Source organism: Beta vulgaris, chromosome 3 (assembly GCF_026745355.1).
Source record: "Beta vulgaris subsp. vulgaris cultivar EL10 chromosome 3, EL10.2, whole genome shotgun sequence".
In the NCBI taxonomy this organism is placed as follows: Eukaryota; Viridiplantae; Streptophyta; class Magnoliopsida; order Caryophyllales; family Amaranthaceae; genus Beta; species Beta vulgaris.
In genome coordinates this window covers 17,430,723-17,501,285 of record NC_079204.1, presented here as the reverse complement: position 1 = coordinate 17,501,285, position 70,563 = coordinate 17,430,723, and the positions used below count along the sequence as shown (strand labels likewise).

The following is a 70,563-nucleotide window of genomic DNA, read 5'->3' as shown; positions in this document are numbered from 1 at the left end:
AGGAAAAAAATGCTCATGGAACCGAAGGAGTAATTGTGAAAGGAATACGAGTGACATGTTTACTATTACCGTTTGTTTAATTTTTTAGTCTATGTTTTGTTTAAATTATTTCACAAAAAATAAGTTTAGATAAAATAAGATAACTTCTGATATATAAGTTTGATAAGATAAAATAAGTTGTAAGAACATATATATTAGATAGGTTATGCAATACAATTGACTAGTAGAATCTAATTTAAGATAAGATAAATTCATGAAAGATAAGATAAGATAAGCTCAGATAAGATATGTTCAGATATGATAAAATAAGTTTAGATAATGTACGATAATGTCAAATGATTCAAAATAAATTCAATCGAACGTAGTTAGAATTTTAAAACTCTTATTTTAGAATTTTATAGAATGAAGTTAATATTAGTCATACATATATTAATAATCGTAATTCAAAAGATTGACAAACGGAAGGTAGAGATTGTGTTTATAAGTTACAAAATTCTGAAGACTAGCAGCGTTAATAAAGAAGCGTAGATGATAGTAGGGCTGGCAATCAGGTCGGGTTGGGTCAATTTCAGGTTGACCTGATTTTATTTCAGGTCACTTACCCCGAACCCAAACCCAACCTGATTCTAATTTCAGGTCGAAAATCATAACCCAAACGTGATCTTACTGATTTCGGGTTGACGCAAAACCAACCCAAAATGACCTGAATGAAATTCAACTATACACGCTAAGTTATGAAAGTATGAGATAATGACCTGAAATGAAATTTTAAGTGATCCAAGAAATAGGATTGGCCCAATACAAATATGAATAATAAAAGATAGGTTGTATAAGTTATGAAAGTCTAGGTTAATTTCAGGTTAACTCGACCTGAAAATAATCCGACTTCTAAATCAGGTTATTTTCAGGTTCCACAAGTCAACCCAAACCTAACCAATTATATATTCGAGTCGGGTTGGGTCGGCCCATTTTTTATTTCAGGTCGAAAATCTCAACCCAATCTCGAACTTTTCAGGTTAAATTATTAGGTTGGGTCAACTTTTGCCAGCCCTAGATGATAGCATTCAATTTCTCCTCATTTTCGTATTTCCATATCCAGATATCATCTATACTACGTAGGGGTGAGCTTAAATTTGGGGGGTACCCGATACGGGTAAGGATCAAGTGGATATAGACCCGGACCCGGTTACATCAAGCCTAGATCTGATACCAAAAACCGGGACTTGGATAGAACTGGTTATGGGTAGTGATTTTTGGTATCTAATACGGTTGAACCCATTAGGTCTAGGTACCTAGTTTCGAAATTGGTATGTTATGTTTTATGTGTCCCATATTAACAAGCCCAAATCCCATAAATGTCCCAAATCCAAAGCTAATCTTACCCATAAATAAATTCAACATGTGCATTAAGCAAACAAGTACCCGGTTTTAAAATCGGTTTCGAGTTTCAAAACTCAATATTGGTTGGGTCCTGTTCTAGTTTTAGTGAAATTGACCGGATATCTGGTCTTGCTCACCCTCTAGACACTCTTAGGGAGCAGGAATATTTGTGCCCAATATGTATGCAGATTAAGGAGAACTGCATTCACAAGAGTTACTCTCCCAGCATAGGAGAGATGTCTAGAGCTCCAAGTTGTAATTCTTCTTAGCATCTTGTGAACGAGCAAATCACAATCATTCTTTTTTAGCTTCTTAGATGTGATTGGTATCCCAAGATACCTGAAAGGAAACTCACCTCTCTGAAAACCAGTTATTTGTACAATTCTTCTTTGATTCTCTTCATCTACACTCCCAAAGTAGATTGCTGTCTTATTATGGCTAGCTTCCAACCCTGAGGTGGCTGCAAAGGCCTTCAATGTTCTCTTTTGGAGAAGTGTAGATTGAATGTCTCCTTTACTAAACAGCATCAGATCATCTGCAAAGATGAGATGATTAAGAGCCAGTGATCTACACCTTGGATGAAATTGAAACTCCTTCCTCCTTCCCATTCTTGTCATCAAACGTGAGAAGTAATCCATAGCAATCACAAATAACAAGGGGGATATAGGATCCCCTTGCCTTAGACCTTGCTTACCTTCAAAGAAGCCACATAAACCTCCATTAACACTGAGAGAGTAACTAGGTGTTGTGATACAAATCATTATCCAGTGTATAAACTGTGCAGGGAACTTCATGGCTTGTAATAGTTCTTTAATGAATTCCCATTGTATAGAATCATAAGCCTTGCGTAGGTCCACTTTTATAGTACATCTCTCAGACTGATTCTTTCGTTTGTAATATTTCATAATATCTTGGCATAAAAAGATATTATGTATTATCACCCTTCCTTCAATAAAAACACTTTGATTAGGGCTAATCAAAGTAGGAAGAATCTTCTTCAATCTAGCACACAACATTTTTGAAATGATTTTGTACAGCACATTACAACATGCTATAGGTCTAAATTGTGAGACATCAACTGGCTGTTCACATTTAGGCACAAGACATAAGGTAGTTGCATTGATTTGCTTCAACATTCTCCCTGTATGAAAGAATTCCAACACTGCTTCAGTAACATCAGCTCCCACAATCTGCCATGCTTTTTTGTAAAAACAACTGGTATACCCATCTGGACCAGGAGCTTTGTTGTCTTCAATATCCATTAGTGCAGCCTTCACATCCTCTGCATTGAAACTCCTACACAACTCAGCTTGCTGGTCAGAATTTCGAAGCTTCCCCTCTTTCACAATAGTTGAGCTCACCTTAGTCCTCTTATCATCATAGGAACCAAGAAGGCCTTTATAGAAATGCAGAAAGGCCTCTTCAACTTCTTGCTGATTATCCACCCAAACACCTTGCATATTTTTTAACCTATGAACATGATTGTGAGATCTCCTTTGCTTCAAACAAGCATGGAAATCTGCTGTATTAGCATCCCCTCCACTTAGCCACTCCTGTTTTACCTTCTATTTTAAGTAACTCATCCTAGCCTTATTCAGTCTATCATAATTACCTCGCAACACCTCGTCTTGAGTATGCAGATCAGTATCCTGAGGCCTAGCATGTATTTGTGTTTGGATTCTCTTCAGATCACCAGCTGCCCTCTCAGCTTCATTCTCCACATCTGAAAACCTAGCTCTATTTAGCTCTTTTAAGGACTGTTTCAGAGCTTTAAGCTTCACAACTAGCCTGTACATAGGCACACCATAAACTCTCTTTTGCCACCCACACTCAACAATATTCCCAAAGCTGCCATCCTGACACCACATATTGAAAAACCTAAATGGCCTAAGTTGAGTCAATACTCTATTATCCAACTTAACCACACCAGGGCAGTGATCAGAGATACTCTCAGGATAGAAGGTACTAGTGGCTCCTGGAAACATATCTTCCCACATCTCATTCACACAAATTCTATCAATTTTTGAAAACACTCTATCCACACCCTCTTGTTTGTTAGACCAAGTGAAAAAGGGGCCAGAGCACTGCATCATGAAGCTCATAGTCCCTAAGACATTGTCTAAATGGTCCCACTTCCTCCATTGACACAACATACCATATCCTTTCATCAAGGTTTAGCACTTTATTAAAATCACCCCCTATCAGCCAAGCACCTTAAATCCTTTTTTTCATGTCCACCAAGTCCTTCCACAACTGTTGTCTCCCAGCAGCATCATTTACACCATAGACTGCAGTGAGCCAAAACTTCTTACCAGAGCTTATATGTATCACTTCACCATGAATAAATTGATTAGAGACCCTTAAAATGTTCACACCCATCCTATTTGGATCCCACATCATCCAAATCCTCCCCCCTGAATGAAACTGGTAGTTAGTAGTGATACTCCAGTTATTACTGATTTTAGGGAACACCTTAGGAAAATTACATGCTTTTACTCTTGTCTCCAACATAGCTAACAATCCTACATAATGGTGATGAATCAAACTTCTCACATCTCCATGTTTATTGGGGCTATTTAGCCCTCTTACATTCCAAAATGCTATACTATCCATTTGGTATCAGGTCCTCACTCCCTCCACCATCCTTGTTCACAATTTCACCCTCCTTTTCCAGGCCTTCCTCAGTTTCTTGTGACTTCTCAACTATCCTGACCAATTCCTGATGTCCACCCCTAGTAACCTTCTCCTTATCACCCTGATTCTGCATAGGACCAGGTACCTGGATTACTTCCTCCTCTCCCCCCTTGTTCTCATCTATTGTAGGCAATCTAGCAACTGTGGAAGTAGCATTTGCCATCCCATCTTCCTTACCAGCACTGACTTGCTTTTTGGCAACCCACACCTTCCTTGGTAGTATCTTCCTTTAAGCTACCTCATACCTTTTCTGCCTGCACTGTTCTACAGTATGTCCAATTCCATGGCAATCAGTACAGAAGATTGGTTTGCATTCATAAACCACCTTCTGTGATTGCATCTGGCCCTTCTCATCTTTAAATGATATTACTTCCGGAAACATTTGATCCAATTTCACCTCTACCAGCATTCTAGCATATGAAAGGATATCTTTCTGAGTTGTGGCTTTATCCGTTCTAAGAGGAACACCAATCAACGAGGCCAACTTATGCAAAGCCCTCTGCCCCCAATATTTTAGAGGTAAACCTGGTAGCTGAATCCAGGTGGGCACTACATGAATATTCTCAGCACTCCATATGTTTTCCATACCATGCGAATAAACCCATCCACTATACGAAAAGGAGGTTTCATACCTAAAATGTAGCACACCACCGCAGACCCCCAGTAGTCAAGTTCAGGCTGCACATCCTCCATAGTAATATGCACCCCTCCCCCTTCCTTACTACTCCCAACACACCCCTGTTCATCATTTACATGGTCTTCTATCCTACTACTTGAAATATCCAACCCCTCCTCTGTGATATTATGAAATAATGACTGACGCCAACTAGTGTTACCTGGGTTACTTTCCAACTGCCTCATAGGATGAGGAGAAGGATGTACTGGTGCTACTTGAGGAGTCCGAATCGAAGCCACCCAAGAGGAGGTTAGACTTCTAGCTGCTTCAAATGCTGCTGCATCCTGCCTTGACGCCACCTGATCAATCTCATGTTCTTCCTGATCATCCTCTTCCTCTGACGTCCAATTTAGAGGAGCAACTTCCTGCAACTCATTTATGTCCTTGGATTTCCTCGCATCAGCTGTTTGAGGACCCTTCCCCAAAATTTCCCTCGTAATATCAACCTTTTGTTTTTGCTTCTGGTTATTCTTCTGACCTCCATGGTTTTTTTTAGCTCCTTTTGCCATAGCATTCAGTAATCTGAGAAGCCAAAAAAGGAAGAAAATCAATCTCGAAAACCGCAAAACCCTAGAGAGAAGGCAGACATTCTCTCTCTAGACTTTTTAAAAAAAAGAATGTCGTTCAAATCCTTTGTTGTTCAATCTTGGAAACCTGATTTTGACTGTTACTTTTTTTTCCAAAAGTGTAATTATTTTATACCCGTGAAACTCATTAAAATCTTGTATAATGATAATTATAATTAGAGATCAAAGATGGTTTATAGCCTCATATGCATGTGATACGTGCTATGACAAATTAAACATCAATAATGACATTAAAAAGCGCTAGAGGCATTTATTATAGTTTAATTTGATCATTCACAACTTTGTTTTCAATGTGATAAATGAACATGTATCAGAATGTACTATGAATTTATATTATTGGATAATATATCTCTTTAATTTATGTAATTATTGCGTAATATTACATTGTGAAATTGGATGGTATAAGGCTATTTCGTGAATATATTTGAATTTACTAACATATTTCAAAAAACTATATCTAATAATCTTGACATATTTCTACTATAAGATGATGAGACGAATTATCCAACTTGCATAAACGGTTGCTACGAACCTTTACATAAAATAAAATAATATATTTTCCTTATCAACACATACAAAAATTATAAAAGCCAAAAAATAAAAAGATTAGACTATCATCTTATTTTTCTTGGTATGTTTATGAATTGTTAATGTATATATGTAATTTGAAAATTTTGAAATTGTAATTGCAATTAAAACTTTTGTTAGAAATAAACTTTTAAAGTTTTACTTTGTAATTATTTGGAATTATTTTAATTATATTATTTAAATTTTCAATCAAAAAATTCACTTTTGAAGCATATATTTTTGGGAAAGGTTTTTTTTGTGCATATATTACATTTTACTATAAGTTAGATAATCTTAGCTTTCCTTAGTAAACATAAGTTTAGATCAAGAAGGAGTTGATAGTTTAAAATAAGCATGTTTCAATAAGTGAAAGGCTGTAAAGTAATTTTACAGTATGACACCATAACTCTTGCCTTAATTTATATAGTAGAGATTTACAGGATTATGATAGTTCATTCTCATTCAAAGTAAAAATATTAAAGGAAACTATGGAATAGACCATACTTAAACATATATATTATGATTAGTCAATATATAACTAGTTGCATATGCACACGATGCGTGCGTCGACCATCTTATGTATTTATATATAAATGATGTTTTTTTTTTATCTAAAATTATTTTGATAGTGATTAAACTATTAAAGTTCTTTTATAGATGTTATTATTTTTTTAAATTAAAGGTGAATGATTTTTAACTATTCAATACCGTCACTGTAAAATTTGGTCGATGAGTTAATAATTTTCTTTTCAACGACTTTAGTATAGTTCTTTAACAATCATAGATGTTAATAAACCATATTGTTTGAACTTTGTAAATATTAAATATTATGTTATCACGATATGTTGCTAACTTTTTTTGGTTGAAGATTCTGATTGATTTCGTGAATTGATTGTGTCAATCTAGTTTGTCAAGTTATTAATGGTATTGCATATTTCGTTTTTTGACCTACTAATATGGCAAGTTTCATTGATTCTCATAATTCAATTTTTTATAAAAAAAAAATATTATTTTAAATTATTAGAGGGTATTTTAGTCACTTCAAAAGAGGACACCACACCTCCTCTTTTGGCTAAGGCGAGATTTATCAAATGGCAGACAATAGTGATGTATAAGGAATATATTACAACCAATAAGATATGATAATATATTGAGTTTTTTACGGAGATATACCAGGATATTAGAGCATTTTATGAGGATATACCTCACTATTTTTTTGTGGGGATATACCAACCTAAATTTAACTTTTGTTAAATGGTAACAAAAACACTATTTCTGGCGAAAAAGTCAATTTTTCGGCCTTTAACTTGCTTAATTACTATTTGTATAGTGCGTGATATTCAATTGCTTCTATTACATTCATTTTTCCCCAACTTCCTCTCTATCAATTTGTGGCTCACTCGCGAGTTCTTACCGAGTCAAAGGCTGGAAATTTGATTTTCTCGTCGGAAATAGTGTTTTTGATACATTTTAACAAAACTCGAATTTAGGTTGGTATATCCCCACAAAAAAAATTTAGTATAGTATATTCCCACAAAATGCCCTATTACCCTGGTATATCTCCACAAAAAAGCTCTAATATATATTGGATAATATTAGCAAGTTATTATTGAGAGATAGTTTTCTTTGGTAGATCGAGTTTGTGATGTTGTGTATATTGTACTCAACTACTCATTATTTATTATTAAACATACATTAATACAATGTAAAAGAAAACCTTCTAAGACTTCAATTTTGCGAAGAAAAACCTTTTAAAGTATGTTTTGCAAAAAAAAAACCATAAACTGAATTTTCTTTGCAACCTATTCCCATTTTCCGGTGTGATTTTTGAGATTTATAGTGGTGGTGCTGCAGTTAATGGAAATAGAGGTTTAGAGGAAGATAGAAGGGCAACCACTATGTGTAATATCCCAAATTTTTGTAACTATTTTATAAAATTTATTTTGTTATAATAAGATTTTATAAATATAAAATTCTGAAAAATAAAGTAAAATCATAATAAATCAGATTTTTATGAAACTGTTTTTATTTATTAAATCAGATTTTTTATCTTTTAAAAAAAAAAAAATTTCGAAATCAGAATTTTATCTTTTTTTAAATCAGATTTTTTCGTTCAAAAAAGAAAGATGGAGAGAAAAGAAAATTCTGAAATTTTTTTAAATACTTATCTTTTAGTGAAACCCTAGATTTACATACATATATATATCCCCATACACCCAAAAATTCTCACGTAATTCACTTTCTTCATCTCTTTGGTAAGTTCTAAATTTCAGATCTAGAATCACCATTGTTGTGTTTCGAAGGTTTCAACCAGAAAAAAAAATATTTTTAAAACCCGACACCGAGACTCCGACGACTTGACCAGAATCCGGCACGGGTCTTCTTCTTTTTCTTCTTCTTCTCTTTTCTTCTTTCCTCTCTTCCTTCTGGTTTCTCGTCTGCGTGCAGTAGGTACTCGAAAAAAAAATGGAACTTTAGTTCCTTGATTTATGGAAACAATTTCAAGTTTTGGTTTTTAAAAGGAAAAAAAAAAAGAGAAAAGAGGTGTGCATAGCAGCGAAAGTCACTGAGGAATTGTGACTTTGCTGACAACTGTCAACATCAATCCACAAATTTTTTGGTTTCCTTGCTAAAGTGACACAGTCACGTTTTTTTTGTTTTTTTTTTAAAAAAAATTTAATAATCTTTCTCTTGTTTTTCGACTTTGGTTAGTATTAATCTAGTAAATTTTGAATAATTATTTGCGGGATATTATATCAAGTGACTAACTTTAGGTAATATTATTTGTTGTAGACGGAAACTTCGTAGGAGGCGAATTTTAGTTGATATTGCTATATCTGGGAAGCGTTTGAGGTAATTTACAATGTCCATCAACAACTAGAATCCCGTTAGGAATCGTATGTGCTATGTGTAATACATGTGGTTATGTGATTCTATGTTTATATTAGATGTATATTATGTGACAGGAATAGTATAGTACTTTCTATGACTAAAATTATTATTTATTATTACTATAGTATTATTATCCCTGCGTATAATATATATGTATCTACGGTATTGTTATGAATTTGGATTTATAATGTAATAATTATACCATCGTATTAAAATCATACTAATATTGATAATGTACTCAATGGGTATAACTAGTGTGTTAATGATGTAACGAACGGTATTATAAGTTGATATATATTGTGACTATATGAGGCTCTAATGTATATATATATGGTTACTATGAATTATGGACGTTGATTATTTAATTTTATTAAGTGGCTAAGTTGTGAAAAATATTATTTGAACTAAATACGTTCATGTTAATGTTAATGGATTTTTGATGTGCCATAACTATTAAAATCTATTAATCACGTAAAGTGGAAACATTATTGAGGGAATTATCCTGTGGATTGGATCCTCCATAGGTGATGAACAGTACTTGATTTTATTATGTTACAACTCTTTATTGTCTTCCTCCTAATACTATTGGTGCGCATTGCGGATACCCATTAGATTAGTGAGGGGTGTGCACACTAGGGACGTTCTGCAAAACGATATTGGCCATTGCTTTAATTATTGGGTGACGACCCATGTTGAAGTAGGTGGTTACTGGGATTAGTCCCGGCCTACTGACGTTCGATTCCCCTCTAATAATTAAATTTGTGTGTGAATCATATAAACTTGGAGTATTAATTGATTAAGTGTGTTATATACTTGTTTGTATTCGTTATACATGTCGTTTATGTTACTTGTCTTATTAGTTATATTTGTTGTATTTGTATAAAAATTATTTTTAAAATATAACTATTATTATTATTTTACGGGATGGAGTTGTAATTACTTAGCTTTCGCTAATTTTTGTGTTTTTGTTTTCTTGTTTCTGTTCCATATTTATTTTGTGCAGGTTGGTGAAAGGGACTACGTTGCAGGAATGAGTGAATTTATAGTTTTTAGTTCACCTAGTTTAATAACAGCACTGTCATTTGAGATTGTTTAGTTTTGGTTTGGTTTAAATTAGACAACTTAGTTTGGTTATTTTGATACTTTGGTTTGTGAGTTAAATTATTATTTCTAATAATTAGCCTTGCATTTATTTTGAACAATAGATGCGGCGGTAACACCCTAAAGGTTTGGTCAGATATTTTAATGAAAAGATGATGTTTTATAAAATTTGAAACCAAAATTTTGGGGTGTTACACTATGCATCTCGAAAATCTAATCAGAAAATGGAAATAGGTTTCATTTTGCAAAGAAAAATCAGTTTATGATTTTTTTTTGCAAAGAATGTTTTAAAAGGTTTTTTTTGCAAAATTAAATTTTTGAAAAGTTTTTTCCGCCAAATTTTAGAAATGATATATCACAACCTTGATTTCACTATATCTTTTTCATTGAAATCTTCTAAGTCTTTTCAATATATAAAAACATATCAAGTTGTGAGGTTTTATTTAATTTATTGTAATGATTAATTTATTAATATTCATCGTAATGATTAAGATATTAAAAACGTATGTTAATTAACACGCAAGCAAAACATGAAAGATATAAAGATGTCAAGGGAGTAGGTTTTTTTGGTTGAAAATTAGTAAGAGGTTGGTGCTTAGTAATCTCTTTGAGCAAAAAAAAGTCATGATTTGCAACAATAAAATAAAGAAAAAGACTAATAGTCCTAAAAGCGATAAGAACAAAATTAGAATAAAGATTTAGGTGGACCAAATCTTCTTCATGTACAATATTCACTCACGTCGTGTTATAGCAAGCGCAGTTATATTTAATAGTTAATGCAATCTTGGCCTACAAACTTACCTAACGAATGATATCAAATTAATTTTAGATTCATAAATACTTTTTTCATATTTTTTCTTTTAAGGTGAAAAGCAAGTTAACATTAGTTTAAAGACAAAGTATCCATCAAAATATGAGGAGTCACTTTCAAAGGCCAGTGGTTCTCCCACACTTGTTCAGTCCCAAAAGGGATTAGCTTAGCTAAATGGTGGGCAACAAAATTCCCATTACGCTTACCACGTGACCATACATTGGAAACAACACAAACACAAGAAGATAAAATATTATGGAGAATGATATGAAGATCCGCAAGATAGATGACATGTTTCTAGAGACAATTTATCATCGTGGCAATCGGATTTCACAATGACTTCTTGTAATGCATAGCGTTTATCCAAGCGAATAGCCATCTCAATGGCTTTAGCTTCCGCAATCTCTCGGTCCAATGAGCTCGAATTCAACGAGTTGCAGCAAAGAGAACACCACCCATTGAATCACGAGTAACAACACTAAGACCCACCTAACCTTCGGTAGCAAGTGATGCATCCACATTCATTTTAGTCATCCGTGCGAGAGGTGCATGCAACCCAACAACGACCACTAACAGTATCAGGTCGGGCCTGAGAGATAGATTTTTCAGTGTATTTCCCATTCTCATCAACGAGCCTATTCACACTGTCAAGAAGGATGTTTCTTCTCTTGAAAGCACCAATATTATAGGATTGTTCCATTAATAGAAGAAATGTTGTCTAAAATATTTCAAAACGAGTCTCTATTTGTAGATCTCGAAATAAAAGAGTCACTGGTATTTCTCTTTATTTGGCTTTATATATTTTAAAATAAACTCATTGCAATATTTACCAATATATAATCTTCTCTCTGTGTCAGAATTTGACAAGTGCCTGTTTTCTACTCGACGCATCAGAATGTGACAAGTGGTTGTTTCTTTTCCGCCCGCCCAATGGAATGTCGACAAGTGGCGATCTGAAAAAGATGTTATCTGGGCTAGTGATGGGTTTTAAAATATATATCGCAAGTGCACGGTGTTTGTTTAACAGAAACTGGCTAATACAGGTCGATCCATAGGGAGAGGAGTTCTATAGATTTATGCTCAATTATCTAACTACTTCAAGAGAGGAAATTGATTGAAGAATTAATAACTAAACTATAATAAACTATAACATAAAAAGATGGAAGTTTATCAATTAATTAAAAACCTAAGGCAATCGATCGGTCCACCATGCTTATATCAATTTAATCACTACAATATAGTTCAACAATACTTGGAATGAGGTTCGAGTAATTAGAGTATTTCGTTAATCCTAAGGTCGGGCATTAACAACTCTTAGATTAACATATGCCAGTACGGTCGCTCAACATAATCAAACCAACCTATTGTAACAAGTCTCTAATGAATACGATCTTTCGGTTCTAAATCCTATTAGTTAAACATAACTCATGATATTGGCGCAATTACATGAATTGAAACAAGAATAACAAATCAATAGGAATTATTCTACTTCAATCCAAATATCGAAGAACTTTAAACCACAATAAAAAAGGTGTAAACATGGCTTCCCTTTCTAAGCCTTATAAAAAGACTACTCACTCATGATAATAATAAACTCAATAAACATAATGCAAGTAGAAGAATTCATTAAATTAAACTAAGTAAGGAGAATATCGAATGATTGAAGAACAATGAAAATGGAATCAACGATCTCTATAATCTTCAAAATCAAGAGTTAATACAAAGCTAGAGAGAGAAAACTAAGTGTTTAAACCTAAAAACACATAAATTAAGATTGTCGAATCGAAAATACTAAAAACCTGTTTATACTTTTTACAAAATCGACTAAAAAAAGCAAATTAAACCGTCCTGAAAAACCGCTCGGTCGAGGGACGGTGATTGAAAAACTACGGCATAAGGGGGAAAATCCGCCCGGTCGGGCGCGTAAGCACTTTTGGCCTTTTGTTCGCCTGATTATTATCAAAATAGTGAATAGGTGTCAGTTTTGACACTTCTTTCACTAACTCTTTGCTTCATTCTAACTCAAAATTGTCCAAAACGGATGCATATTGTGATCCTTGTGCAAGCTATCTTCATCTTCAATGATTAATAGGCTTGATCTTAGATAATCATAATCAATTAGCATTAAAATAACCTGAAAATCATCGAAACACGCAAACGGGAGTACTAGAGTACAACTTACGTAATTCATGCCATTATGCACCTAAATGCTCTAAAACGAGTTCGAAATGCAATCAAAATGCATCTAAAAACTATATATAAATGTGATATATCAGCTAGCTTAATGGCCCCCACCCACGACTGATCTGACGATTTTATTGTCCCATGCTCTTGTTTTTATCCCAATTGACCTACAATCTTTGTTTTGGTCATTGTTAAGGGTCCAAAATTAAATATTGTATCCATAATCTTTGTTTATTATCATTCACAATGCTCTAACGCATCATGATAGTAATTTAGGTCAAAATGATTTCACATGGTGAAATCAACCATTTGCGAAATCATATATATATATATATATATATATATATATATATATATATATATATAAAGTCCAAGATAAATAAAAAAGCCATGCTGCCACATTTAGTCTCCCATCTCTCCGCATAATCAAATGAGACATTAAACAATAAAAATGTGTGTTTCAAGCCTCGAAGAAATGACTTCTGATTTGATATGCTAATGCACTAACCAACTACACTACAATACTCATGTTGGTTTTTATGGGGAAAAATCATTTAGAGGGTTTTGGCCTCTTTTCCTAAATTAATATCAATTTTCAAAATTCTAACTATAATTATGAGAGAGCAAGAAAATAAAATAAAGGGTTTTGGCCTCTTTTCCTAAAATTCAACTTTACACATATATGAAGAACATACATTACCGTCATTATAATGAAGAATCATAACGGTGCAGACCCTAGAGTTTGACTTTGGGGTACGAACATATAACAAACACTAAAGTAAGGGAAAAAGGTTCATTAATACAATACTGACGGGTTTAGGAATTGAACCATGTGTATTCGAAATCGTTTGAGAATATGGCGATGATTAATTGACAATATTATTCAATGATTAGTTCAAATTTCAACCAAATTGAAACTCATAACTAACGAGTAAAGTTATTGGGTTATACATTCTTATTTTTTTTAAAGAATCATAATTAGGTATACATATCAATCAGGTTAGACTATCCTGTCAAAGTTATCATCAAATTTAAACCTTTAGTAATTAGCGTTAATGACATGAATACATGATCGATCAATCATCTAACATTCCAATTAATTGGTTATAGTCTTACACAGCTTTAGACATTATAAGATAGAAATAGTTACAAAATTATGGACTATAAAAGTAATAAGGATCTCATGTGAATATACTTTTTCCTACGAATAAATCATAAATGATGGTAAAAACAGAGTGCATGGTTAGTATCAAAATACAAAATATAGCACTTATAACAAGGAGAGTATTAGTTATTTAGAAACTAGAATTTGGAAACATGTAGGAAAAAATTCAGAGCTAAAGTATCAGAGAAGCAACATTCAAATATTAAAAAGGAAAAGAAGTGAAAAAAAAATAAGAAATAATGGTTGCAAAGTGCAAAATTGCAAATAGTTCGTTGCATGGAAAAGAGGTTAGGTAACAAAACTTGAAAACAAAGAATATAAGATCTACCAGGATTCGAACGCATGCCACAAAAGAGGATAGCGAACCTATTTTACCGGTATAAACACTAGGCCATGTCAACTAATCATATTATACGCGACGCGGGATGTTTATAATATACTAGAGTTTTTCTAAAGCGATTCTTTTTATGAAGGGGACAATTATACCCTCATGTCCCCAATTAGGTCCGCGACTAATACAAAGTATCTTGTAACTGATTAAACATGACGTGCTTCGATATAACTAATCATGCATTGCTCGATAATATTTTTTTCATAATACGTGGAGCTCAAAACTGCTTAAGAATATAACAATTTGGAAACAAATTCTTCAATGTTTCTATCAGAGCTTCCGCCTTTTTCTGTTGCTTGTTTAGAGATATGCCTCCACTTAGTTGCAGTATTTTTGATCTCTTTTGTCTGTTTTCCATCCATAACCTCTTGAATACAGAATTCTATTTCATCAGCAGTTAATAAACCCCTCTTATCTACCTTTACTCTAACCCCAATCTTTCCAAAATCGACAATACATTTCGCATTAGTTGGTTGGTCAGTCCATTGAGGGAATGCAACCATTGGAACCCCTAAGCTGATCGCCTCTAGTGTTGAGTTCCATCCACAATGAGTCACAAAGCAACCTACAGCGCAGTGAGCCAAGACCTCTAGTTGAGGGCACCAATTGACAATTAGACCTTTTTCTGATATATTTTCTTTGAAATTCATTGGAAGCTTATTCTCTTCTGAACTTCTAACAACCCATAAGAAATATTTGTTGCTTTTCTGTAAACCTTTTGCAATTTCTCCCATTTGTTCACGTCCTAAGGAAGCTAAACTACCCATCGATATGTAGACCACAGAGGTAGGTTCCCTTGCATCAAGCCATTGAATGCAAGCATCAGTTTGGGCTTCAAAAAGACTTAGGCCATAGTCTTTGTCATCTGGTAAGCGCTTGTCCAAGTACGTTGAGGGAATACATGGTCCAATTGTTTTCACCGGCCATTGGTTCGTCATCCACTTTACTGCCTACAATTTCAATTAACAAATTACAACGTTGATGTTTGGATAGTAATGATGGAGGGAAACGGAAGGGAGAAGTCAAGTAAAGAGTAAAATCGCATTTTCCTTCCAAATCTTTATAACACAGTAATGGTTTGGATTCTTAAGAATTGAGGAAAAATAAACTCTTCCATTTCCTTGCACCATGTGGTATCAAAATGAAAGAAAATCAATTACTCCATTTTCCTATTATCCGAACAAACTCACAAGTCCTTAAGCTTTTAGTTCTTTTTATCTTCTCATATCAAGTGTTGTAGCCATGCAAAGATACTTGTATCTTGGTAGTTTTAGTTTGATAGCAAGTCTCACGTTAACGTTAAATTTATCTTGCTCTTTGCTATCTACTGCTGCATCTATATAATCTAATTACTCCCTCCGTCCCAAAATATAGTTTCCATTTCTATTTTGGGAGTCAAAGTTTAAAAACTTTGACCAAATATTCTTACTAATGTATACAAAAAAAATATTCATGAGGGGTCTTGTTAGATTCGTCTCAATGTGTAAATTCGTCATATCAACTTTTTATATTTTTTACTAATAAGAAATAGAAGATATCATAGGTCAACGCTTGGAGACTGTGCAAAATGAAATGAGAACTATATTTTGGGATGGAAGGAGTATTAGTCATCGTATTTTCGTTCAATGAAAGAATGATTAAAGGTGACAATTGGTAAATTTGCCAACTTTAATTGATTGACAAAAAATGGTCCAACAGAGAAGAACCGATCTCAAATATTCAAAACTTCTTCCTGTTTTATTCTTACTAACAAGTTAGCAAACTTCATTAATTAGTATTCTTTTAGGTGATTGTTTTTTTAGCACAGAAAGGGGGAAAAAAAAGAAGCTTATGCTTAGACAATCCGAAGTAAATATGCTCACCTTACTCTCAAGGGCTTCAAAAGTGTTGAAAAACCGCCAATCAGCCTCTCCATAATTTGAGAATTGATCAATCACAAGCTTCTCTAGAGAAGGATGCACTCCCACTTGACGAACAAAGGACGGCAAGTCCGTAGCTTCAATGAATGGCATCTCAGCCACGCAAATTCCGGGCCCTTGTATTGGTACACTCAAGATTCCATGATAAACTTGATAATATATCAAGCTAACTAGGCAAGATTGCGTAAAAAATGATGCACCATAGATGTTAAATTTCTTAGCTATATCTAAAGCCCAAGGAATAGTTGAATCATATATAAGACATCTAACATCACAATGCTCAAAGCCAATTTTCTGCTCAATGAGTTGACTTAAGCTTCTTGGTGCAACAACATCAAATTTCTCAATATATGCATCAACATTTTCTGGTGTCGCGACTTCGTTGCTACCATCGGATATGGTTTCTATGGTGATTGAGCTTGATTTGAGCTTCTTGAATTTAGAGGAGAAAGTAGAAGTGGTAGCTAATGTAACTTTAAGGCCTCTTGAAGCAAGTTGCTTAGAGAATTGGAGCATAGGATTAATGTGGCCTTGAATTGGGTAGGGAAATACTATAACATGCACCTCACCTTTGCTTGCTTTGCTTTCCATTTTGTGAGTTGCATTAACAGTATGTGATGCTTACAAACCCATATATAAATATATATTCATATATGATGAAGCTCTTAGTCAATGGAGTTTATGTTAGTTAATTGTTAATCTACCGGTTTTTCAGGTTTTTAGATATCTAAAATTCTTATAAATTTAATTTATCATACTTGTATTAATCATATTAAGTGAAAATTGACAAGAAAAAAGTAGAAATATGTTTTTTACTTACCAAAATCTCAAAACTAGAAACGATAGCAAAGCAGCCTGGGTCAAATATAAGGAAATACAGGAATATGAAATTGCACATTCATTTTCGTAATGTTCATAGGTCAGATATACTTATATATTTACACCACTATAAAATAAATGAGAAGTAACGGGTGACATGTGATTAAAGAGAAATAAGAGATAAAGAGATCAAATGAAAAAGAGTAACTCATGTGATGAAGAGAGAATTAAAGAGAAAAAATTTAGAATTAAAGAGAAATTTTTTTAAATAAAGTAATATTGTATTTAATTTAAAGGGAAATATCACTTTTTTTTTTCATTGGCCATGTTTGGTAAATAGCTTTTTTATTGGTTTTTGGCTTTTCAATTTGGTCAAACAGTCAAAAAAAGTTTTTGGTTATTGGCTTTTTGGTTGGCTGAAAAACTAACTTTTAAGCCATAATAAAAAATCTGACTGGAGCAGCTTTTTGGATTGGCTTTTGGCTTATTGACCCACAAACTCTCTAATATATACAGCTAGCATCCAAAATTAATTTTGCCAAACACTTTTGCAAATAACTGACTTAATCAACCAACTTAAAAAGCTAATACATACAACCAATGTTTCCAGCCAGTCAAACAAATCAACTAAACCAGCCAAAAACCAACAACCGATTGCAAAACTACCTAATAGTATAGTATAATGGAGAAAGGCTTGGTAACCAACTGTTTGAGTCCAAAAAAGACTCAAACACCCAAAAAAAAACATAATGGTACCATTATAACCTGACATTGGTATCAAATTGTTATTAGGACTGGTACCACGGTATCAATATTTTCAGAGAATGGTACCATTATAACCTAGCATTGGTACCAAGCAAATCCTTGCCACACGCGCGTGAAATCTTCCAACGCATAAAATGACTAAATTACCCCCGTTTGAGTCCCTTAAAAGACTCAAACGATTGGACGCCAAGACAAGCGAGCTTGTCTTGGCAACCAACCGTTTGAGTCTCTTAGGGGACTCAAACGGGGGTAATTTGTTCATTTTATGCGTTGGAAGATTTCACGCGCGTGTGACTGACATTTGCTTGGTACTAATGCTAGGTTATAATGGTACCATTCTCCGAAAATATTGATACCTTGGTACCAGTCCTGATAACAATTTGATACCAATGTGAGGTTATAATGGTACTATTGTGTTTTATTTTAGGTGTTTGAGTCTTTTTTGGACTCAAATCGTTGGTTACCAAGCCTTTCTCTAAGACAAGCTTAGTATAATGACCTCGTTTAAGACAACAAAGTCAATAGTCATAGAAGTGAGGTGGGATTTATCAGATGGCAGACAATAAGAAATATTAGACCCGTGATTCGGTGAATCTTGTCACCCTTTATGTTGCTAGCAGCTAGAATAAAAAAAAGTTAGTGCTTAGTGATGTCATTAAGAGAAATAAATCAAGAAGACAATTTAAACAAATAAAACAAAAACATTTAGATGGAGAAAAATCACAAAAATCTTCTTCAGTATATTCACTCGTCCAAAGCGTACGTGACGACTGACTAGTGATCTGATCTCAAATTATATATATATATATATATATATATATATATATATTATATATATATATATATATATATTATATATATATATATATATATATATATATATATATATATATATATATGTATATATTTTTTTTTTTGCTAAGCAAGTAAGAGTATTATATACTTCCTCCGTTTCACAATAACTGAAATACTTTCCTTATTTGGAATAATCACGATAAGCGAAACTAAGTTTCAAATGGTCAAAAAAGTTCACTCTTATTACAAATATACCACCAAAAAGTAAAAAAAGACCACAACTTCAATACTTCTTCACTCTACTTTATTGTAGTCTCAACTTTCTCTCTCTAAATTCATTAATAACTCCCCACTTTCTTTATGTTTCACTTATTATGAAACGCAGGAAGTATATATAAACCACTATTTTAGCGAAAACCAATCAAAAGGCACTAGTAGAATAAATGCTTATTGCTGCGGTCAAAAAGTGGCATATTACCGCGGTTTTGGGCGCGCAACAATTAAGGGGGCAGCAATAGGTAAATAATATATTGCTGCGGTTTTTAACCGCAACAATATTAAATATTGCTGCGGTTTATTGCACAAAACTGCAACAATATTATTATTTTATATCAGGAAAAATCCAGTATATTGTTGCGGTTTCTAGCCAAAACCGCAGCAATATGACCTGGTACAGACAATTTTTTTTTCGTATTGGCCAATTAAATTTGAAATACCAAAACCAAACAACTAACATATTCACTATCCATTAAATTCATAGACAAACTGAAGATAAAATTTTCATTAATATATAAAGATGAAAAATCTATTACAAAAGAATAAAATGTAAAATAGAAAACCAAAATTAAAAAAACAATTACAAGTAAATGGCTAATAAAAAGAAATAATATTAAAGAAATAAAAAACTGAAAATAAAAAAAATCCCAAAACAAAAAAATCTACAAATCTAAAAAAACGAAAAAAAGGGGAAAAAAAACAGAAACGAAAAAAAACAGAAGCAAAGAGAAAACAAATCTCAGTTCATGTTCACGTTTGACAACAACTCCCATTCATCTCGCCACTGCGTTTGACAAAAGCACCGGTGAATCAATAAAACTTCTTAGACGAAGCACCGCGTTTTGTACCTGGCGCAGATCAACTCCATCATCGCAATCTTCTCTACGCCGGCGAAATACATCAAGCTGTTTTTCTCAACTCGCAATCTTCAGAATCAACCTCGAAGAAGATGGCGACGCGACGCTATATTCTTGTAAGGCGGCGAGATGAAGGGTAGGACAAAAGTGGAATTGCAACGTTGCAACGTTCCAATCACTACACCGCTTTACTTCTATTGAAGTCGGAGCTCGGCATTGTAGGCGGCTCGATTGACGTCGCCGGTTCGACGATGCGTGTGTGTTGTGGGGAAGAAAGATTGATTGGGAGGAGAGATATATAGAAAGGATTGGAAATAGTTGAGAAAGCATGTGATTCTTGTTCATGTTGAGGAGGTTGAAGGTAGGACGAAAGAGAGAGGTTGAAGATGAAGTGAGACTGATGAGAGGAGTGAGGGTCAAGGTGAGAGGAGTGAGGGTGAAGGCGGAGAAGAGTAGGAACGGCGTGTGAGGGTGAGAGAGAATAGTGAGGAAAATAAAAGCCTAATTGAGGATAGTATGCATTTTATACTTTTTTTAAAAAATGTTTTTTAAAGATATTGCTGCGGTTCTTGGAAGAACCGCAGCAATATATTAAAATATTATTTTATTATATTGCTGCGGTTTTTGACAAAAACTGCAGCAATAGATTTGGTCAAAAGTCAACTTTTTTTCAAATTTTTTCCTATTGATACTATATTGCCGCGGTTTTGGCAGAAGCTGCAGCAATACCTTTATTTTATGTTTTACCTTTTAATTTCTTTTTACTTGATATATTGCTGCGTATGGTTAAAACCGCAGCAATAAACAATTATTCTACTAGTGAGGGAGGCAAACCAACTAGGTTGGACCCCCTCACTCTTAAACAGGCACTAAGCACAAGACTATTGCAAATGCTTATACATCAAAATTACAGACTAAGGAACCATTCCCCAACATCTTTCCTAGTGATATTTTTAAGTAATAATACCCTCACTCTAGCTTTCACTATAGTAATCACTTGCTTACAAACAATATCAATATTAGGAGCACATTGTTCCCAATACACTTTATTTCTACTCTGTCATATCATATAGACCATAGCAGCAACCCCACCTAGGAAGACATGCTTCTGGAATTTAGTTCTCCTGCTGTTCTGTATCCATCTGAGTAGATGTTGTAAATCATCTGTTTGTGCCGATAATTTCATCCATCCCCTAAAATAACTTAAACAAGCTAAGCTGAAGGGACACTTAAAGAAGAGATGTTGATGATCTTCTTTATGTTGAGCACACAATGGACATGAATCAGTATTGCTTACACCAATTACAACCAATCTTGTTGTCTGTAACTTACCCTATATAACCAACCAAATGATGAATCTATGTTTAGGTAGATTCATCCTATTCCATACTACTCTATCCAAGTTAATTCTTTCTTCACCAGGGGAAAAAAAAGGAAGGGCTGCGCAGGAAGGGCATCGCTTTTTCAACAAGCGCAGCCCTACTAGTGAAGGGCTGCGCTTTTCTTCAAAAGCGCAACCCTACATAACAGACGGGCTGCACCTTTGAAGAAAAGCGTATCCCTTCACTTAGTAGGGTTGCGCTTGTAGAAAAAGCGCAACCCTTTTTACATTCAGAAGGGATGCGCTTTTTCTACAAGCGCATCCCTACTAAGTGAAGGGCAGTGCTTTTCTTAAAAGGTGCAGCCCTTCTGTTATGTAGGGCTGCGTTTTTAAAACAAGCGCAACCATTCTTAAAAAAATTTGAAATAATAAAATTGCGAGCTTCAAATATTAAGCGGGTTTCAAATATTATCCCTCATTCTCTTTCCTCTCTCACATCCCTCCTCCCTTTTCCTCCTTCTCTCTCCTCTCTCACGTCCCTCCTCCCTTCCTTTTCCTCCTCTCTTCTCTCTCAAAAACTCCCAAAAATGCGACAAAAAGCCTGAAATGATTTGCACTAATCAAGCCGACGGAGTCCGATTGCCTATTGTGATACCTTTTCGGAAGCGGAACGAGCCATCCGAGTTCGTTTAAGGCTCGAAATAGGCATTTTAAGTATTTTTGAATTTTATTATTTCCTTAATAACGTATTAGGGTTTTGTTTTAAGTATTTAAACATTATAAGGACAATGTTTGGAGTCAGTTTTTGACTTTTCAGATCTATAATTTCTTAATCTTTGTTTTGATTAATGTTCTTGTATTTTCAGATCTATAATTTTTTCTCTTCTGTATTTTAGTTTTTGTTCCTTTTTTTTCATTTTCGTTTCGTTCTTTTTTTTTTGTTTTGAGTTTAGTTGCATTGTAGAATTCTCTATGTGATAACATTTTTTGATTTCCTGTTTTAGTTTTAGTTTTCCTGACCATATTTCCTATTCCCCTTTTGATTTCTTGTTTTAGTTTTAGTTTTAGCTTGAAGGGCTGCACTTTAAAGTTTAATGCAAATGTTCAAATTCAGAAAATGTGAGATTAATATATGAGTAAAAAAATGTCAAAAAAAAAAATTTTTTTTTTGGTAGGTAGGGCTGCACTTTTTAGGTAAAAGCGCATCCCTTCAAGCTTAGAAGGGTTGCGCTTTCACCTAAAAAGCGCAGCATTTCTAAGCTTGAAGGGCTGCGCTTTTACCTAAAAAGCGTAGCCCTTTGTTGTGAAGGGTTGCGCTTGAAAAGCGCAGCCCTACTTAAAAAGTGAAGGACTGCTATTGAAAGGGCTGCTGTCAAAAAGTGCAGCCCTAAGGGCCTTTTTTTAGCGCAGCCCTTCCTTATTTTTCCACCAGTGCTTGTTCTCCTACCAAAGTGTCATACACTTTCTTCACTGAATAGTGCATCATAATTCTGAATTTTGCTTGTGAGAATGTTTGTTTCAGCTGCTCCTTAACTTGGCAAAGCTTCCTCCAATACCAACTTTAACTTGCTTTAGGAATATAGTCCCACCAATATGCTCCTTTGAGATACACTGAATGTACCCATTTGAGCCACACACTATCTTGCTTAGTAAATATAGCTCACACATACCTACCAAGACATGCTGCATTCCATTTATACACATCTCTAAAGCCCTGTCCTCTTGCAGTCTTAGGTGTGCATACTCTTTCCCAAGCAATATTCCCAGATTTAAGAGTGAAGTATTGTCCACTCCACATAAATGTTCTACATATCTGCGTGATCTTTTTTAGTACCTGTTGAGGTTCGATAAATACCTGAACCCAATATTGATGTATACTCATCAATACTGAATTGATTAACTGAGCCCAGCAGAATATGATAAGTTTCTAGAGCTCCACACTCTAATCTTGGCTGTCATCTTTTCTATCAGCACTTCACATTGTGTTACATTTATTCTCTTGGCACATATTGGGACTCCCAGGTACTTAAATGGCAATTGTTGATGAGTGAATCCAGAGATATCCACAATTCTTTGTTGCTCTATACTACTCATTCCACATGTATAAATGGCATACTTAGAAACATTTGCTTGCAATCCAGTAGTCATATAAAATAGCTTGAAGGCTCTCAACACGAGATAAATAGATGCATAATCACCTTTACAACACAACCAAATCATCAGCAAAGCACATATGTATGAGTTTGATATCCTTACATCTGTGATGGTATTGGAATTGATCTATCTCTCCCATTTTTGTCAATATACTAAATAGATATTCCATATACAATTCAAAGAGTAGGGGGAAATGGGGTCCCCCTGCTGCAAACCTCTAATGGAACTGAAAAAACCTTCCATTACCCTATCAATCATCAGGGAAAATTTAGGTGTTGTTACACATTCCTAACCAACACTCTAAATTGTAAAGGGAACCCTAGTGCCTCAAGCATTTCTCCTAGATATTCCCAATTGACAGTGTCATATGCCTTTTGCAAATCAATTTTTAGTAAACACCCTGATTGTGTCTGTTTCCTACCATAGTGTTTTACTAGATCTTGAATCACCATAATGTTATGGATTATGCATCTACCAAGGAAAAAAACCCCCTGATTTTCCATAAATAAATCAGGAAGGACTAATCTTAGCCTGTTACCAATGACCTTAGTAATACATTTATATAATGTATTACAGCATGAAATAGGTCGAAATTCTGTAACATTTTTAGGACATTTTGACTTGGGAATCAATGTGATTATAGTAGTATTTACCTCCTTTAAGATTCTACCACTTTGAAGAGAATCTAGTACAACAACAATAATATCATCACTAATGACAAACCAAGCATCCCTGTAGAAGTATGTCCCATATCCATCTGTACCTGGTGCCTTGGACCCTGGGATAGAAAATAGTGCCTTCCTAATCTCATCCACAGTGTATGGAGCATTTAAAATTGCCCTATGATCATCTGTAATTACAGGCCCCTCCTGAACCAGTTGCTGCATAACTAGTTTCTTATTTGCAACATTTTCACCAAGCAACTTCTGATGATATGATAAGAAAGCATGAGAGACTAATCATGGGTTGTCACACCAGCCTTCATTCTCATCATATATACTGTATATCCGATTCTGTAGCTTCCTGGATCTAATACTCTGATGGAAAAAAGATGTATTTTCATCCCCATCCTTGATGTATCTAGTCTTTGCTTTCTGTGAGAGAAACTCCACATAAGCTTGGTGTTTTATTCTATAATTCCGAGTGGCCTCCATTTCTTCTTCAATGTACTCCAAGTTCCTATAATTATGCATTCTTTGTTGAGCCTTCATCATGGTATTATATGCCTGAAAATCAGCTGCATGAATATCTGAATAGCCTTCTTTGTTCAACCTTCTCAAATCTACTTTGATTTTTTCAGCCTCTTCAGAACTTGAAACATCTTGGTCCCTTGGATCTCTACCCTCCAATTCCTTCTGATTATCTCCGGAAACTTAGGAGAAGTCCTCCACATGGTGAAGTACTTGAATGGCTTTTCCCCCCACTAATAATTGGATGATTTGTCAGTACAACAGGTGTGTGATCAAACTCACCTTCATTCGGAAAAGAGGCTTCTGCAGAAGGGTAAGTATCTAACCATGATTGGTTTGCAACCATTATGTCAAGCTTATAGAATACTCTATGTGCACCTTCTCGTTTATGATTCCATGTATAAAAGTTACCAGATGATTTAATGTCCTGTAGTTCACAGGATATCATGCAAGTTATGATATCTACCATTTCAACATCTCTAACTGGCGCCCCAATTCTTTATTCGGTGTTCATAACACAATGAAAATCCCCACATAGTATCCATGGACCAGTTGTCATGAGCATTCTGAACTCCTCCCGTAACTTTAGCCTTTTTTTCTCTTTCATTGAATGCATATATGAAGGTCACATAGAAGCCCCTATCTCCATTTACAGGTTTCAAAAAGCAATGAATAAATTAATAAGGTTTTGTGCTTTAACCTTGGTCTCTAAGAGGCCAACAACACCTGCTGCAGTTGAGTGAATGTAATTCTTCACCTCCAATTACTTTCTAGTGCTATTGATACCTCTTACATTCCAGCAAAGGATTCTATCCATTCAAGTTGGGAGGTTCTCCCCCTCCCTTATATATATCATCCTCCTCACTTTCTCTACTTTACTTGCCTTCCTTCCTCTGCTATGAGAGCTTGAAAGTGATTCTGTGTGCTTGTGGAAACTCTTACAGAACTTCTCACTCTAATGGATTTCAAGGCTTTTTGAAATCCATCAGGATCCATTTCCACCTGATTCACATTCTCTACATTCACTTGCTGCACCTCTACTGGTGCTTCTACTATGATGGGGGACATTTTGTTTAGGTCTCCACACTTGTTTGACTTGCTTCTTTTTACACTCATTTGCTTCATGTCCAAATCCTTTACAATGAGTACATTGCCAAGGTGTCCATTCAAATGTCACTGGAACTTCAATGAGGTCTCACTAGTGGAAAAAAAACGAAAGGGTTGCGTATTTTGACAGCAGCCCTTTACATAGCAGCCCTTCACTAAAAGTGAATGACTGCGTTTTTAAACCGCAACCTTTCACAATGAAGGGTTGCGGTTGAGGCCCAAAAACGTACCCCTTCTTGTACGAAGGGCTGCTTTTTTGGCACAAAAACGCAGCCCTTTCGACCCATAAAATAATAATAAAAAAATGTTTTTTTTTTACATTTTTTTACTCTTAAATATATCAAGAAATTTACAACAGGGAAAATCAACAAGAACAGTCGAAATTTATAGATATAAAAATGAAAAAAAAAACGAAAATGAAAAAAAGGAACGGAAATGAAAAAAAATAACGAAAATGAAATAATGAACCAAAATGGAAAAAAACGGAACAGAAAATGAAGAAAAGGGAAGGAAAATGAAAAAAAATCAAACACACAAATTCAGAATGACAGAAATACATAATACTCAAACAAAAATGAGAATTAAACTCAAAAATTACAAACACACAAATTCAGACTGACAGAAAATGAAAAAAAAAGGAACAAGAACGAAAATGAAAATTAAACAAAACTCAAACTCAAACCTAGATCTGAAAAAAAAAACTCAAAAATTACAATCAAGTGTTTTCTCAGCCATGATTTTTTCAATGTCGGCTTTCTTGAGCATGGTGCGGCGGATGTCGAAGACGGCGTCGGCAGAAGGAATGATTCACAATGAAGGGCTTCGTGAATTATGCGCAAGGCCCTGTGAGTGATTTCGCTGTGTTTGTTGATGATTCGTGGTCAATGGTGTGGTGTTGTTGGTGGTGCGTGAAAATGGTGTAGGGGTTGACATCGTTCGCTGTCGATGGTGTGGTGTTGTTGGTGGTGCGTGAAAACAGTGTGGGGGTTGAGGGAAATGAGAGGAGAGAGGCGTGAAATGAGGAGAGAGGAGAGAGGCGTGAAATGAGGAGAGAGGAGACAAACCAATCTCTAATAACAAACCCTAAAGCCTTGTAACTTCTTTTAAATGAAAATCATTTTTTTTTAAAAAAAGCCCTTAAAGGGCTGCGTTTTTTTAAAAAACACAGCCCTTCACTATTAAGGGTTGCGTTTTTTTAAAAAACGCAGCCCTTTATTACTTAAAGGGTTGCGTTTTTTTAAAAAGCGCAGCCCTTCACTATTAAGGGCTGTGTTTTTAGAAAAACGCGGCCCTTGCACCGCAGCCCTTCCGTTTTTTTCCCCTAGTGTCTCCTTTTTTTATTCAAGAACTGGACAACTTCAAGGATTTTATGATCTATCTTAATCTCAATTAAGATACGAGCATATTGTAATTTTTCACGATTTCTGGTTGCTTCATCTCGCTTGATTGGATCACCAATCTGAGCAGCAATCTTATGCAAAGACTTCTCTCCCCACTATTTCAGATTCAGTTTGAGCTAGACCCAAACTTGTACTATTTTGAGATCATCCTTCTCAAAATCCATGTCAGAATTCCATTGTTTCATGATCAATGGTTTTATATCAAAGAAATAGTGTCCATTTACAACATGATCCCTGGCATCCATCGCCTTAAACCTCACTAAAAACATTCCCCTCTTTACCACAACTACCTTATCAGCACCATGATTCCTCCATATCCTCCTAAAATATCCTTCCATTACTTGAATGTGTGGATTTGCACCTAACACATAACAGATTAAGGAAAAATTCCAGTAATCTATTTCACCCTGTATATCTTCCATTTCTATAGTTATCGGTTCAGATTGAACATTGTTTGGTTCATTTATTCCACTTAGTTTCTCAATCTCTATATCAATCATTTCAACATTTACATCCTGATCAACATTAAGATCATCATCAAATTGCAGCAAGATAGGTACAATATTACCTTCCTCAGTTGCCTTTCCATGAACAGCTGGTGTTCTATTCACTTCTACACTCCCATGAATGGATTGAAGCCACTCATTGAAGGTATGACGAATTTCAGACTGTTGTCTGAACTCCTGCACTGAACATTCAGGCGTCATAGGTTGTCCAATCCCTAAACCAAAGTCCAGTGGCTTGATTCCTAATACTTCATCCATTGACTTCGTTCGCAAAGCTTGCGAGTTCGATGATGGACCTGTTGCTTTAACTTTCTCAGTTTCTTTACCATTTTTACTTCCTTGAGCATTTCAACTCGATTTCCTTGCCATAGCAACAATGCATAATGTATTCAGAAGAAATTACAGAAGAAAATGTCAAGTTCACTGTTCCATTCAATTCCTAGCTAGAGAGATTAGACATAGATTATCTCTCTAGAAGGAACTTTTTTTTATATTTACTATTTAACGAGGACGTATTGTTCTCGCCTTATCCACCTTTTGATTTATCTCCAAAATTGACCAATTTGACTCTTAAATTTATGAATTTACACGCATTTTTTTGGGGTATGCTATATACATCAAAAAAAGGCTAGATCTAGCAAACATATTAAAAGACTAACCTACCCTTTGGGGGGTCATCTATGACAAATAACCCTACTTTGGGGGGGTCATCTATGACAAATGACCCCCTTATATGGGGGTCATCTGTGATGAATGACCCCATCCCCGCTATACCCCCCTACCGTGTCAAACATATAATATAACTTGACACAAAAATTTTAGACGCCGGCTATTATGTTACGGGGGATGCAATAGGCCCATTTCAGAATTTTTCCCAACCCTAACGCACTCAACTTTATAAATAAATGTGACACGTTGGCTTGTGTGCACAAGTACTTATGGTAATGTATTTTGATGCATTGTTGCACCCTTGTGTACAAGATTTCTTTTTTTTATAATTAAAATTAACCATGATTAAGTTAGGCATATTTTAGATGATGTATTTAGCCTTTTTTTTACTGTATATAACACTTATGTTTTTTTTATTAGAAAAGATAATTGGTCCGAAAACGAACCATCGTTAGACTACTAATATACAAAGCACACCAGCTCAAAGACTGGGTACAAGGCTAAACAACTCAGAATTAAATGCCCAACATATTGTTGGGATGAGGATTCCAACCGTGGACAATGCACTGGAATTTTGGGTGGTACTCTACTGAGCTACCATCTCCCCGACATTTACACGTCTCTTTACCTTGGCCTTTTACATGCAAATTCCAGAAAAATTCAAGCCAGAAAATTTTAATAACTCACAATGAAGCTTTGAAGTTTGCATGGATGTTCAATCCTAAACCACCTTTTATATTTTGTTTGCTTATTTAGAATTTATGGTTAATTTTACCTTTGGATTTGCTCAAATTCTTGTTCTATTCCATACATTAGATGTTCTTGACTTCCTACTTTCATTATTACCTAACAAGAGTTTGGATAGGTGTCTCACACTGCAATGTCAAAATAGCATCTCACAAGGATATATATGTCTTTTCACATAATAAAGACAAATGCCAAGTTGGAGCAATTACAATTCACCCACATGTGGGGTTTGTACCTTTCTTCTCTCTCCTTCCCTCACATTCATTCTATCTCTCTCTCAACCTCCGTCTTTCTGCCTCATCGATTATTGCCGAAAAACTTGTAGCTAAGGAAATGATGCCCAGAAAGTTTAGAAATTATTTATAATTAATACTCCCTCCATCCCATTTTATTTGCTACATTTTGTCATTTAGGTGTGTCCCAATTTATTTGCTACATTTGCAAATATTTTCATATATAGTACATAGGTCCCACACTTTATTTACAAATTTGCCATCACTTTTGTCTCCATCCTATTTACTAATGATACATAAAATAATAATATATTCCTAACAAAATCCCTAACCCCTTATTACTCCTCTCTCTCCCCGCCCCATTTTCTTCTGTCTTTCCAACGTTCATTTCCTCTTCAACATTTTTTCTCTCTCTTCTTACTTCTAAAAATTCAGATCTTGTCAATTTTAGTTCAAATTCCATAAAAAAAACACCAAAACAATAATCTAGAATTTCTTGTGATTGTTTTGATACCAATTTCTCTAACTTTTGTGCCGTTTGAAATTTTTTTTCCTATGTTTTGATCTTGTTGCTCTGTTCAAATGAAGAGAAGAGAAAAGGGTGTTGTCCTCTTCCTCCTCTTTCTCAAACCTTTTCTCTCATTCTTTCTACTCTACTCTACTTTCTCTCCCCCACACAAATTTACTGGATTACAAATTACAGAAATTTTACTATCAAAATGACAATTCAATTCTTCACCTTACAGTCAACAAGAGGAGAGAGAAAATAAAGAGGAGATTTGAATATCTTTGTTTTCTTACTAACATTTTAAAAGCTTGAATTGGAACTTTGAAGGAAGAATGTCGTCAATGGCGACAGTTTTGGCTCACTACCCATCTCCGCGTCCGCTTCTAGAAACTTCCCATGTCTTTAATTCACGTTTCCCGAAGCGGAGGAAGAGTGCGAATCAGAAGGTTTGAGAAAAGGGTGTTGCCCCAAAATTTTAATGGAAGATTTTCGATCACAAGAAATTCTCTAGATTTGGGTGTTGCTCTGTTTCGATCTAACGTTTTTGGTGAAGAATTTTAATGGAAGATTTTCCAAATTTTTGGTGAGAATTTTTCAGATTTTTTTTTTCAATTTTTTTTTTGTATGTTCTCTAGATTTGGGTGAGAAAGATTTTTAATTTTTTCAGAATTTTTTTTTAAATTTTCCAGATTTAGCTTCATGATTTTGGTGAGGAAGCTTTTCAAGATTTTGGTGAAGAAGATTTTTCAGATTTTGGTTAAGTTCAATTGATAACCGTTTCAAGAATACTATAGTTGGTGTATTTAGTCCCCTTGATTATGGTGTTTAAACCTATTTGCTTTTTTGTTAATTCTCTTGTTCTGTCAGTGGTCCCCCACTCCCTACTTGGTCTTTGTGATAAAGCAAATTTAGCAAATAATTTGGGACAGAGGGAGTAATTAACAATTGTTATTAATTTATTAAAATAAAAAATAATAACAAAAGGCAAAAGTATTAACAGAGGTGAGAAAGAGGAAGGGGAGATTGGTGAGCCTTGTCGATGCTGAGTAGGAGAAGGCGAAAGGTAGTAGTGATCGGAGGGTGTTGCGGTGGCTACGCGAAAAACCAATGATGTCCAGAAGCTTCCATGGCCAGAGCTTGAGGATGATATTCAGTGATGGTGTTAATCGCTAATTACCTTAGATGACGAAATTGAGCATTGTTAATATCCGATTGATGATGAATTATCTTAGAGTTGTGATTTATGAGATTGAGCGATGTTTGATTGACGACTATATTGACCAGATGAGATTGATAACATGTGTTTGAAAGAGATGAATGGAGGAGAGAGATACAGAAGGTGGTGGTGGGTTTTTAGGTGAACGGGAGAGAGAGAGAAAGAGAGAAGAAGGCCGATAGGAAGTGGAGAGAGAGAATGTTTTTTTTCTTGATTTTTTAATTTTAATTAAAAAATGAAGTTAACCTCAATAGCAGGTCACTTGATGGAGGAGTCCTAAATTTCAAGTTGGACAAAGTTGAGTAGCTACTTTATACTTAATTCGAGAATCCCTTAATAAAGCTGGGGTGGGAAAAATTAAGAGAGAGAATCAGATAGAAGAGATTGTAAATCAGGGATGAAGTTGGGGTGGACATATGATTCTACAAGATGAAATGTGGCAATTTACCTTTGAAGATCGTCTCTATTTATAATCTCAACAGTCTCCAACACACTGTCTTTTTCAGCAAGGCATACAACCAAATGCTACCTACAGTCTCCAAACAAGAGTTGCATTTAGACTGGTATGCTAACAAGATGGTTTACAATGTCTTATTGGTTTTACATTATACGGTATGTAAGAGTTAGTAAATCCCAATTTAGTGTTAATTTTTTCTCTGTTTATCGTATGGATGTACTATCCCTAGGTTATAACTCGTGTTTTAATAAATGCAAATTTTGCCGATGTAAAAGAGAATAAGTTTTTTCGTTTCTTTATTTTTTTGTTTTGTTGATGCTGTAAAACCTCAAGGTCTCGTCTTCACTCTCAGATAGATCAGAGGGTCTTGTTGCTTCTTCACCTTACTTTTTAAGGATAAAAAGTGTTTTTATATGTAGTTTGGTTACTAGATGAGATATGACCTTTTACTAAAGGGAAACTAAAGAAAGATTAGCCTTGGCCCACATTAAAAATAATATCATAATACATATCGGATAAAATATTGTAAAATGAAATTTTGATATGTTTCTTCATAATATGAAATTTGTAAAACTATGGGTGTAACAATTTGGAAACAAATTCTTCAATGTTCCTATCAGAGCTACCCCCTTCCTCCATTGCTTGCCTTGTAAGGTGCCTCCACTTAGTTGCATTATTTTTTATCTCTTTTGTAAACTCTCCTTCCATGACCTCTCGAATGCAGAACTCTATTTCATCAGCACTTAAAAAACCATTCTCATCTACCCTAACTCTAACCCCAATCTTCCAATGGTCAACTATACATTTGGCGTTAGTTGGTTGATCAGTCCATTGTGGGAATGCAATCATTGGCACCCCTAAGCTTATGGCTTCCAACGTTGAGTTCCATCCACAATGAGTCACAAAACAGCCTATAGCATGGTGAGCCAAAACCTCAAGTTGAGGACACCAACTGACGATTAGAGCTTTTTGTGATGTCTTCTCTTTAAAATTTAAAGGAAGTTTATTCTCTTCTGAAGCCCTAACAACCCATAAAAAATACTTGCTACTTTTATCCAAACCCTTAGCAATTTCACCCATTTGTTCATTTCCAAGGGAAGCCATACTACCCATTGATATGTAGACCACAGAGGCAGGCTCTCTTGCATCGAGCCACTGAATGCAAGCATTAGTTTGGGCTTCAAAAAGACTAAGGCCATAGTCTTTGTCATCTGGTAAGCGCTTGTCCAAGTACGTTGAGGGAATGCATGGTCCAATTGTTTTCACTGGCCATTGGTTTGTCATCCAATTTACTACCTACAAGTTCAATAAACAAATATGATGGTTGTAATTTCTAAGCTTCAATGTTGATGAAACAAGTTAATTATACACATATGATAATCACATCTTGGCATTAAAATTAACTCCCTATGTTCCTTCTGTGGTTATGTAAATTCAGTGATCACTAAAATTTTTATAATAAAGGCTAAATTACCTGTAATAAATAATAATTCTAAATTACATGATCATTTAAGACTTTTCCATATTCAGGAAAACTTAAATTACTAATATTCGTGATAATGGGTTTTTTAGTTGATATAAGTCTTGATCATTGAGTATTTTTAAGATTAAAATATCTAGATACGAGACAATTAGATTTAAGGAGGACCACAATTTTTTCGAACAATGTTATGTCATATATTGTCTATACTGTAGTTTGAACTCAATAAAAAATTGAAAAACCTAATCTAAAAGTTAAGTATTAACTTGTGTTGCACTTAGATTAGCACAAGATCAAGCCCTAAATTGTAGTATTTTAAATAAAAACAATAGGATCAATCGAACAATATCCACTACTAAATTTTTTGGCAATACACTACTAAAATACTTATCATGTATTGAATAAACATTTTTGGCCAATTGTATATGTATAGTTACGAAAATCAAAACATTACAACTAAAAGACCATAGGAAAATAGGATAAAGAATGACCAAGAATGAGAAATTACAAAAACATACATAAGTTGGCACATGGCCCTTCCAGGTACTTGAAAACCTCATCTTTTTTGCAGACATGCAAATGACACATATTTAACTTTTTCAATCCTTATGAAATCAAATATTTCTACTTACTTTATTTTTTAGTAGTTGCAATGTTTTTTGATTTCCACAATTTATGTGTTTGTGTTGACTGGAAACTTGTGACTAATATATGATACAAACTTTAATATGTAAGATATTGGATTTATCTCAATATATATGTACAAGATTTGAATTTTTTTATAATTTTCACAAATAGATAATTAGAACAAACGCAAAAGTTAAAACGTTGCTATTAGATAGTCATCATTGTATATTTGGTAGTTATGTATAATATTCTGTTTCCTAGAATAGTGTAAGGCACTTCCTAGTTTGTAATCCTATTTATGTGGAATATCTCAGTCAACCCTAATTAGGGGATTAACCATCTTTCATGGTAATCAGAGCAAGGTGAATTTTTCTCCTTCCTCCTTGATCCTGGGCTGCCACGGCACCCATTAAACACCGCCTGATCCCCACCATTAGCTCCGGCAATGGCAGGCTCCTCCTCTACTGACCCCCTCGAAAACCACTCGGACCACCCAGCCATCAAGAGCCTTCATCCGGTTTACACTGTTGGCAATATTCAACATAAGGTCCGGGTTTTAGATGGGTCGAAAGTTCCATACTCATCATGGGTTAAACTCTTCAAACTCCACCTTCGTGGTTATAAAGTTCTTCACCATGTCGACGGTACGCCTCCTCCGGCCAAAACCGACGCCACCTTCTCCACATGGCAAGAGATTGACTCTCATGTCCTTCAATGGATTTACGGATCCATTTCAGATGATTTATGTTTACGGATTCTCGAACCCGATACTACTGCGTATGACGCTTGGCAGAAACTTCAAAACTTGTTTCACAATAACAAAGGTTCTCGTGCAGCCACCATTGAGCATGAGTTTAATAACCTTAAACTTACCTCGCTGCCCTCTCTTGATGATTATTGTCATCGACTTAAGGAACTTGCCGACCAATTGTCTGATGTTGATTGTCCCGTGACCCCTCAATGCCTTGTTCTTCAATTGGTTCGTGGATTACCGGCGGAGTTCGATACTGTGGCCTCCCTCATTGACCAACAACTCCCGTCCTTTGAAACGGCTCGGAGTATGCTTCAACTGGAGCAACAAAGAAAGGCCGTCCGTGACGAGGTTGTGCAGCCTCCTACTGCCCTCGTCGCGCCCTCTTCGCCGCCGCCATCTGATCCGTCAGGATGGACTGAACCACCTCGCCACCACGGTGGCTCTCGTCTGCCGTCTAAGGGTGCCCAGCGCAACCGGCCCCGTCAACAGTCTGGCCGTGGGACGTCTCGTCCCTTCTCTCCTCGTCCGTCTGCTTCTGCTTATGGACAGCCACGTCCTTTTATAGGACAGCCCATGCAGCCCCCACCTTTTTACAACCCATGGGCCTCCCCTTATTATTGGGCTCCCCCACCTTGCCCATATCCCACGCAAGCTGGCTGGACTTCCCAATGGCAGCCTAGGACTCCTTCCTGGCGTAACAACCCTGCTCGGTCTTCTGCTTCTCACACCCGCAGTCATGGTCAGGCTCATATCACGGAGTTTGATGCTTTAGAGCCCACCGATATTGGCACGGCATTCCAGACAATGTCTCTTCAATAACCGCAGGACTCTTGGTATATGGACACTGGTGCCTCCTCTCATCTCACGGCGGATCCAGGTACTCTTGTAAATTCATCTAATTTGAGCACTATTCGTTCTATTTATGTTGGTAATGGCAACTCTATTCCAGTTATTGGCTCGGGCATGTCCCAACTTCCCACCACCACCCGTCCCCTTATCTTTAACAATGTCCTCTATACTCCTCAAATTATAAAAAATCTCATCTCTGTTCGTCAGTTCACCAAAGATAATCATGTTTCTGTTGAATTTGATCCTAATGGTTTTTCTGTGAAGGATCTTCGGAGTGGGACTACTATCCTGAGGAACAACAGTAACGGGGACCTTTATCCTGTCGTGCCATCCCTTCCTACAGCATCTCATCCATCGGCCAACATCACTCATTCTGCTCAAAATTTTGTGGCATGAACGCCTTGGTCGTCCCGGGCCCAATGTCATGGATTTTCTTAGAATAAACTTGTGCATCAAATGTAATAAAGGATCAAGTTCCTCTCTTTGTGATTCATGTCAAATCAGTAAACACAAAAGGCTTCCTTTTTATGATTCTACTTCTACCACTATTGCTCCGTTTGATATTATTCATAGTGATTTATGGACATCTCCTTTGCTTAGTAAAAGTGGTTATAAGTATTATCTTGTTCTTCTTGATGATTACACTCACTATGTGTGGGTATATCCCCTCAAATACAAGTCTGAAGCGTTTACAAAATTTTTGCATTTTAGTGCTTATGTGAAAACCCAATTTAATCTCAATGTCAAATCTTTTCAATGTGATTTGGGTCATGAATTTGATAACACTCCTTTTCACCAATTTGCCATCCAAAACGGCCTCATTTTTCGTTTCTCTTGTCCTCAAACCTCTTCTCAAAATGGCAAAGCCGAACGCATGATTCGTCGTCTCAATGAAATGGTTCTTGCTCTTCTCTATCATGCCTCGATTCCACCCCATTTTTGGGTTGAGTCTCTCCACACCGCTACCTACCTTCATAACATTCTCCCCATCAAATCTCTTCACTTCCGCTCCCCTACCTCCATTCTATACTACAAACAACCATCATATGATCAACTTCGTGTTTTTGGTTGCTTGTGCTATCCTAACCTCTCCTCTAAAAGACCTCACAAACTCGCCCCCCGCTCCTCTCGATGTGTCTTTCTTGGCTACCCATCTAATTATCGGGGCTACCGTTGTCTTGATTTATCATCAGGCAAGGTCATTTTATCCTGCCATGTTACATTTGTTGAGCACGTTTTCCCGTTTCAATCACTTCAATCTAACCCCCCTTCTCCCACTTCTTACAACTTCCTTGATCCCCATTTCTCGGCCCATTTTCCAATCACCCATTCTCAAACCTCATACCCCACCCGTCAGCCCACAAATCCCCAACCCTCTTTTTCCCCTCCCTCTTCGCGTCCTTCTATGGACCGTCTCTCTCATACTGGGCCTAGCCCACTCCCGTCTCCTACTGCCTCCACAAACTCTCCCTCATCACCTCTCCTATCTCACCCGCGGACTCCCTCTAGCCCACTCCCCTCTCCTCCTGCCCCTCCCACCCACTCGCCCCCTACCCATCCTTCCCCAAACACTACCAGCCTCCTCCCACCGCTACAGCTACGCCTACCTCTCCACCGCCCCCTCCGCCACCGCCCCCTCCGCCTCCCCCCCACCACTTAACCACCATCCCATGACCACCCGCGCAAAGCGCGGCATCTTCACACCTCGTCACATCCTCAATCTCCATATCACTACCTCCCCACCCCTCTCACCATTACCTAAATCTCACCTTTCCGCTCTTCGGGACTCTAACTGGAATAAAGCCATGCAGGACGAATATCGTGCTTTAATTGATAATAATACTTGGGACTTGGTTCCGCGCCCACCTGGTGCTCATATTTTTCAAAGTCTGTGGCTTTACCGTCACAAGTTCCACTCTGATGGCTCCTTGGCTCGCTATAAAGCCCGCTTAGTGGGTAATGGTAAGAATCAGCAGGTTGATCTTGATTGTGACGAGACTTTTAGTCCGGTTGTTAAACCTGCCACCATCCGTACTGTTCTTGGTCTTGCAGTCTCCCGTTCTTGGCTTATTCATCAGCTGGATGTCAAGAATGCCTTCCTTCATGGGGATTTGAAAGAAACAGTTTATATGCATCAACCCCCTGGTTTTGTTGATCCCTCCAAGCCCTCTCATGTCTGCAAGCTTCGCAAGTCTCTTTATGGTCTTAAGCAAGCCCCTCGTGCTTGGTATCAGCGGTTTGCTACTTTCATACTCTCTCAGGGCTTCTCTGGCAGTGTTTGTGATGCATCTCTTTTTATCTATCGACGGGGCACTGACATTGCATACCTTCTCTTATATGTTAATGATATTGTTTTGACTGCATCTAGCAATACTCTACTTGATCGCATCATTGGTACATTATCTCGTGAGTTTGCTATGACTGACCTTGGTGCCTTGCACCACTTCCTTGGTATTACTATTACTCGTGTTTCCACAGGGCTATTTCTCTCTCAGGAACAGTATGCCAAAGACATTCTAGCTCGTGCATCTATGACAGGGTGCAATTCGGTGACTACCCCTGTTGATACTAATGCCAAACTCAGTGCTACTGACGGTCCTCCTGTGAAGGACCCGACTCTCTACCGCAGCCTTGCAGGTGCTCTTCAGTACCTGACTTTCACCAGGCCCGATATTGCATATGCGGTTCAGCAGATCTGTCTTTTTATGCATGCACCCCGTGAGCCTCATCTTCACTTCTTAAAACGGGTGCTTCGCTATATCAAAGGTACTCTCCATCATGGCCTCCAGTTAACTGCCTCCAAGTCCCATACATTGACTGCTTATTCTGATGCTGATTGGGCTGGATGCCCTGACTCTCGTCGTTCTACATCGGGCTACTGTGTATTTCTTGGTGACAACCTTGTCTCTTGGTCTTCCAAACGACAAGCTACTGTGTCCCGATCTAGTGCTGAGGCTGAGTAACGTGGTGTTGCCAATGCTGTTGCAGAAACTAGTTGGCTTCGCAACCTTCTTCTTGAGCTTCATCTTCCGATTCGTTCTGCTACCATGGTCTTCTATGACAACATCTCTGCTGTCTACCTCTCTGGCAACCCCGTTCAACATCAACGCACTAAACATGTTGAACTTGACATTCATTTTGTTCGTGAAAAGGTTCAGGTTGGTCATATTCGTGTATTGCACGTTCCTTCTGAGCATCAGTATGCCGATATATTCACCAAAGGACTGCCACGCATTCTCTTTACCAAATTTCGATCCAGCCTGAGCGTTTGTCCTCCTCCCGCTCCGACTGCGGGGGTGTATTAGATAGTCATCATTGTATATTTGGTAGTTATGTATAATATTCTGTTTCCTAGAATAGTGTAAGGCACTTCCTAGTTTGTAATCCTATTTATGTGGAATATCTCAGTCAACCCTAATTAGGGGATTAACCATCTTTCAGTTGCAACTATTAAATAATGAAAGAAGTAATATATGATACAAGTATAAGGGAAGGGGGGAGCAATATTGTCCTCTTTTGAAATGCCTTTTTTGCCCTCCTTCCCTTTCTAAATTACAGATTCACTTATAAATTAAAGGGGCTTCTTATTCACCCAAATAGCAGTAGTTGACATCTTTCTTATTAAGGTCTTTCTTATTAAGATTGTCATGAGAGATAGGAACTATGTGAATACGAAAGTGGGATAAAAATAGAAAATTAATGGGTAGAGAAAGAGAAAAATAAGGTTTTTCTCATGTTTGGTATGAGTAGGAAATAAGATAGAATTTGTTACAAAATAACCAGAATATCCTTAATTACTAAGTTTCACCATATCTCCTGACTGCTCCTATCTTCTATTTCACTAAGGGTAAAGTTGGTTTTTCTTCAGTTTTCTTATGCTCCCTCTTATATGAGAGGTTTGATAAAACTCTAACTGATTAACATATCTAATACAAGTTTTCGTGTAACAAATATTATTTGTGTATGTAGAAATATTATTTATATTTCGTATAACAAAGGGGAAAATAACACAAACCCTATATTTCCATATAGAAACAATATTTATTAGGAAAAATTGTTTTAAATAAGTCAACCTTTTCGTGATCTTCCCATTTTAAGGCTACCTTTTGATTATCCCTGATTGAGTTAAGCTTGTATGTATGTTTTCTTCTATTGAGTTTTAACCTTTTTGTGACTTGTTTAGTAGGTTACTTATGATACGTGTTACAATGTCCCATCCCCACCCTCACCTCCCTCACCTTTTTAGAAGAAGGGACATTGTAACACGTATCAATAATTTAACCTACTAAAAAAGTCACAAACAGGTTAAAACTTAATAGAAGAAAACAAACTTACAAGCCTAACTCAATCAGGGATAATCAAAAGGTAGACTTAAAATGGGAAGACCGCGCAAAGGTTAACTTATTTAAAACAATTTTTCCTATTTATTATATATACAAATAATATTTGTTACACGAAAACTTGTGTATGACACATCTACGTGTTAGATGCTTATCATACCTCCTTATATCAACCCCCTCTTAGGTATTATATTTTGGTGGGATAAAGAGGTGTTTATGTATATTGCTATCCCTATCCATGTTCTCTTTTATCCCCATTCCCTTGAACAAACATCACACTTCTTATATTTCTCCCTCCTTATCCGCTTTCCCTATCGTTCATCTTCTCTTATCCTTCTAAACAAACACCTAAAAAATAGAACTCAACGAGTATAACCAACACAAGAAAAAAAAAAAAATTAAGACATTTTCGACAACTTCAATCCGATAAGAATTATGTCACTATAAATATTTGCACTGTAGTTGTTAAGTTTAGCTAATTTATTCTTAATTCCTCATATTCTCTATAATTACTCAATCAATGGCATACCTCAATCTCGAGCATGTCCATGGTATTGACAAACAGACAATTCAACTCTTTCAAATTTGAAAACTGATCCAACAGAAGCTTGACCAATGCAACTGGATATAAGCTAGGAGTAGATACAAAGCTAGGCAAATCATCAACCCTTAACAATGACCCGACCGAAGGCAATGATACAAGATCTGATCCCCTTAATGAAGTGCTTAGATCACCATTATAAGCATGGTAATAAATTGTATTAACCACACAAGACTGGGTGAAAAATGGAGCCCCTTCAAGCCCACATTTTCTTACCACTTCTAATATCCAAGGCATAAAAGCATCATAAATAACCATTTTTGGTGTAGGGTGAAGACTTGTATTGTTTTGTTTGTAATGTTTGAGTAGCTCAAACAAGCTCTCGGAAATACAAACCTTTAGATGTTCAAGGTATGCTTCTATGTCATCTTTGATCGGTTCGCCCTCGAAACCATCAAAGATGCGTAGGAATTCCAGAGGAGAGGAAGTGAAGTTGGTTTGAGGGGTTAATAATTGATTAGAAAGGCTGGAAGTGATGATTACAGTGACTTGAAGGCCTTTAGAAGCTAACCGTTTTGAAAATTGGAGCATCGGGTTAATGTGGCCTTGTAGAGGGTATGGAAGTACTAAAATATGAGCTCCTTTACTTGGTTTTTGATATATTTCACCCTCCATTATCAATGTTTAGAATTTCTTTGATATGCATTCTCCCTCCCTCATATCTATGTATGGTGATGTTTGTAGTAAGATTGGTGACTTCATCTTATAAAGTTAGGCATAATAGTATGATTAAGTTATGCGGTAGGGAAAAAAACTAATAGAAGCAAGTAACATCAGTTAGGCAATTTAAGATAATAACTATACCTACATGTCAAATTCCTAAAAATAAACGTGCACCTCGCACCTTATTGACGAAATAAGCTAAGATAAGACTACCAGTGGGACGAGAACTATGTACCATAAATGTCAGGATCAACAGTATTTTCAATCAGCATAGAACATAGAATTCTTTGATAAAAAGAGGTTCTATTTTCCTATAAAATTCTTTTTTTAGAAAAAATTGCAGCTTTGACGTAATTCAACCATTGTATAAACTATAATAAGTCTCCGGAGAAACCCAACCATCGACGTCAATTTTAAAATCTTGTAGTAATGCTAACATTTGTCATTTGTGGACACGAGTTATTTATAATACTTGAAAGGCGGTATTGTCACTATTGTAAAGTTGTCTAGAGTCGTATTCACATTTACGCCTATCAACAAGATGACTACGTTCATGGTTTTAAATAAGGGATGTCATATTCATCGGATAAAAAAATGGCAAGTGATGTTAATGAGGGGTGGGTATCTATCAACGCGTCACTCCAAAATGCATTAGTGCTGCAATTTCTCTTGGCAGTTTGTTTAACGTTGCATAAATATAGTACTTCAGGGGAAGACGGGTAAATTGCAAACACCTAAATTAGTAAATTAGCAGGGTAACGGGGTGGCCAAAAGCAAAGGGACCATCGTTGGCATATATGGGTAGTTCCAACAGAATTTGTTGCGATTTCTTATACGAGTAGCAAGAAAGGTAGGAAATGAAACGGGCACGCAATTACGATTTGGGCCTTGTTCAATTTAGGTTAAAATGAGTTTAGATTAGTAAACAAAAGTTCAATTCGATAAAAAATAAGTTCATCATTCAATAAAATTTACTTCAGTTCAATGAAAATAAATTAAGACAACAAAATATAATTCGATTCATAAAATGTCAGTAAAGTATACTAAAGAAAACTATAGAGAATAGGTAAAAGAAAATATCAATTCAGTAAAAAGTAGTTCATTTTATTAAAATTAAATTTATTTTTGTAAAAGTAAGTTTAGTTCACTAAAGATAATTTTAATCAACAAAAAAAAGTTAAGTTTAGTAATATTCGGGTCTAGTGATTATGGTCTTGGCTTAATTGGCATAATACTAGCCCACGTCGAAGGAGATTTTACCACATACAATGTTGGTAGGGTTACATCCTAAACCAAATTGGTGATAAGTGGGGTAACCCATCAATATATATGTTAGTCATTCTCTCTCTAATTTTTCAATATAGGACAACTATTCCTAACTCAAATGTGGATTTTTTTTTCAGGGTGGGGGGTATTAGGGACCCCTAGTAAGATGAAGGACCCTACTGGACCAACACATATCGCAGGTCAGCCAAACCAGCTACACAGGTCAACGCTTGAGAGTAGGGGGGTATAAGGGAATCCCTACTAACAAGCACAAGTAGGTAATTGGGTTTGAAACTGTGACCTCAAAGTCATAAGTTGAGTTTCCTACCACCTCCATCAAGCAAGCTTGGTTTAAAAAAATTCTTCGTAATGATTCATCCTAAAACCAATTAGTACTCAAATGTGGGTTATACTTTTAATATAAAGTCATTAATACTTCCAAGGCCTTTTATTGAGGCCAAATATTTTGCAAAAGAGAAAATATGCAAAATAAAAATTATGTATGGTTATTTTTATGTATGCTCATCTCTCGTTCTTTTATATCCCTTTTATCCTTACTCTTCTATTGGCTCGCTTATTATCAACCCCATAATGATCTGTAACCTACTAAATGACCCAATCCACTTTTAGCCTTCAACAATGTGGCCCAATAATGACTCAACCCACTATTGAGTGATTGCACCGACTATACTTGTAATTCCATATAGTTTTATGAATTTTATAAATACATTTTAATGTATTATTTATATATATTTTAGTATTTAAATAATTAATTTCTTAGAGAGTTGACTATTTGAAAGTCAAAAGGATTATTTAATAATTTAAATAATTAAATATTTTATATAGTCATACTTTAAAAATTATTTAATAGTTTAATTATTTTGAGTTGTAATGTAAAAGATTTTAAATGAGTTAGAGGAACCCAACTCAACTCAAGCACCTAATCATTAAATGATCATTAAAATCCCAAACACATTTTTCTAAACCCACAAGGGGTTACCTATATAAATCCAATAAAACCCATAATTGCCACACATTAACCACTCACCCTAAAATTTCTCTCCCTCTTTTTTTTCTCTCTCCTCCTCCACGATTTCCTTCTCTCTCCCTTCGGTTTTCCTCTTCTTTGCCCGACCGAACCACCGGCCACTGCCGCCTGCTGACGCTAACCAGCCGTGGCCCTCCCCTCTCGGCGTCTTTCCGTCCTCCTTCCTCTCTTTGGTTTATTTTTTCTCCTCCTCTATTTTTATTTAATGTTAAGTTTATGTTTTAAAGATTAATATAATGTTTTTCATGATTAAAACTTGTAGTTTTGATGATTAAATATATAGTTTAGATAATATGATTTCTATAGTGAAGTAATTAAATTTCAGATTTATTTATTCTGTTTAAGTAAGGATTTTTAGTATTAAAGTATGGATTTTAGGATTTTATGAGTTAGAAATTGCAATACTATATTATAGTTTATGAAAATTGAGTACTTTTATGTTTATGATTATGTTTAAGTAGGTTTTAAAGGATTTTCAACATATTATAAGTTGCTGAAATTATTATTAGTATGCTTATGGTGGAGTTTTGAAGGTCGAGGTACGGATTTTTGAGAGTTTTAATGACTAGTATGGTAGTACTATACTAGTAGACATTAATGGTTGAAGTTTTTATGATTAAAAAGGATTTTCAACACTTTTAAAGAGGGTTTAAAATAGTTCAAAGTTGGTGAAATTTTATTTAAGTATTGATTAGTGGTTGTATTGACATTTGGTGGGCGGAGAATTCTCTTTAGACGACTTCAAAGGTTGTTAAAGTGACCTCGCATATTTACTACACAAGGTATGTACATACTTATGTGTTGGTAGACTAGTATCATGCTCTAAGATTAGGATTGATGTAGTATCATGTATAGGAAACTATTTATATTTCATATGTGTTTTATATTCAAGTGGAATTACATGTTTTATGTCGCTGTGTGAAGCATGTTGCTTATGTTGGTTGTATTATGTTTGTGTGGATGATTTATGCAAGCAAATGAGATTAGGAACTTTATTTTATTGATTCACATGGGGGATTAATAATTATGTTGTTATTGGATCATGTTGTTCCCTTTGAATTATTTTTCCTAGCATTTGTTAGGAGATTGTGGCTCAAGAGAAGATTCTCATTGAGGAGCATCAAAATACACTACTATGTCAGGTTACTGATGAAGAAGTTAGGAGGGCTAGTTCTCAATTCCAGTGGACAAGTCTCTAGGTCCAGCAAATAGATTTGGTACTCATTTCTTTAAAGATGCATGGCATACTGTGGGGAATGATGTGATTCAGGCAATTCAAGAATTTTTTCATACTGGTAAGCTTCTCAAAGAAGTTAACGATACATTAATCACTTTGATCCCAAAAGTGAAATGTCCTGAACATGTGACTGAATATAGACTAATAGCATGCTGCAATGTGGTCTATAAATGCATCACAAAGGTAATTTGTTCTAGATTGAGCAAGGAATTGCCTGATATCATAGCTGATAATCAAGGGGCATTTATAAGAGGCAGATTAGAAAAAAGCTAGTCCAAGCTGCATAATTAAATGGACATGAAGACATGTGACCCTATGTCACCTTTACTATTTGTAATCAGTATGTTGATTGATGCTTTATTGAAGACATGTTGAAGGCTCTCAGTTTCTCTGAAAAGTTCACTCAGATGGTCATGGAATGTGTGAGATCTCCTCAATTTACTTTGATAATCAATGGAAGATGCAGAGGTTACTTCCCTGGTAAGATAGGGCTTAGACAAGGTGACCTTATGTCACCTTTACTATTTGTAATTTGTATGGATTACTTATCCAGAACAATGAAGATGGTAGCGGATAATGCAACATTTAAGTATCATCCTAGATGCTCTGGGGTGAAGCTAAATCATCTATGTTTTGTTGATGATCTAATTCTATACAGCAAAGGGGAGTTCAGATCTGTTTACTTATTGCTGCAAGGTTTCAATCATTTTTCAGATGTGTCGGGCTTAGTGGTAAATAAACATAAGTCTGAAGTATATGCTGCTGGAATGAAAACTAAGGAGGTGCAAAGGATACTGAATACTTCTGGTTTCAAACAAGGCAAGCTCCCTTTTAGATACCTATGTGTCCCAATCAGCCATAAAAAGATGAGAGTGAAGGATTGTATGCTTTTGGTGGAGAAGATGACAGTAAGAGTGAGATGCTAGAGTAGTCGAAACCTCTCTTATCAAGGTAGATTGGTTTTGGTCAACTTAGTACTTCTTAGCATACATGTGTACTGGTCCCAGGTTTTTGTTTTACCTAAGAAGATTCTTCATGAAATCCAGATGATATGTAGAGCTTATCTATGGTCTGGAAGCTATTATAGTTGCAGAGGGGGATATGTAGCATGGACTAAGGTATGTATCCCTAAAAATACAGGAGGATTGGGAATAAGAAACCTAGTGACCTGGAATATGGCTACATTGGACAGATTTACATGGGCTTTAGCAAACAAGAAAGATAATCTATGGATAAAGTGGGTGAGTGAGTTATATGTAAAGAACAACGACTGGTGGGGATATCAACCAACTCAAGGATGTAGCTGGTATTGGAAGAAGCTATGTGAAGTAAAGGAGGCCATAAAGAGCAGGATGAATATATCAATGCTACTGAGAATGCCTGAATACTCAGTCAAGTCCATCTACAACATAATAATGACTAGAGAATTTGTGAGAATTCACTAGGAAAAATATGTGTGGAACAGACTGGTCAGTCCAAAACGTAGGTTCTTCCCATGGTTGATGATGATGGGTAGACTACAGACTACAAAAAGATTACATGATATGGGCATAACAACTAATAACCTATGCTTGATTTGTGGAACAAGGGAGGAAAGTCAGGGCCACTTGTTTTTTGAGTGCTTCTATAGTAATGCAGTTTTCAAGAGGATTAAGATGTGGATGGGAACACAGAACTACCACCTGAATCATCAGAATTTCATTCTCTGGATAAGCAGGGGCAGGGAGTCCAAATTTAAGAAACAAGTATATGCGGTTGTGTTGGGGGCTTTGGTGTACCACATTTGGAGAATTCGAAATGATGTGTACTGCAATGAGGTTGTGCAATATGTAGATAATACAGTGTATAGAGTGCAGAAAGATGTGATTGATAGATGTTATAGTGTCGATCCCAAAAAGATTTCAGGAGCTAATAGAACATGGCTTAGAGATTTATCTCTTCAGGTGTGTATGTAGAGTCGGTTTGCCTTCCCTTGGCTTCTCTTTAGTCTGTAATTATGAAAATTTTGGTAATAGATTTCTTTGATTTAGCAAAAAAAAAAGAAAAAGAAGGCCTTATTTAATAAGTTGGTTATTCACCTTTGAAAGATTGGTTGATTGTTGACGTAGATAACCAAATAAATAATGGTTATGTAACTAATAATGGATTATTCCTAGATTGTTAACTTGTTGATCACTTTACCTAATCCTAAGATAAGAATGAAACTTTTATGTATCCTTGTATATTATTTGTCTTATTTTGTGAGTCATAACACATAAATAATTTATTAATCATCACTTAAAGTGGAAAGTGATGAATAGCAATAAGCTTTAGACTTGTGCGCGTCTGAAGTGTTGGACTAGTATGAGTTGGATCGGAGTATATGGTGGTAGCATGTGGCCTTTCTTAGGACCGAATTGATCAATGTGTCCTATTTTATTCAATTAGTACCTCGATATCATGATGAAGGAAAGTAAAATTTGAAAAAAGATAAATTAGTTTTTAATTAATTTAAAGGTAGGAGGGAAAAAGTAACATGATGAATGGAAGTAAAATTGAAAAAAGATAAATTATTTTTTAATTGATTTATAGGTGGGAGGGAAAAAATAACGTGATGAATGAAAGTAAAATTTGGGAAAAGATAAATTAGTTTCTAATTAATACCTCTTTCCTTCCAAATTCTTCCTCCCAAATTCCTCCAATTTTGAGAGGAAGGGAAAGGAGGAATTTATTAGGTTTTTCTTTCCTCTCACTTCTTTTTTTTCCAATTTAATCTCATATTATTCTTTTAGCAAACATAGAAAAGTCTCTCTTTTCTGACCATTTCTTTTATTTTCCATCGAGTTCTTCATTGCCAAACACACACTATTGTTGTTTTGGAAAAAACTTTGTATATCCACTAAATAGACTACCCATTATTAATAGATAATTAGATACTTGTTGAGAATTGTAGTAGTCGAATTCAACTCAACATAATTTTTTTTAGTGTTTATTACTACCTCCGTTTCTTTTTAATTGTTACACTTTGACATTTTACACTATTCACAAATTGCACTTTGACCCTCATTTGTGATTTATACGTGAATAAAAACATAGTCATGTAGGATCTTGTTAGATTCGTATTAGTATGTATTTTATTAATATGTAGTTTTTATATTTTTTACAAATACAAAATTAGAAATATAAAGGCTCAAAGTAGTGCATCGGCATGCGTAAAAAGTGTAAGTGTAACAATTAAAAAGAAACGGAGGTAGTAGTATTTAGTAGTGAGTTGTCTACCCAATTGATAGGTATAGTCATGTTGTTTCATATGGATTGCACGTAATGACTTATTCGCGACATATTTCTCCATCTACTTTAAATGCTCTTCTGAAATTCACAAAAATTCACATGGCATCATAGCGAAACTAAATAGTTATTGTCTGAAATCTTCATCTGATCATCTCCTTGATCTAAGATCTGAGATGGCAATATTAAACGTGAAATGGCAGAGTACAAAAAAGACCAACTTGAAACTAAATTAAGAGAAACCAATAGAATCTAACCAAAAAATAGAATAAAATAAAAGAGGTGATACCACTCGTAGCCATTTTTCTCAATTTACATAGAAGTGAGAAAGAAACAAGAGGTGTGATGAGGGGCGATTCTGTAAACAGAGGGGATATGAACACAGAGAGTAATAAAAAAAGTAAAAAAAAAAACTTATATAGCTTGATCCACACTAAGGGGTCGTTTGGTTGAAGTTGGGAAGTATAGTTTCCCTTGAATTTGCATTGCCCATGAAATTTCATTTCTTAGGAAGTACTACCTCCGTTTCAAATTAATTGTTACACTTTGACATTTTAAACTATTCACAAATTGCACTTTGACCCTCGTTTGTGATTTATACGTGAATAAAGACATAGTCATGTGGGATCTTGTTAGATTCGTATTAGTATGTATTTTATTAATATGTACTTTTTATAATTTTTACAAATACAAAACTAAAGATATATGTCCTCAAAGTTTTGCATTGGCATGCGTGAAAAGTGTAAGTGTAACAATTAATTTGAAACGGAGGTAGTACATCTTATTGTTTGGTTGAACATGGGAAATTCTATTTCCTATGGGAATTTGCATTTACCTAGGGGGACCTAGTTAAGTTATTTCCTCCATTTTGTAGGAAATAGAACTTTATAGGAAGTTCTACTTCCCATGTTTTTGCCAACCAAACAACAACACATATACCTACTTCCTAAAAATTCTAATTTCCCATGTATTTGAAGGTTAACCAAACAAGCTCTAAATTAGTATGGATCTAATACTAGTACATGTAATTTGTGAAAAAAAAATGTTACTATTTAAAAAAAGATAGAAAAGAGAAATTGATATAAATTATAAAGGGTTACTATGTGAGAAAAAATGTCACTGTGTCATAAAGTACAACTCTATTAGATAATACATGTTTTTGCCAACCAAACAACAACACATATACCTACTTCCTAAAAATTCTAATTTCCCATGTATTTGAAGGTTAACCAAATAAGCTCTAAATTAGTATGGATCTAATACTAGTAAATGTAATTTGTGAAAAAAAAAATGTTACTATTTAAAAAAGATAGAAAAGAGAAATTGATATAAATTATAAAGGGTTACTATGTGAGAAAAAATGTCACTGTGTCATAAAGTAAAACTCTATTAGATAATACAAAAATCAGTGAAGCTAAAGCTTTTACAAGGTCATTATGTCATATAGATAACTTTAGTTCACAATAATATTAGTGTGGACCAATTTCACGCAAACAAAGCTCAATATGTTAATGCTCAAAGTTATGCTAAAAGAACACATAGAGTTTTAAAGTTGTATATTAGACAGAGTAGTTATAAGTCTAGTTCTAAAATATTATTATAGATTATGATTTTTAACTTTTTGTAATTTTTATTTAAAAATAATTAAAATTATTAATGTTTAAAATTGTACAAGTATGAAGGGACCTAAGGCTTTTGGGTATCCGTATTAGGGGTGAGCACAACTGGGTACCCAGTAGAATTTCATAGACCCGGACCCAAACCCGGACCCAGTAGGTATTAAAAATCTGGAATTGGAATTGAAATTGGTCAAACCGGATCCTAAATTTTTGGACCCAGACCCGGACCCGGTGGGTACCAGGTCCAGAACTGGGTACCCAGTTGTAAATTTAACAACATACTAAGATGGGCCAATTGAGCTATAAATCTTTTTTTTTAAAATAAATGGACCTAAAGGCCTACTAAGTACTAACTTTTTACTTAACAACTATTATCCTATTACCGATTCTATATGAGTATATGAAAAAAGCCAATTCTAAATACAAGGTACCCGGACCTAGACTCGCTCAAACCGGGTACCCAAAGCTAGAACCGATCAAACTAGGTACCCACCAGGTACTGGATCCGAAAAAATTCTACCCATAATTGAAACCGGATGCAACTGGATCCAATTTTTTGGACCCAAACCCGGACCCAGTTGGACCGGGATTGGTCCGGACCCGGCGGGTCCATACCAAGTCTAGGTCTGGGTACCCGGAATTTCTGCTCACCCTTCCGTATAACTAAAGAAAAGGGAGGTAGGTAATACCTGGCCCTTGTTTTTAATTTGTGTGGTTAATTAATTAATCCAGCTTTTGCGTATTATCGTTGTTTATTGACTTCGAGGTTTCAAATTCAAACTTTTATCATTCAAATCGTGTACTTCACTTAATTCGTTGATATCGTCTATACGTTAGAAATTAGAATAACGCACTCCATTATATTAGTACCTTCACATCCAAATACATCTTTGACAAGAAACCAGTTGAGTCATATATTTGTATCCTATATCCTATGGAATCAGGCGAAATCGTGATTTCTAAATATCTAGTTCTTGTTGATCTAAAATATGTTTTGCAAGTTTGACCCTTCACAACCTCATTGGTAACTCCTATTTCTAATTTCTTTTTGAGAAGTATTAGACCCGGATTATGATACGAGTAAGGAAATTTTTCATTTATTAATATCACGTTGTTAAGACTTTGATATGTTAAATTGAAGTCACAAGATCAAATCTATATTATCCAATTTTTAATTTTTTGTAAGATATGCGGATTATATGGAGTAAAACTCACTTAGGGAGAGCCTCATGTGGCACTGTTCATTGTTTAGGAAGACCTTTTAATGTATTAGTATAGATAGTATTTGGCCCGGAATTCGCCGCGGGTTGTATTTTTTTCCGAATTTGATACACATTCTTTCTTCCATTCGTTTTTTTTTTAAAAAAAACTCAACGTTTAAAAGCTACAAATATAATAATATGGACATACAAAACATGATTTAAAGTTGGTGAAGATGGTAATTGTGCTATGTATAATAACAAAATTTCACGAGTTCAAATCTTGTTGCAAGCTTCTTTATTTTTTTTTTTTTTTGTTAGTTGAGATGACAACTCTGTTTGGAGAAGCATTTTATTTAACTTAAATGATAAGGTGCTAATATATTCTAGATACTAAATTAATTAGTAGTGTTTGGGGACGACCTAAAATGAAATTTCATGTGTAAAAATGACTTAAATGATTAGTTAAAAATTTTTACCTTTTCAAAATTAGGTGACTGAAAATTTGGAAAAGCTTTTCAAAATTTTGATAACAACTAATTTTGATAAAATAATTTATCAACTTAACCAACTAATTTTTCCAAACAGTTCAGCTAATCATCTCTCCTTATCCGTTCCAGCACCTTATAAGTTTCAGCTTTATCTTATCAATTCCAGTTAACTTATCAGTTTTAGTTTGTTTTCAGCTAGCATATTGCCAAACAGAGTCGACATATGTACACATTACACAATTCTAGTTAATAAAAGAGGTGACACGCGGCGTGTATACGTTGTCAGACATGCCTTTTAATATACTTCCTGTGTAACATAAAGAATGCAACAATTAAATATTTTATACATCACAAATAATACCTAATTGTTGCATTCTTTCTGTTACGAAGAAAGTATTAGTATAGACTAGTTTTTAAGCTTGGGCTATGCCCGGGTAATTATAGTTTTTATTTATTAATATTTTATTTTTAAATGATAATATCACATATAACTTGGTTTAGTGGTTAAAACTGAAATAATTCCTCCGTTCGGTTTTAAATAAAACATTGAGTGATATGACACTATTTACTGATCAATTTTGACTCCAATTTATTGCCATTATATAAAGAAAAACGTAGTCAAGTGGAATCTTGTTAGATTCGTCTCGATGCATAGTATCAAATTACAACTTTTTATATATTTTTTACATGTGCATAACGACTAAAGATATTAATGATTAAAAAAGAGTGTTGGGCCGGGTTACGTGAAAAAGCAACCGTTTCATTTAAAAATAGAACGGAGGAAGTATATAAACTTCAGGTTGCAAGATCAAATCTTATACAATAGATTTTCTCATCTTTTTTTTTATTGCATTTAGATTACATGTTATAAAACAACATAGTTCCTTGTTTAGGAACGCCTTTTAATATACTACCTCTTTTTTTTTTTGTTGCACCGGTTAGACATAAAATGTGAGTAAAAAATGTCTAATCGTTGCAACTAAAAAAACAGAGGTAGTATTTGTATAGATTTTTCACAAGTTACTCTCCAGACCTTATTATCACCTTCTTAAACTAGGGTGGGTCCCGTAGGAGGGCCTTTAAATTCGTAGCATCAGTTGCCTATAACAACATATTAGTATATGAGTGCAGGATCTTTGTCAGATTCTATAGGAAACAACTCTAGCAATATAACGATTCTCACACAATATAAGTTAGAGGAGTTACTCTTATTATTGCCTATCTCTATTATATAAGGGAAGGAGGGAGTTATGGTTGTTGGAGTAAAGACTTGGAAAAGCCTTGGCTCATTTTCTTGTTTGTCCCACATTGCTTGTGGGAGGGAATTTCATCATGTTTATATATTTCCTCCCTCCTTCCATCTATTGAGTTGGTTCTATAGATGCTTTTGTGGTTGGATGATATGATTGGTTTGGGCTTGCTATCACACACGTGCGCCGCCCGCCCGGACCGGGCCAGGGCTTTGGGCTTTGGGGAATAAACTTAACTTAACTAAAGTTTTGGACCCGGGAGCAATGCGTGTGTGACTGTTGGAATTCTGTAACGTTTTGACCGTTACATCATTCATGGCAATCCCTTATTATCCGCCCAATTAATTATGTCTTGATTATTGCCCGTTTTCTGTTCAGTCAAGAACACACAAACACAATCTCTCTTCTTCCTTCTCTTCTCTTCTCTTCTCTCTTCCTGGGTTTTTTGTGTTAATCTCCAAAGCTCAGTTTGCTAGTGGTGGCATCTTAGCTACTGTGTTAACCTTGGGGAGCATTCGGCCACGTTCGATAACCACCAGTGTCGGGCCGTAATTGCTTTCAAGTCAGTGATCTCCTATCACGGCACAGTTTTTGAAAGCTTAATTTCTGCCTTTGCGAATCTTTTATTCCAACAATGGTGTCCACGAATGAAGAGACTATGTTACCCCCTTCTCATTCTAAATTACCAAACTTACAAATCAAAGGCGGCTTTAAACAAAAATACCAAATATATAATTATAACAATAACTCACAAGTCAGCTAAAATCATAAAATTGCATAATTTACGTTATGCAAATCACTAAAATGAGAAAACTTTACAAAAACTTAGCTTAAAAATTCACTTACAAACTACAACCTATGAAAAAATTGACTTGAAATCAAAATGTCCACTTTCCTTACAATTTATGAAGACTGTACTTAATTCAAAAATCAATTAAAAAATTATAATATTAAAAATCATAAGTAAATTCAATAAAATTTCTATTTTGTTGTTAATAAAATTTAACTTTGAAAAGTAAAAAAAAAAAACAAAAAGAATGATGAGAGACTTAAGTGACAGAAACTAAACCAATCAAATTTTGCAAAAAAAAAAACAATTATACTTCGTATATCTAATGTTTAAAGTTTGACTCTTATGCTGAAGAATATCGAGTTTCTATTTCGAAAAAAATTCAAACACGCACGCATCGCGTGCACAAAATTCTAGTAACAACATATTGGTATATGATTGCATGATCTTTGCCATAATCTATAAACAACTCTAGCAACAAAACAATTGTCACACAATATAAGTTAGAGGATTTACTCCTATTATTATCAATTGATTTTAAGATGCAACGTCCTTTAATCTTGTATATGCACGAACTCTCCTTCTCTTCATTGGGTTTCCTATGCATATTTTCAATTCCATCAACTTTCAAAACATTTTATCTTGTGAGTTGTGACTTATGTCATTTGACTCCAAAAAATTTAGAGAGAAAAATTAAGTTTGATAGTGTTCATTGAACAAGCCTCAATATTAATTATGAAAGTCAACGTAGTCAACGTACCTCACTCTCAAGGCCTTCAAAAGTGTTGAAGAAACGCCAATCAGCATCTTTGACTAAACATAAGCTTCTCCAAAATAGGATGCACTCCCACCAGACGAACAAAGGATGGCAAGTCCCTATCATCAATCAATGGCATCCCAACAGCACAAACACCAGGCCCTTTAACTGGTGCACTCAAGATGCCTTGATAAGCCTGTAAATATATCAAGCCTACAAGGCAAGATTGCGTAAAAAATGATTGCTTTTTTTTTAGACTTGTTACATTGTTTCAACTTTTCTTTTTAGTAGAATTAGCCCACCAAAAAGTAATAATATTATATTTATTTATCTCTTCTTCTATCCAAAAGTACTACTCCCTCCATCCCATAATATAGTGTTTGTTTCATTTTTACACAGTCAAGACATAATTTTGACCTTTAATATTTTCAATTTCATATTAATAAAAAATATAAAAAGTTGATATTATGAAACTACACACTGAAACGAATCTAACAAGATCCCACATGATCGAATATGTTTTTTTATATATACAAATGAGAATATTTGGTCAAAGATTTTAAAATTTGATCCACCAAAAATGAAGTAGGCACTATATTATGGGACGGAGGGAGTACTTTTAACCATTTCCCACATCATTTATTGCTAAAAGGGTCAAAAGGTACACAAAAAAGATTAAAAGAGACATCTCCTAAAAACTAGTAAAACCAAGCAAAAAAAAAAAAACAGATGGAGTAATAGATTAAGTCATTTCCTCTACGTCAGTTATTGCAACCAAACCCATAGTTCTTGGTTCGGGCAATCCCCGAGCTCGTAGTTCATTTTGCTGGTTGCATTTGTTTAAGGTCATGATGCTAGCTACATCCAAGCTATAGTTGGTGCTACTGAAGCTAATTTTGCAACAAAAAAAAAAAGGAAGAAGCGAAGTTGAAGTTGCCAAACAATAAAACGTAGTATGATTAGTTCGATCTTGTTTATTTGGACTTATTTTCAATTCATATCAGACTATCAGTTCAATTCAGTTTAGTTTCTCTCTTCACTTCAGTTTAGTTAAATCAATTCATTTCAAATTCTCTCAGTTCAAAATGACGAGGCCGCAGCAATTATAGACACTAAGGCTTGGAATGATCATATAGCAGACAATAAGGGATTTTCTTCAATTTTATTTTACGGACAATAGAGGATAGTAGATCGGTGATTCCAATAGAGGATAGTAGATTGGTGATTCCAAGAATCTTGTCGTCTATGTTGCTATAGCAAGCTAGCAGGCAACAAATACGAGTTATGATAAAACGATAGCAGCTAGAGACATAAAGTGTCTCTAGGAGGACTAAAATGCAAATAAAATGTGGGAAAGAGTTTGGCTGAGAAAAAAAAAAGCTAGCATTCATGTGTCAACATATAATTAGCACACATGTCAGAATATTGTTTATCCAAAACAAATTGCTTTTTGCAATTTCTAAACTTGTATATCTCAAGAAATATATTTTAGAAAAAAATAAAAAATATACCAATATTATATATTTTTATTCTCTACAAATAGACATCCATTTTGATATAATTTCATCATATATTTATTTTACTCTTATCCTTATAAAACAACTTGTATCTTGTTATTACAATGCACCTGTTTTATGTTAACATACACTTGTTTCTTATTACCATACACTTGTTTCTTAATACAATACACTTGTTTCTTGTTGAAATACAATTGTTTTTTATAACACACTTGTTTCTTATTATTACAATACACCTGTTTCTCGTTAACATACACTTGTTTCTTGTTAACATACACTTGTTTTTTATTATTATAATACACCTGTTTCTCGTTAACATACACTTGTTTCGTGTTAACATACACTTGTTTCCCCATACAATACACTTGTTGCTTGTTAAAATACACTTGTTTCTTATAACAATACACTTGTTTGACGGAAGGTAATTAAAACTCGTTAACATACACTTGTTTCTTGTTAACATACACTTGTTTTTTATTATTATAATACACCTGTTTCTCGTTAACATACACTTGTTTCGTGTTAACATACACTTGTTTCCCCATACAATACACTTGTTGCTTGTTAAAATACACTTGTTTCTTATAACAATACACTTGTTTGACAGAAGGTAATTAAAACTGATATAAATTTTAAAACTGATATATGATGATATCAAAATGGATGTCTATTTGTAGAGAATAAGAATATATGAATATTAGTATATTTTTTTTATTTTTTTCTAAAATATATTTCTTGAGATATACAAGTTTAAAAATTGCAAAAAGTAATTTGTTTTGGATAAACAATATTGTGACTGCTAATTATATGTTGCCACATGGATGTTAGCTTTTGCTATAGACAAAAGTGTCTAATATCTATCGCTTTTTTTCTCAGCCAAACTTCTTCCCACATTTTATTTGCATTTTAGTCCTCCTAGAGACACTTTATGTCTCTAGCTGCTATCGTTTTATCATGGCTCAACAAATACTCCCTCAATATCGAGAACTTATAAAATTCTGATTTCTGACTAATTATGAAGAAGTAGTGTTTGGGGCCTGACATTGCTGCGACTGTTTATGGATTATGCTGTTTTTTTTCACAGATTCTTATAAAATACAGTCTGACCTTAACTTAACGTCAGACGGTCATTAGTTATATTATTTGGGCAATTAGTTATACTTTTTATACGATTAGTTATTATGTTTAGGATAAAAGTTATGATTGTGCAGTCATTAGTTATGATTTCCCGGTTAATAATTATAATTTTTTGTATTATAAAAAAAAATTATAATTTTTTGCTCAATTAGTTATTATTGTTAACGGGTCTGACATTAAGCTTAATGTCAGACCGTCTTACCAAAAACCTACTGTTTTTTTTTTTGGCATACTTGTTATGTATTTTTCTCTACTCACGTAAAAAAATTCAATATTTAGGGTCCGTTTGGTTGGAAATATTTTAGGGGAAACGGATTGAGGTAACACACTCCCTTATTTTATGTTTGGTTGGGTTATCCATTTTTTTCACTCCCTTACTAGCCCAATTTTGATTCCCCCATCTTGAAACCCTCCTCACACCATAGGAAACAAAAAGTAAGGGAGTCATTAGGCCAATGATTTCATTCCTACATCAAAACAAACAAGTGTCTAAAGTAACACATTCCATTTTCATTCCATCCTTTCATCCCATTCCATTCCCTTTCCATTCCTCATTTTGAACCAAACGACCCCTTAATGGTTTAGGAAGAGCCGTGTACTCATTCACTCAACATTTAAAACATAAATAAAAGATTATGTTGACATTTGAAACATGAAAAAAAGTTGGCAAATAATAAGTTCCTTACATTCAATAGCAAAATGTCATTGTTTTGAATCTAGCTCGAAATAATATTTGTTTTGTTAGTTAATATGGTATAATGCTCATTAATAGCATATGTGCTACAATTCTATTTGAAGAATGAGGTTCCATGTGACATATAGATTAAGAGAAAAGATTTAGGTGGACCAAATCTTTTCACATACACTAATCACTCGTGTCTAGCAAGCGCAATCATAGAAAGTATTTATAATGAATAATTGATGCACCTTTAGCCCAAAACTTACCTACCGAGTGCTGATCTCTATTTGTTTTTAAGTTTACAACTATATTAGGTGGCAAAAGGATCAAATGGGTCGGGTCAAAATGGGTCGGGTCATAATCGGGTTAGCTTTTGTTCGGGTTATGTTCGGGTCGGGTTTGTTCGAGTACGGGTTAAAATCGGGTCCATAAGATTTCGGGTCATATCGGGTCGGGTTTTCAATCTCGCAAATAAATAAAATACATATAAGACTAATGAGAATAAATTAAATAATTAATGGACAGTGGCTAAATCATATATAATATTTCATAACAATATTTTCCTTAAATATGTTTAAAAAATAATTAATATGATAACTTTTCGGGTCGGATTCGGGATGTGGTCATCATTATCGGGTCAAATTCGGGTCGGATAGATTCGAGTTCAAGTCATATTCGGGTCTATTTTAATTTGGATCGAGTTCTGGTCGGGTTATTTCGGATTTCGGGTCATATTCGGATCATTATTTTCGGATGAAAAACGAGTTTTGGGTCGGGTATTTCGGGTCGGGTCAACGGGTATAAGTCAATTTTGTGGGCTATATTTACAACTAGTTATTGGCCTTGGGACCCTCATACCAATTTGAATTTAAAATCTTAAATTAAGCTTTTGAGAAAAAAATAGTTATAGCCATTGAATTGTTCTCAACAAAAGATCTTCCCGCTCCTGTTAAATTTTTTACATAATGAATTATATTATAGATTATTTATCAATATAACCTCTGGCTAAAGAAAATACATATGAATGAATTTATAATTGCTTACACAAAATATGATAAAATATTATTTGTGAAATTTAGGTATATGTGTAAGAATATAACAGATTTAATTAAACAATGTATTTGTGTTAATTGTAGAGATTATAAAATTTGATTTTTTTTTTAATAATAAGAGTATAGAAGTAGAATTATTATATCATATTTATAGCTCAAATAAAAGGTTATAGGTTCGAGCTTCAAAATACACATTTTTATTATTTATGTCTCATTTGATTACGGGAGGAGGGGGAGTACATGTTGTATGTTTTTGACTTGGGTATTTAATATTGTAGGAATGACAATGGATTAGACTTCGGTCGAGTGTCGGACCATGCAAGATCTGAATCCGATCCGATTCGAACTTGTAAATTGTTGATAATGAATGGACTTTCAAAATATCTATTTTTCTCTCCGTCCTCAAATCCATTACAGAATCGTTGCAATTCTTACCCCTAAAAATCCCGAGAACCAAGATCATCTGATCTCAAATTTTGTAACATCCAAAGGGTTTTCCCTAGTGTTGGCCTATCAGGAGAGTCTGAGGGAGGGTACTGTGGAATTAGTTCCAACATCTATCTCGAAAGTATGGAAATCTACTTGCCCTCCTAGAGTTCGTTTTCTCCTTTGGCTTGTGTGACGAGACTGCATTCCCCATAATAAGCTCCTCAATTATCGCCAAATTATTCCCTCCCCTTACTGCCCATGTTGTCATAATAAACCTGATGATAGCATCCATGTTCTTAGGGATTGTGCTCTCCCTAGCCAAGTATGGACTTCTATATCCCCGTCTCCGACTTTAAATCTTGGAAATATTTCAGCTTGGCTAGATATTAATCTTGAGGCAAATATTCTTGTCCAAGGGGTACCTTTGAAAAATATATTTTCATGGGTGTGTTTCGAACTGTGGAAAGCTCGAAACTCGGTGGTGTTTGAGAACAAAGTACCCACCACCCCCACGTGGATCATTCAAATAGCCATGAACCAAGCTTGGGAGTTTGCCCAATTTTCCCCCATCAACCGGCAAACTACACCTACGCATATATACTTCCTCGCAGCACCCTCGTACCCTTCCAAATTTATTCTTCATGATCCATACTGATGCATCCTTTACCGATATTTACTAACCTGTAGGCTTGGGGGATGTCATTAGAAATAACATTGGACAGTGGACTAAGGGCTTTTGTAGGAAATCTTATGCAGCAAGTGCCTTCATGGCTGAGCTGCTTAGTATTCAACAAGGGTTGCAACTTGCTATAAATAAATATATTCTTGATTGTGTTTGTTATTCAGATAGTTTGCAGGCAACTCAACTATTCAAAGAGGACCCCAAAGAGCTTACCTTGTGTACCAATATTATTATTTAATGCAAGGAGCTATGCAAGAAGTTCAGCAACCTTAGGATCATCCATGTGTCAAGGTTGAAGAATCAACTTGCGGACAAGCTTGCCAAGGAGGCAAGAAGACTAGATGATTGCATGAATGTAACTAGGATATTTCCTTTTCCTCCTAATTTTTGCATGAATACATCTCGGATTGTAATAACTTTAATATTATGTTTGGTCGTTCTATGTGAGAATTTTCCTTATTTCACCAAAAAAAACTTCCTCCGAGTCTCAATCCAACTATGGAAATCCCAGATGCGACTTCGAATCCGACAGACTCTGAAACCTCCGACCCGATTCTCCATTATTTCTTTTTTCCCATTCGAATTCAAACACGACAATGAATGCAAATTAAAACGATGTTAATGGAGTATAACATTACATGATTTAGTAGGTGCTTAACAAAAATATTAGCAAAAGCTTATAAATTCAGATCTAAAATAAAATAATCACCACTAATTCACTATTCAGATAGAGAAAGAAAGGAAAGACTGGGAGTTTACTAGCATAACAAGCACTATTTAGACTTCTTATCTTGAGAATTGAGACAATTTCCAAGTTTTGAACTTATAGTCTTTGAATTAATTAGATTTACATGATGTTGCACTTGTAGTCTTTGAATTATATTCCGTGCTTCAGATCTCTAATCTTTGTAAGAGAATGATGAGAGAGATTGAGTGGAGAAGTTAGATCACTAAGAGAGAAAGTTGGGATCACAATAAAGTAGAGTGAAGAATTATGGTCCCTTTTTACTTTTTGATGGTATATTTGTAATAAGAGTAAACTTTTTTTTACCTTTTGGAGCTTGATTTCACTTTATTAGGTTTTGGTTCTTCCTAAGTGGACCAATTGCATGCCTGCATACTAAGTGATAACTTGGGCCTCCTTAATTTGGGCTTCACACGCTATAGTTTCTTAATTCTTGAAATGCAATATCTGCGAAACCTATATAAAGCGGATTCGGGTTGGAATTTTCGGACCTTGATCACGATCCAAGTCCGACCCACCTTCCATTCGGACTCGAACTTTTTTTTTTTTCTAGATTCAGACTTTCTTTTAGCTTTGGATCAAATTTTTTCTTTCGGGTCGGATCCAGTTGTAATTGCCATTCCTAATATATAGATTAAATTCTTTGATTTTATTTAAATATATCATAAATTATACTTTTTGTACTTGGACTACTGATAGAATGGGATATACTTTATGATTTATGCATAAAAATTAGCTTTTAGATTCTAACTTCTGACTTACTATTATTCGTTTGATACACCAATTTGCTATTATCTCTGGGTTAGGAGTTTTTTAATTTATTTGAAATTATAATATCTATAAAGCAAATATATGTAACTTATGTTACATGAACTAATTTTATATAACTAATGTATGTGCCCTTTTATGCTTGCTGTCCAAGGTAAGTTATCATGCATCCTACCAAATTGGTAGTAACAAAACCAAGGAACGAGCCATGCATACTTTCTAGCTCCAAGTGAGACACTTTTATTGTAAGGGTTTGTTCTCTTCGGCATAAAATAAATGAACTAGACTAAACTAAATTATTGAATTAAACTGAACTAAACTGATTGCAACTGAACTAAATTGAATTAGAGCTGAACTGAAATGAACTGAACTGAAAATAAGCTCGGGAGAACAGACTCTAAGGTAAGTAATTGCGCATCATCTACTCCTGTATCAATTACCAACTTTGATAAGTCATCTGTCTTATTTAGTCCCAGCACTCCCTTGAGGAAAGGGTTCATTTAGATAGGCTATTTTTAGTTGGGAAGGTGGATGGTTTTGCCTCTGATCTAGGGTGCTTAATTGATGTTAATGGTAGGTCCCCTTCAAAGTTTGAGTACATGCAGTTGATAAGATTATTGGAGGTTTTCAAATTTGTCTATGATGGGGGAACTGGTACTTAGGGACTGTTCTCTTCGGTATAAAACAACTGAATTGAACTGAACTGAATTGAACTGATTTGAGCTGAACTGAAGTGATTGGAGTTGAACTGAACTGAACTGATTGGAGCTGAACTGAACTGAACTGAATTGAATTGTATTGAATTAAATTAAATTGAATGTAATAAATATATAAATAATATTTAAACAATAATAATATGAATATTAAATAATTGTTATAATGATAAGTAATTATAATGAATAATAATAATAGTATTTTGGATATTTTTAAATGATAGTTATAAATAAATAATATGAATAATCATAAATTAATAATAATAATAATAATAATAATTAATGATAATAATGATAATTAATAATAATGATATTATATTATTTGTATTAATATATTAATACTTGATGATGATATATAATAAGAATAATATCTAAGAAGTAAATTAATACTACTATTTTAATAATTACTCCCTCGTAACAAATAACATATAACTTGAAAAAAAACTTCTTTTGGCGCCTTCTTTTTTCTCTCGGTGCACGATAAGAACACCCTTTCTTATCATGCGCCGTAGCCATGGCAGGGAAATCAAAAGTGAAATCGAAGCAATCTAATGGTGATTCTGGTAAGAAACAGAAGCAGAAAGGTCCCATAAGCCCAAGTTTAGGACAAAAACAACAAATCAGTGGCTGAACTCCATGGCATTGCATCAATGGTGATATCGAGCCCTGCCATGGATGAACCGTTATCACCTAAGAGATCATTAGAGGAGCTCCAAAATCAGTCAAAGGAGAAAGCGAAGTTGTCAAAATGGTTAACGATCATGAAGAAGACACAGACTAGACTGGATTCCATAGCAGAAGGTAATCTTCAATCTCGTAATTTGTCGACGGAATTTGAGAATATGAAAACGAATGATTCAATTATTAATGAACCTGCCATTAAAATTGAATTAGAAGATGTTCAGGAAGAAATTGATTACTGGAATTCGTCCCTAATTTGCTATGTGATGGGGGCCAATCCGCCATTTCCGGTTATGGAGGGATTCTTGAGGAGAATTTGGGCCAAGAAGGGGGTGGATAAGATTGTGGCTGTTCGGAAGGGGCTTTTTATAGCTCGATTTCATGAAATTACACATAGGGATGCTGTATTGGATGATGGTTTTCAATTATTTGATTGGGAAAACCTCGTATTGTCAAGAAATAGAGTGCTGATTTGAATGTTCAAAAGGAAGATGTTAAAATGTGCCAATGTGGATTCAGTTGCCATCCCTTGATCTGAAGTATTGGGGGAAAAATGTCTGTTCAAGTTAGTAGCTGGAATAGGGAAGCCAATCAAACTAGATCAGGCAACAAGTAAGAAGGATAGGCTACAATTTGCAAGGGTCATGTTGGAGGCCAGGATGAATCAGGATTTCCCTGATTGTATAACATTTGAGAATGAGAAAGGAATGATAATGACACAGACTGTGAGGTATGAGTGGAAGCCTGTGCAATGTGAGAAGTGTAAAGGCATAGGCCATGTAATGAAGGATTGTAAGACCCAAAAACAGCCGGGTACTATGAAGCAATGGGTGAAAAAAAACAATAAGGTGGAGGCTGATGGGTTCCAAAAGATGACAACAAAGAATGTGAAGGCTAAGGATGCACAACAACAGATTACAATTGCAAAGTCTTTTGCAGTTTTGGAGGAAACTGATAAGGGTGGGGAAAGTGTAGATTTGGAGGTTGATCAAAAAGAGGAGGAACATGGTGTGGGGGGGGGGGAGGAGGAGCCCCCTACCATAGATGGATAACATAGTTAGCTGGAATGTGATGGGACTAAACAACAGGAGGAAACAAGGTGAAGTGAGGCAGTTTCTGATGTCTCATAACATTAAGTTGTTTAGTTTCCTTGAAACAAAGATAAAAGCTCCTGCCTTAGGAGACTTTTATCTTAATGTGCGTGTGTCCTGGACAGTGTATAACCACAAACAATCACTGGCATGGTAATGGGAGAATTTTTTTAGGGTGGCAACCTAGTGCTTTCCATGTAAATATCCTAAAATGTACTAGCCAACGCATACGCATAGCAGTAGAGGTGGTGAATGGGGGAAGGAAGTTCAAATGTACCTTCATTTATGGTTTTAATGAGAAGAAGGGCAGAGAAGAGATGTGGAGAGACTTAAGGCAGCTAGCTAATAATGATGATCCCTGGCTCATTCTGGGTGATTTTAATGCCCTAATGAGTATTAAGGACAGGCTTGGTCAACCTGTGAGAGCTAGAGAAATAGAAGATATGAAGGCTTGTATGGTAGATTGCAAGATGATGGAAGTGAAAGTGAGTGGGCAGTTTTTCACTTGGAATAACAAGCAGGAAGGAAATGATAGAGTGTTCTGTAAGCTGGATAGGGTCTGGGCAATGATGGCTGGATCACAGAATGGCAACACACAGAAGTTACTATATTACCAGAAGGAGAATTTGATCACTACCCTCTGGTAATTAGGTCTTTTGTGAATGAATCAAGGAAAAAGCCCTTCAGGTTCTTTAATATGTGGTGTCAAGATGATCAGTTTCAGGAGATTAATAGACAAGGATGGCAATGCAATATCTTTGGAACAAAGATGTACAAGGTAGTGGGAAAATTAAAGTTGCTGAAAAAAGAGCTAAAAGGGCTGAATGCTTCCCAGTTTGGTGATGTATCAGTGCAAAATGTTGACAAGTACACCAAAATGATTGAAGCACAGGTTGATTTGCATAGGAATCCAGGTGATATGAGTCTTAGAGCCCAGGAGAAAGAAGCTAGGGAGGCCTATGCAGTGGCTCACAGGAACTACTCTCTCTTCCTAAGTCAAAAAGCCAAAATTAAATGTCTAAATTAGGGTGATGATAATACAAGATATTTTCTTCAAAGTGTGAAGCTTAGGAGGATCCATAATAGAATAAACACTATAAAGAAAGAGAATGGGGATTGGGCTGAGAACTCAACTGAGGTGGCAAATGCTTTTCTAGGGTTTTACCAGGGCTTATTGGGCAATGAAGGAAGGGTTAGGAAGGTGGAGAATGCTATAATAGCTAAGGGGAACATACTTGATGATGCTCAACAGCAAGTCTTGTCTCTGGTGTTCAGTGCTGATGATATTAAACAGGCTTTGTTTTCTATACCTGATAACAAGTTACCAGGGCTAGATGGATACTCAAGCTGTTTTTTTAAGAAAACTTAGGATATAGTAGGGTCTGATGTGGTGGATGCTATTCAGGACTTCTTTAGAAGTGGCAGGCTATTGAAGGAGATTAATGTTACTACTATAACATTGATTCCTAAGACAAGTTGTCCAGCATCAGTAGGTGATTTCAGGCCCATAGCCTGTTGCTCTATTATGTACAAGACAATCACCAAGTTGATTTGTTCCAGATTGAATAAAGTGCTTCCTGATATTGCATCACAAACACTAGGGGCATTCATCACTGGTAAGAGCATTATCAGCAATATTTTGTTATGCCAAGACTTAGTGAAAAGGTTTGGAAAGAGTCATAATCAAGTCAAGGGGTTATTAATGAAAGTTGACTTGAGGAAAGCCTATGATTATGTGGAATGGAGTTTTATACAAGATCTACTTGAGGCTTTACATTTTCCTAATCACTTAGTGAAATGTATCATGGAGTGCATCACAACTCCCAAGTTCACTTTGATGATAAATGGCAGTACTGAGGGTTTTTTTGCTGCAAAGAGGGGTCTCAGGTAGGGAGACCCCATGTCACCTCTGATTTTTGTCCTTTGTATGGACTACTTAACAAGGATTCTCTCATATATCAGTGAATTGGATGAGTTCAAATTTTTTACTGGATGTAGGAGCTTGAAGCTTAATCATTTGAGCTTTGCAGAATGATTATTTGTTAATGTTCTGTAAAGGGGAAGCAAAATCATCTCATCTTCTTCTACAAGGCCTCAAGCTCTTCTCTGAAAAACAACAGGCTTGCAAGCTAATAGACAGAAGTCTCCTTTATATTGCACTGCTATGGAGGAAAGTGAGATTGAAAGGATTGAACAATTCTCAGGTTTTAAGAGAGAGCATCTTCCTTTTAGGTATCTTGGGGTACCTATTAGCCCTAAAAAGCTAAATGTTGCTGATTATGATCTACTTATCGACAAAATGACAAGTAGAATAAGATCTTGGAGTACAAGGAGCTTATCTTATGCTGGCAGAGCCCAACTGATAAACTCAGTGCTGATGAGTGTCCATATATATTGGGCACAAATTTTCCTTCTCCCTGATCTAGTGATAAGGAAGATAAATACCATATGTAGGCATTATCTTTGGTCTGGTGCATGCAGCCATAGGAGGCAAAGTGGGGAACATCAAATGAGAAGATCTTTGTAGAAATAAGAAAGTGGGAGGTTTAGGCTTTAGAAACATAACCATCTGGAACAAGGCTGCTGTTGGGAAGCTAGTGTGGCACATAGGATGCCAGAAAGATGACTTACGGGTGAAATTGGTACATAGTATCTATGTGAAGGGGAGAAACTGGTGGGATTTCCAAGCTCCACCAGGTGCAAGTTGGGTTATAAAGTACCTATGCAAGGTTAAAAATGACCTCCATCAGTTGGACATGGCCAATTGGAGCATGAATCCGGTATATTCCATCAAGAAAGTGTACACTGATATGCTAGAGAGCAATAGGGAAGTCATCTGGGCATCAGGTGTTTGGAATAGGATGAATTTACCTAAACACAAATTTATTTTATGGTTAGGAATCCAAGGCAGGCTGAAAACAAAAGATACACTGTTCTTACATGGCATTAATCTAGACAATACATGCTGTTTATGTGGAAATGCAGGGGAAACACATGATCATTTGTTTTTTGGGTGTGAGTTTAGAAAGCATATCCTCTCTGCACATCTGGATTGGATTGGTGTGCCATGTAGGCCAAGAACTTTACAGCAATGGGTAGCTTGGGCCAGAAGAAGCTACAAAGGCACTAAAGTAAGAAGGAAAGTATTGTACACTGTCATAGCTGCAGTAGTATACCAGATATGGCTGGTGCGAAATGAAGCTTATTGGCAGCAAAAAGTTCGAAGAATTGATCATGTTATTACTAATACAAAGTGTATAGTTAAACATAGAATTCTTTTTTGTAATTCAAAGAAATGGAGTGATAGGGATTGTAACTGGATTGAGAGTCTATAATGTGTAGATAGGCTTTTTTGAGGCTTGTGGGTTGTGCAGTTCTTGAAGGATGAAGTGTGTACATGTTTTCTTTGGTGGCAATATAATACTTACTTACCAAAAAAAAAAAAAAATTTACTCCCTCGGTTTCCTAAAGATCCGCCCTCTTCCGTTTAAGTGCGTTTCCAAAAGATCTTCCCTCTTTTACTTTATCCCTTATTTGGATTTTTTCTCTTTTTACCCTCTCATGTCCCTATCATATGGTCCATCATTACATTATTAATTCAATTTTACTTCCTTTGTCTCTGCTACTTTAACTCTTTTTTATTTGCTTATTTATCTTAACCACTTTCTCTCTCCTACTTTACCCACCCCATACCCCACACAAATGGATCCTTCTTGGTATCTGTAAGAACAGTAACAAGGAAGATCTTTAGGAAATGGAGGGAGTAGATTTAATAATATAATAATATTTAGTAATAAAAATAATGATTGGGCGGGTTGGACCACGAAAATTACATCATAAACTATCTTCATGCGATTTGATTGGTTTATGGGCTAAAAAACGTGGGTTTATTTGTGCTTTGACCTAAACCATGTTCCTCCTAATAATAATAGTAATAATAATAAGTAAAGCTAATAAACAAATAATATATAGAAACAACAACAACAACAACAACAACAACAACAACAACAACAACAATAATAATAATAATACTTAATAGTAATGATATAAAAATAAATAATAATAATAATAGTAATAAAAATAATAATAAGAGTAATTAGTAAAATAAATTATACCAACATAATAATAATATTTGACAAAATAATTATAAAAGAATGGAGCTGAACTGAGCTAAACTAAACTGAACTAATTGGAGCTGAGCTGAACTGAACTGAAAATAAACAGGGCAGAACAGACCCTTATTGATGGTATTTAAGTTGACAAGATTAACGTTTTCATTATCAAGCAAAAATTATTGAAGTTGATATCATTAGTTTTATAGATATAGGCTCCAATAAAGACAAAGAGGTTAGTTCTTCCGAATCTGGTGCTAGAAGATAATCTTACTTTTCTAATCGTATCGTTCATATCACTGACGTTATAATTGCGAGAGAGCGTTTTTGAGAATTAGGAGACATGATTATTAAAGTTAACAAAGATTAGAATTAGGAGATGTAGATTATCTATTATACAAAGGGGTATTTTAAAAACTTTATTAAGTTACCATTAAGTAGAGGTTGCATTAGCATCCATGTGTTCCTGTTGTTTTTAAGTGAAGTTCCTAACAATAGACTTTTCAAACACGAGTAGTTTGGAGCATGGGAAACACTACAATTAGGTTGAATAGAAACTCACTGTTATTACTCCTTTTTTTTTAAAAAAAAAAAAACATCATTATTGCTCGTAAAATTGAACTAGTAATTCTCTTTTATATCTTTTAATCAACAACAAGAATACAATACAATCATATAAAAGTCAAGCAACACATTTTAAACCAAGACCAAATCACTTGGTCATTATTTTTTACGAAGCAAATATTTCAAATTCTCGAATCAGAGCCTTATCCAAAAGTGCGTGACTGAAGGTTCCTTACAATATTAGCATCAAGCTGGAATGCCCTAGTTAGAACGTCGACTGAAATAGGTGGCTCAGCCCCGAATATAGCAGCAGCAGTGGTGACAACACCAGGATTTTGGCTGGTAAATGCTGAAAGTGCAACAGCAGGAGTCTTACCAATATTGGACTCAAAGTGAATGAGACCTTGAGGAAAAATGAAGACATCTCCTTTGTTAAGCACCTTGGCAAATAACTTGTTTTCACCATTTGGGAGATTTGAGGTTACAAAACCGGCGTAAAAGGTTCCTTCAAGAACTGTGAGGACCTCAGTGGCGCGAGGGTGATGGTGGGGAGTATTTACGCCGTAAGGTGCAACATCGATCCTAGCCAATGATAAGCCGAGGGTGTTGAGCCCGGGAAGGTTGTCTGTTGTCACTCGTGTCACATTAGAGCCTACCTGGTTGTGTGTGTTTCCTGGCCTGTCTAGCCCTTGAAAATGGAAATCCTCGACTTTGACGGCCATTGGATTCTTACAGAACCTCCCATTCACAAACACTGCATGTTCAACAATGAAGGTTAAACAATAACTAACAAAAAATTATACTTTCTATATGCCTGCAGAATATATGGAAACTTATATATATTTTCAGGCTTCACAACACGCAACTTTGATCATATTATTAGTAATTATCTATTAGAAATCATAATATGATAAGTCTAATCCAATAATATTTTACATAACATATGTTATATATATAAGGTTGGGTTCTTGTCTCTCGGTCTTTGAGAACAATTCTTATATAGTAATCCTTTTTTAACCATTATGCAATTCATATTGGCTAAATTGTAAGAATTTTCTCCCTTCTGTGACCAATTTTTTCAAAAGCATTACATTCTTCGGGAAAATGGTTACTATGAAATACCTAAGAAAGGATTATATTTTTACTGAAATGAATTACTTTACGAATACTCTCATATTCTTATATCAATTGAACTTTATTCTGTATATATATATTTCTCAAAATAATGTGATCAATTACCTTATCCATAATGCGAGAGCAAATTTTTTGCATTTACTTAGGAGAAAGAGTAGAAGAAAAATGCAAATAACAATCTTTTTAGATTGATGATGATAAGAAACGACATACATGCATTATTTGGCTCATCTATCGCAACGCAGAAATCTTGCAGCTGATTAGGATCAGTGGCGTAGGCCAAATAGGACGTTAGGGCCTGAATAAGAAGGTAGGCGAGCAAGTAAGAGGATCCCATCTTTTTCTTATTTATAGCCTTACTACACACTCAATGCATACAAGAGTTTTAGGCACAATTTACGATACAATCATCGTACATCTCCCCTTTTATAGCTGGACACACTGAAACTGTAGAGACTTGGAATTGGTCACTAATCCTGAAAATTTTTCCATAATTCTCGACTTCACCAGATGAGGCCTGAGGGCAGAGGGTAGTTAGTCAAGTAGCAGGTGAGAGGTGATTATACGTCAAACAAAAAATAAAAAAAGTAGCAGGTGATTAAATCTGTAAATAGTTGGTCATAAGAACGAATTAGTCATAAGAACGAAGTCACATATCTCCAAACACCATTACAACTTAAGACAAAGTCAGAAACCACTAACACTTCAATATTTAGAGCTAAACTTCTTAGTACTTCACTGTATCTCCTTTGACTTCTCTTTGGAAGAGTACATACTCATCTATGTTTGTCTGTGTCTCCTTTGACTTTTCTTTGGAAGAATGTGTCTGAATATGCTAAGGAAAATGCTTTCCATAGAAAATCATAGCTCTTGTAACAAGCAACTTGTTTGTGGACAAATTCCACACCTTGTAATTTTTCTGTGTAACTGAATAGTCAAGAAAATTGTTTGGTGATGCTCTTGGATCAAATTTGTTTCTATGAATCTTTCAAGTTAAAGAATAAACCAAACACCCTTAAGTCTTCAAATGATCCAAAGAAGGAGGTTGTTTGAACAACTTTTCATGAGTAATATGTTGTATACTGGACAAGGGCATCATATTGATCAAATATGCAGCATAAACTACACAATCACCTCAAAACTGAGCTAGAACTTTGGAGTGAGAAGATAATGCCCTGGCAGTCTCTAGTACTAGTAGGTGCCAAATTTTTGCGCTCTATTACTACATTTTGTTGTGGAGTATCTAAGCAACTAGTGTAATGAATATATAATACTGCTATTCATATAAACATCGTTCATAGCTCCTTCCCCTGACTCCTTAGCATTATCTGACCTTATACACAAGACTTCAATGGAGAATTATGTCCCAATATAGGAGACGAAAGCATCTAAAATAGATACAACATCAGTCTTTAACTTTATCAAATGCACCCAAGTAAACCTTATCAAATAATCTACTATAGTGAGAAATTGAGTACAATTAGTATGAGTTTTGACCTTGTATGGTCCCCAAACATCAATATTATGCAACATTTCAAAAGGTTTAGAAGTCTTTATTGTACTATGAGGAAAAGAATTCCTAGGAAGTCTTGCCATAGGAAAAACTTGGCATATGTTTTACATCATGTAAATAG

General features: G+C 35.1%; 3 protein-coding genes across 3 annotated transcripts; all 3 read right to left on the bottom strand.

Annotated features, from left to right (window-relative positions):
- Positions 1-14,548: 14,548 nt before the first annotated feature.
- On the bottom strand, positions 14,549-17,375 carry LOC104889039 (UDP-glycosyltransferase 74E2). The gene is made up of 2 exons (XM_010674178.4): positions 16,311-17,375; positions 14,549-15,398 (listed from the first exon to the last, which is right to left on the bottom strand). Exons 1-2 carry the CDS (start codon positions 16,956-16,958, stop codon positions 14,676-14,678), a joined length of 1,371 nt encoding a protein of 456 aa, XP_010672480.2. The 5' UTR covers positions 16,959-17,375; the 3' UTR covers positions 14,549-14,675.
- A 14,499-nt stretch (positions 17,376-31,874) lies between these two features.
- Positions 31,875-40,792, bottom strand: LOC104889038 (UDP-glycosyltransferase 74E2). Its single transcript, XM_019248646.3, has 2 exons — positions 39,967-40,792; positions 31,875-32,683 (listed from the first exon to the last, which is right to left on the bottom strand). Exons 1-2 carry the CDS (start codon positions 40,651-40,653, stop codon positions 31,961-31,963), a joined length of 1,410 nt encoding a protein of 469 aa, XP_019104191.2. The 5' UTR covers positions 40,654-40,792; the 3' UTR covers positions 31,875-31,960.
- Positions 40,793-67,847: 27,055 nt separating this feature from the next.
- LOC104889037 (germin-like protein subfamily 1 member 17) lies at positions 67,848-69,342 on the bottom strand. Its single transcript, XM_010674176.3, has 2 exons — positions 69,143-69,342; positions 67,848-68,549 (listed from the first exon to the last, which is right to left on the bottom strand). The coding sequence occupies exons 1-2, from the start codon at positions 69,264-69,266 to the stop codon at positions 67,999-68,001; spliced, it is 675 nt and encodes a 224-aa protein (XP_010672478.2). The 5' UTR covers positions 69,267-69,342; the 3' UTR covers positions 67,848-67,998.
- Positions 69,343-70,563: the final 1,221 nt, after the last annotated feature.

What these genes read in the sequence shown, in the direction of transcription:
- LOC104889039 (XM_010674178.4), bottom strand. Translation starts at nt 16,958, where the DNA reads ATGGAAAGCAAAGCAAGCAAAGGTGAGGTGCATGTTATAGTATTTCCC. An exon ending in TTGAAGCCCTTGAGAGTAAG is followed by an intron (nt 15,399 to 16,310) that starts GTGAGCATATTT and finishes TTGAAATTGTAG; the next exon opens with GCAGTAAAGTGGATGACGAA.
- LOC104889038 (XM_019248646.3), bottom strand. Translation starts at nt 40,653, where the DNA reads ATGGAGGGTGAAATATATCAAAAACCAAGTAAAGGAGCTCATATTTTA. An exon ending in TGGACATGCTCGAGATTGAG is followed by an intron (nt 32,684 to 39,966) that starts GTATGCCATTGA and finishes TTGAACTTGTAG; the next exon opens with GTAGTAAATTGGATGACAAA.
- LOC104889037 (XM_010674176.3), bottom strand. Translation starts at nt 69,266, where the DNA reads ATGGGATCCTCTTACTTGCTCGCCTACCTTCTTATTCAGGCCCTAACG. An exon ending in AGATGAGCCAAATAATGCAT is followed by an intron (nt 68,550 to 69,142) that starts GTATGTCGTTTC and finishes TTGAACATGCAG; the next exon opens with TGTTTGTGAATGGGAGGTTC.